This window comes from Dermacentor silvarum, chromosome 2 (genome assembly GCF_013339745.2).
Source record: "Dermacentor silvarum isolate Dsil-2018 chromosome 2, BIME_Dsil_1.4, whole genome shotgun sequence".
Lineage (NCBI taxonomy): Eukaryota > Metazoa > Arthropoda > Arachnida > Ixodida > Ixodidae > Dermacentor > Dermacentor silvarum.
The window spans coordinates 76587152-76659240 of NC_051155.1; the positions used below are offsets into that span (position 1 = coordinate 76587152).

Below are 72089 nucleotides of genomic sequence, written 5' to 3' on the forward strand. Positions count from 1 at the left end.
CACCCCGAGAAGACTGCAGCCGTCGCAGGATTCCCAAAGCCACGAGATAAGAAAGAGGTGCGTCGATTTTTGGGCTTATGCGCTTACTACAGGCGATTTGTAGAAAATTTCTCAAAAATTTCGGAACCTCTAACAAGATTCACGAAAGAAGACATACCCTTCGTATGGCATACCGAACAAGACACTGCTTTCAAAGAATTAAAGAAGCGTTTGCAATCCCCGCCAATCCTCGCCCACTTCGACGAGACCGCAGACACAGAAGTCCACACATATGCCAGCAATCTGGGTCTTGGCGCAGTTTTAGTTCAGTGGCAAAATGGAGAAGAGAAGGTCATAGCGTACGCTTGGCGCACTCTTTCAAAAGCTGAAAGAAACTATTCTGCGACGGAGAAGGAGTGCTTGGCAGTCATATGGGCCATCAGCAAGTTTAGACCATACCTCTACGGCAGGCCGTTTCATGCAGTTAGCGACCACCATTCACTGTGCTGGCTGACAAGCTTGAAAGACCCATCCGGACGACTTGCGAGGTGGAGCCTCAGACTCCAAGAATACGATATTACCGTTGTGTACAAGTCTGGGCGAAAGCATAACGACGCTGATTGCTTGTCACGCGCACCGGTCGGCTCTCCTCCTTCTGAAGACGACGATTTCCCATTCCTTTATTTTATGCGAGCCGCTGAAATCGCCGAGCATCAACGGGCCGACGCAGATTTGCTCCCATTCATAAAGTATCTCGAAGGGCATAACGTTCAAGTTCCACGAGTGTTTAAGAGATGATTATCTTCATTCTGCCTCCGAGATAACGCACTCTACAAGAGAAACTTCCAAAACAACAATGGAAAGTTCTTACTCGTCGTACCGTGAGTTATGTGGCCTGAAATATTAGAAGCCTGCCATGATGACCCATCCTCAGGCCACTTGGGTGTCACCCGAACATTCGCCAGAATCCATGCAAAGTATTATTGGCCGAATTTATTAGCGTCAGTACAGCACTACGTGAAAACATGTCGCGAATGTCAAAGGCGCAAAACACCACCCGTAAAGCCAGCTGGTCTTCTTCAACCCAAAGACCCACCTAAGACTCCATTTCAACAAGTTGGGATGGATCTTCTTGGACCATTTCCCACATCGTCATCAGGGAAGAGGTGGATCGTTATCGCGACCGACTATTTGACACGATATGCTGAAAATGGCTGCCTTGAGCGGGGAACGGCCGTCGAAGTTGCCAAGTTTTTGGTTCACAACATAGTGCTTCGACATGGTGCCCCAATGGTTGTCATAACAGATCGAGGTGCAGCATTTACAGCTGAGTTGATGCAGTGCTTGATGACGATGACTAACACCAGTCATAGAAAAAGCACTGCATACCATCCCCAAACAAACGGGTTGACGGAACGCCTGAACCGCACCATCGCTGACATGTTGTCAATGTATGTTGACATCGAACATAAGACTTGGGACGAGATCCTGCCCTACGCTACATTCGCCTACAACACGGCTCTACAGGAGTCCACTCGTGTCACTCCGTTTGAACTTGTCTATGGGCGCACCGTCACAACAACGCTGGATGCCATGCTGCCAGCAGATAATGACGACGGCAACCCGTGCGACGTTGACGAGTTCCTACAAAGAGCCGAAGAAGCCTGCCAGTTGGCACGATGCCGATTACGCCATCAACAATGCAAGGATGCACGTTCTTACAACAGGCACCGCCGAATAGTTCAGTACCAGCCGGGTGAGAAGGTTTGGGTATGGACACCAGTGCGACGTCGCGGACTCTCAGAAAAGCTACTACGACGGTACTTTGGCCCTTATGAGGTTATCCGTCGACTAAGCGACGTGACTTACGAAGTAATCCCTAGTGGAAACGAGCGCACTAAACGCCCTAACATTGCAGACGTCGTCCACATAGTCCGCATGAAGCCCTATTACGACCGCTAACGAAAAGCCTCCGACTAACTTAGCTACCCTCCTGCCGGCATCGGGACGATGCTTATTGGGAGGAGGAGTAATGCCGCAAGTCTGCTCCTAAACATGTGTTCTACGACGGTAGCCAGCGAGCCACTGTGTCAAAAGAGCGTCTGCAACCTCTTGCGCTCCTGCTTGGTTTCGTGTAGTGGCGCAATGTGTGCCGCTCGTGCACGCGCACGAGACAAAGGCTTGGACCATCACTGGAAGAGAAAGAAGTGCGTTCGGCGCAGAGACGCTCGTGTGGAACGTTCTTTGAAACTCTACGTGTACATAGTTAGTTGCACGGCACAGGTTCGCCCTTAATAAACCAGTTTTTCTATTTTACTCCTCGAAATACCGTTACAATATATATATATATATATATATATATATATATATAAAAGATGGTTTGCTTGCTATGAATATTGTTTCTGCGAATGAGAATTTTATGTGCAGTATTCACTAATAGGTGTGTTTGACACTGCAAACACGCACGCTTATTGCCGGTCGGGAGTTCTCACTTTTTCAGTTCGTGCATTTAGAATATTTGTTATTTCCTCCCTTACATATATATCGTGTATATATATATGTCTATGTACCCTTTTATTTTATTACCTAGAAATACCTGGGTCATTCCTCACGCCACGCAATTAATAAACATGGTTTATTTCGCTCTAATGTTGTTTTCTTCAATCATTTTCCCTGATTATTATCCTACTAGAAGCGCGCGTAAAATGAAACGATATCAATAATAACATTTTCTTACGTCGCTTAATGTTGCAGAGATACCAGTTACTTTTAGAAGACAATGGTAAAAACAGCAGTCCACCTGGCTAACACTACATCGGGTACTGGCCGTCAAGAGTCGTGGGCGCACCAAAGCAACTAAAACGTAAAAAAATGTACTGCACAGACGTTCTACGAGAAAAACTGCGCGTCCGCCAGCGTCCACGTAGCGAACGCGCGCTCGCTAGCAGACGACGCGCTTGACAACGACAGCAAAATTGAAGACGTCGCATTGTATAATTCATGTCTCAAATATACTATATGTTTGTCAAAATGGTGTAAACATAAATTTGCTGTTGAAATAAATCACTATTTTAAGAGCGTACTATGCGCAATCGGCCTCGGCGCCCGCAGCGACAGTCCGTTGAATATGCCGCGGAGCGTATCTCCGCCCCAATCCAGTTAAAAATCCAATTCGCTCGCAGCGCCCTCGCACAATTTTTCCACACGTGGCGCCTCAGCCGGAGAGCGCCGTTCGGCCCACTCGACCATTGTCTAGTACGCTCTAATCAGGAGTTGCCTTAATGTGTGCAATAGACGCATTCTTTGTTTTTCCTTTCTGCTATCGCCTCGGATACCTATTCACTCGCTTACAAAAAAAGTTACCCTTTGCATACATAAATGACTCCTGCGCGGAAGTTCGAACCTTTGTTGGTCCCGTTCGCTGTACTTGTAGCACTTAAAATGCGGAAACTTTTAATAGCTCTTATTGTAATATATATAATCAGGTTGCGAACGCATTTTGCTGGACCCTTTTACTGATAAGACGACATATTAGCTCTTGCGCAAGATGGAACCAATTAGCTCGTAATCTGCGTGGCGGGTTATATCACGAGTTACCTCAATGTGTGCAATAGACGCATTCTTTGTTTTTATTTTCTGCTATCGCCTCGAAAACCCATTCACTCACTATCTTTCTGTACAAAAAAAGGTTACCCTTTATACACATAAATGACTCCTGCGCGGAAGTTTTAACCTTTGTTGGTGGCGTTAAATGTACTTGTAGCACTTAAAATACGGAAACGTTTAATGGCTATTAGTGTAACATATATAATCAGGTTGCGAACATATTTTTCTGGACCCTTTTACTGATAGGACGACATATTAGCGCTTGCGCAAGATGGAACCAACTAGCTCGTAATCTGCGTGGCGGGTTTTATCAGGAGTTACCTCAATGTGCGCAATAGACGCATTCTTTGTTTTTCTTTTCTGCTATCGCATCGGAAACCCATTCACTTACTATCTTTCTGTTACAAAAAAAGGTTACCCTTTACATACATAAATGACTCCTGCGCGGAAGTTTGAACCTTTGTTCGTCGCGTTCGATGTACTTCTAGCAGTTGAAACGAGGAAACCTTTCATGGCTCTTAGCGCAACTAATTTACGTTCTGCTCAACGTGTTCGGTAAGTCTCTCTTGGGGGTAGTTTCCCTGGGTGTCCTAGATGTCGTCGATAAATTTGCACTGAGCAAATGCAACACTAGAAGCCCCACACCAAGGATTCTGGATCAATCGGCTCAGTTCGCATACTCTTCTAACCGGCGACACTCGAACCCATTTCTCACGCTACGCTATTAGTGCATTTCTTCAGCTTCTCTTGCATCGAAGTTGCAATGATTTCTTCTCTACATCGTAGTTTGCAGAGGAACATGCTTTACTTTCATATTTCAATTGTAATTGTTACGTGTCGCTTTCCTTGCGAATTGCAAGTGCCTTGACCTTCGGTGGCAAGATTGTTTTGGGGAAATTATGTGTCGATGTGCAAGCGAATTGTTTTTTGTAAGCTTCGAGAGAGAGAGAGAGAACAATAGAAAGAAGGAAAAGCAGGGAGGTTAACCAGACACACGTCCGGTTTGCTACCCTGCTCTGGGAGAAGTGGGTATAAGGATGAAGAGAGAGGAGATTGAGAGAGCATAGTTGTGCGCACATTTGAAGGCTCGCACCAAATCTACACACGATCGCCCAGACCTGTCGACTTCAGGTACTGTAACCACGGTTTCATCGTTTTCTGTGCCATCGAAGCGTATAGCCACGGTTCAAGGATCTTTATTTCGGAAAATGGTCTAGACTCCAGCCGGTTCAATGCTGTCCGGAGAGCTTCACAATCGACGCCGTACTGGGGATAGAGACATAGGATGTGTTCTGTGGTTTCTGTAGTGCCACAAGACTCGCACATATAGGCATATGCCCCATTCCAATGCGGAAAGAGCATGCCTTTGTAAGTGTCACCCCAAGCCAGAGACAGCAGAATACTGTCACCTCAGAGCGGGAAACTTTTGACGGGACTTGTATCTTTAGGGATGGATCAAGTCTATGAAGATGACACTTCGGAAGGTTAGGAGAAGACCAATATTTGTGTGTCATATCTTTAGCCACGATATGAAGCTTTCTTGCAGCGTTGGTTCTGGATAAGGGAATTGGAACTGGTAGAACTTCCAGATGGGCAGACCGGGTGGCTTCATCGGCGAGGTTATTACCAGCAATGCTTGTATGTCCAGCTAGCCACTGAAATGTAACTTCATGACCTTTGGCGATAGCTTGATGATGGTCTTTTTTTATCTCATATGCCAGCTGTTCTTGAGTCAGTCCTGTAGTATATGGCAAAATGTAGACTCTGGAGTGCTGCCGTAGAGTCTCAAAATTTGACCCATTTCTGAGGTGCCTCTTAGGTAAATTTCGAAATTCGCATTTAATTAGTAAGCTTCGAAATTCGCATTTAAGAAACAGAGCAGTAATATTGGTCCAACATTTTATTCCTTATTATTGGACAGCATTTCTTATTCATGATGGTTTCAGGGAGTGGCTCTTGATGGGAATTGAAACATTACTCAAGGGCCTTCACATTTTAACTAAAACGGTAATTCGGTATGAAGGTTATTCAAAGACATTCATTCTGGGTATATTAGGCTGCAGCTTGCAGCTTACATTTTATCCCGATCATAGTGCGGCGCGCGCTATGCTCGGGAGAGAGAAAGAGAAATGAGAGCGAGAGAGAAAGAAATTGTAGCAGCTCCAACGAGGCAACGCGCAGAGTCGTTGCCGACGCCATCCGCGTTTCCCCGTTTCCACGCATTCGCGCCGAACGTGCGCTGGGTCCGTGACTGCAGCAGGCGCCTCTGGCGGCGGCTCGGCAGGTTTCGACCAGCCACGCCCCGGCAAGAAGCAAGTGTGGAGGCGCAGCTTCGCCGTGACGTCACCGGCGAGATAAAGTTTGGAGCCGCCGCGACAGCGGCACAACTCTCGTTGACTCTGTGGCGAGTACATCTACCCTTGACATGGAATCACCAAACAAGGTCCGGACACCCGAAGTAGAAGCCGCTCATCTTGAAGCGCGTCGCGCGGCCAAGCGAAAATCTGCATGTCAGCGGCGAGCAGATTCGGAATACCGTGCCTAGCAGCACTTAGCGTTTCCTAGCAAAACTTAGCCAAGCTTAGTAAAACTTGGAACGAGCTAGGTCGATCATCAGCTCCGCCCCCATCAGATTCGCGGTGCATTACAATGATCCCGCACGCCGGCCCGATCAGTCATCCACAAGAAAGCATCTGTATATATATATATATATATATATATATATATATATATATATAATACTCCTGGGCAGCTTGCACTAGGGGTGCAAGCTGCCCACGATTATTCACTACCCATGATTATAGACTTTCTAAACCTAGTAACCACCTGTCACTAAGGTCGATTAGAGACGGTGCACGTAGCACAAGGAGGTGATGCGTACGACTAGCACAGGTAGCGAGTTCACGAGCTATATAATAATGACACCGTGAAAGGGACATTTGCTACTGCTTGAAGTCAGTAGGGCGTTTTCTTGTTCCGAAGTGGCGCTTTCACTGTGAGCAAAAAAAATTGTGGGCAGCTTGCACTAGTGGCGCAAGCTACCCACGATCGCCGCTATACTTGATATATATATATATATATATATATATATATATATATATATATATATATATCGTGGGCAGCTTGCACTAGTGGTGCAAGCTGCCACGATTTTTTTTGTTCCCAGTGAAAGCGCCACTTCAAAACAAGAAAACGCCCTACTGCATTCAAGCAGTAGCAAATGTCCCTTTAGCGGTGCCATTACTTTCTATAGCTCGTGAACTCGCTACCTGTGCTAGTCGTATGCATCACCTTGTGCTACGAGCACCGTCATTAATCGACCTTAGTGACAGGTGGCTACTAGGTTTAGATAAATACTCACGCTACCGTCTTTTCTAAGAGTGTAGTGTTTCTATTGTGATGATAGCTAAATGCCAGTGCACAATTTCAGTCTACAACGGAGGCACTGCATTTTTTAGCCTGGCTAAAAAAAATAGTGCCCCTATATGGGTTGCTTTCAGGCAACAATGGTTTCATTTTTTCCTAGCCGTCTTATTCGCGCCAGGTGGATGGGAAGTTATCAGAACTGTTTCCTTAGACAGGGTGGGATGAAAGAAAAGAACGCCATTAGTTCCTTCGTCGCCCTCTGCTGCGATGACTAATGAGATTAGCATTGCGAAGTAATTTGCTAATATTATAGCCTATTTTAAAAGCAAGTAAGCGCAGTTGCAGCGATTGTTTCTGTACTCTGCAGCGAGGAAACACAGACCATGTTGAAGGGTCTCCACGCAACCAAAGTCACCACACGTAGGGTTGTCGGCCATTCCAACGAGAAAACATAACCGTTCGTAAAAGCCATTCCTAGCCATAGCCGACAGAGCAGAGTTTTCTCGCGTCGGCAGAATTCAGTTGGGGTGCAAAGGCGGAGCAAAAAATTCAGGTGGCGCTGCCGGTTGTCTTGAAGGGTTGGGGTTGTTGCGCATCTGAGTTCCTGTCGAAACACAAACTCCGATGTGGGGGTGAACACCGCTGTTAATGTTCTTTTTGCCCCTGAATGAGTGAAGACAGACGCTGCCTGCTCGTTTCGCGGTCACCTGGGGAGTGTAATCTACAAAAAAAAGTAAAACACTTCTTGTCTATTCTCAGGCAAACGTACGAGATAGCAGAAAAGATACATGCCCCCCGTAAAGCTGGTTCACTGCACATAATTTCTGCAGAAGTGGCTTTCCAACGCAAGGAACTCGGCTGAGTGAAATGAACCATGACACACACTAATAACTGCTTCTCGTGGTTAAGTCAACAAAATGGTTAGAGTGGGCGAATGCGAATTTATTTATACAAACTTTCTTTTACCTGTGTATACTTTTCATGGCTACGCAAGTGGCCGCCAAACAGACATCATACCCGGTAAATTCTGAGGAAATGCCCTAAATTTGATGTGGATAGGGTAACTTGATCGCATGAACAGCTTTGCACTGTAATAATATTTGAAGCGATGTTCTCCCCTAAGTTATGCAACCGCATGGCAACCGCGGCCGCGAAATTGCATCAAAATTGTCCTAAATGTGAAAACCATTTTGGTGGAATATGACACATCAATGGTTGTTATTAAAGAACAATACTCACTGTCCTTTTTATTTACTAGGACAATTGAATAACACGAACGTACACAGGTAAACCACCATGGTGACTTCAAAGTACTCATAGCAATTGTGTTGAAAAAAAAATCTGCAGTAACTTTCATAGAAATATAATATATGGCCAGTCGGTCTAATCGTGCTAGAATGAGAGTAGCGTTGTGGATGTTCTGTTGGTGGAATTGCTCACATTGCTCGCACAGCGTTACGCTGATATCAACTGCATTTTTCCCAAGGAATAGAACGGGTGAACTCCACAGCAAGGGACAAGCATGCCTGAAGTTCTGCGTGATGCTTCTGATGTTGCAATGTTTCGGTCCTTCTACTCGTAAGTAGTCGGGATACGTCTCATACAAAAATTAATATTTCTCAAAATATTCTCTACGCTGCGATATATTTTCCTCTATTCTAGGCTGCATGTTCTTCCATATTTCATTTTTTTAGTTCACTGGTGATGTGTTCACATAATTGCAAGTACGAATCTTTCATTGATCATACTTGATGTTTCAGTAAATTTTTCAAGGTGTAAAAATATGCATTAATACTTTAGGAGAGTGCTACCAAGATCATGCTCTTGGCTCTTGTATGCTACAATATTTCACTATTTTGGGGGGGTTCTGCTTAATTGGAAACTTCGTCATGATGATTAACCCAACTTCGCCAGTAAGAACACTAGGGCAAGTCACACTGTATTTCGGGGTTTTCCTTAATTGCATAATTGGTCATGATGAATTAACGAACTTCTCCAGTAGGAACAATAGGAGAAGTCACACTATTATTTAGGCTTCTGAATAATTGCGTAATGAGCCATGATGAATTGTCCAATTTCACAAATTAGAACAATAGGGCAGAACTTCTAATAAAAACTTCTTGAGCGTTCAAGGAAACATCTAATCCAGCATCTATCTAATTCCCTACTTGTTACGTAATCATTCTTTTAGCGCCCCCCCCCCCCAAAAAAAAGCGCACGAAATATATACAAATAATCACCGCCCAAGCACTCCGTAAAAGTGGTTAACCAGCGCAGCTGAAACGTGTGGCTCCGGTGTTTATCACTGGGTTAATTCCGACGGTACATTAAAGTCGTTCTCAATTATTAGTTACCTCTTTGTGTTTCTTAATGAGGTTACACACACGTTCGGAGACGACGGAGAAAACGACGTCACTGACGGTATGCCCGCTGTCCGCCGTTGTCGCATTGGCGCTTGCGATTCTTCAAAATTAAATTTCTTCAAAAGTAAATCTGTCCGTCACGTAAGACAATGACTGGCTCATAACCCCTTACGCAATGACTCATACCCCCGCAAAAGCGGACTCCCCATTACGACGACAGAAGAGAAGTGAAACTGTACTCTAGAAAGATGAGCGGCAACGGAGCCAGCTACGGAAGAAGAAGACGACGACGACGAACGCGGGTGCAGTGGCACGAGCGCTTTCGCGCGGTTGCGCCGAGGGGCGCCGACGACCCAGCTATGAAAAAAGACTACGACGCTCGAGCCGTTGCTGAGGATGATAGTTTCTGCGTACAGGCGACGGATGGATGAATCGGCTAGCCATATATACAGCTTCGCGGTAAAAAGAACAAAAGCCCGCGCCGTGCCCACTAGCACTCCGCAATTGCACTGCCTTCAAATTAACCCCGTATTACTCACATCGAATTTAGCCTGGTGTCCAGCCCGTTAAAAAGTGAGCGGTGCAGGCTAAGACTTCCAGGACCAGAACCAACATGCGCACAAAAATACTGTAGAAATTTATCAGCTTGACAGCCATCACCGTCGCTCATATGGCGGAGCATCGGGCACGTAATATTATTAATAGTAATTAATATTATTACTAATAGTAATAAGAAGAAAATGAGTGTGGTATCTAGTTATGTAATTATAACAACGCCTAATTGTTTCAGTTATAGTTATATTGTTATAGTTTACAGTAACAGAACAGAAACCTGGAACGTTACGCACAATAATTTGTTGTCTCGACTTCAAAGAACATTAGAGGCACAAAAAATTTGTACGAAACAATATAAAGGGTTCAAAGGAAAGTGGACGCGATCGAATAAACGGTGGGCGAACAGTACAATTCTGATGCTGCCGCTAACATTTGGACGAACCTTTAAAAGAGCACGAAAGAGGTAGTACGATACGTTTTTATAAACGAGTGTTCCTCAAGGAAGTGCCCAATATATTTTGTTTCTTTACCTATTGGCAGACACTTGTATTTTGTTTCTTTACCTATTGGCAGACACTTGTCTACCGCGACGCGTCTGACAGCAAGTAATTTCAATGGGTGTCGGATATTACATATATATTATCATTCAAACCAACGTGTCAGTCGATGCAATATCTAAAGTGAATGACGTTTAGCATCTGCGAGCTGTAATGTTGGCTAAGACTTTCAAGAGCAGCAGAGAGCATGGTCGTGTCAGTGCAATGCTAAATTCAAAGGTTTATTATTCTTGTTCGCAGACTGCTTCGACCAGGTGTGCTACCTTCCAGCTCCGACATCACCTGAGGCACTGCCCCTGGCTATGGTCAATGTGAGTCTTTGTAGCCACATCATCTTGGGCTTCGCCACGGTCGGCCAAGACTACAGCGTCGACTTGGATCCCCTTGGGGGTCAGGAAGCACTCGCATCATTGGCTGTTTTACGGAAGCGTAAACCAACGCTGAAGCTTATGATGTCCGTCGGAGGAGGAGACATCTTCAAGGCAATGGTTTCCTGTGCGTCCCGCCGCCAGCGGTATGATGATTCAAAAGTTCATTCGAGCTTTTACGACAAAAACATGTTATACCGATCCAACAAATAACCCATTAGCAAAAGTATACCGACCACAGACTCGCCGAAAAAAAAAACAACTTGTTCGCAATTAGCACGCATAAACTTAAACTTAGGAATAGTCTGGAAAGTTCGCAATGCCACGTGTAGACGACAGTCCTCAATTTGAAGTTATTGTCGGAGGAAGATGGGAAAATTCGCTTTATTGCGAAACACCCGGTCCGTAAACTTTTTCTCAAGGAGGTACCTGTTGGAATATACGAGAAATAATGCTTTACTCAAGCGGTTAATATTTGTATACAACGAGTTGCGATGCATAGAATACTGCTTAGTTTTATTCTACGCAACGTGTAATTCCACGGTTATGAAGTGCACATGTCACAACTTTGTTCTTATACGCCGTCTTTTTTTATGCACTAATATTCTGAGGCTATTTTTATGTTCACGCTGTAAGCTTCATAAATGTCAAATGCTATAAAGGGTGCTTCAGCTAACTTTTGTTAAGCCTTACGAGATCATCATGTCCACTACGAGATTGCTCAAACTTAGTATTGTTCAAAGCCATAATCAACAAGTAAAATCATTATCACTATGAGCTAAGATCGATAATAAAAGTACTTATTTACCCACCCCTTAAAGTATCGCTTTAAGCACGCTATTGAATGTGGAAGCTGTATAGCCTATAGATAAATATCTAAATACTTTTTTCCCTGATAATAGCTGCCGTGATTGAAATTTTTCCTGGCTGAAAAGAAAGCACGCAAGATTTCAAACAAAAAAAGCGTGATTAGACACTCGCGAAGTGACATTAGTGCCCTGAGAAATGCTACTAACGAGAATTTCATGCTGCATACAGACTGAACGCATGAATAGGCCGCAAGCGAAATTTAGAGGCGATGGTCACAGCCGCTGTATACGATGCATCGCCTTACACCACTGAAACCTCCTCGCCCTTTACGCACATGCTCAACGGCAAAAACGCTCACATAGTTTCATAAATTGGCGTGCGCCATTTAACTTATCTACCACGGCTTCATTTGATTTATTACTTCAAGATACAGCATTAGAGATGTTTGATTTGTGAATATAGAACAATTCATAATTTCTAAAGCAATATGAAATACGACATTTGCGTAGGGTTCATTTCGGTCTACGATAGTAGACGCCTGTTTCATGACCTACATGACACGCATATCATTAGATTCATGTCATGAGTCCTCAGGAAATCCTTTCGCTACGCCTAAGGCACCTTAAGTCAAAAGCCTTAGTTTGATGATGTGGATAGTCGCGTGTGGCCGTCACAAGCCAAAGTGTTTGACAAGCCTGCTTGCAGTTATGGTGATTTTGTGGCAACAAGAAGAAGATAGTTAGTGATGATGATTATGGAAGAAGAAGACCACGTGCCACGAACAAAGAATCAGCGTGAGGAACGCGCAGAGCGTGAGAGCGAGCGGAAGTCTGGAACGGCAGCTCGCAGAACGGCGGTTCAAGGCTCGGGTACTGGCGATCGGTGGCCTGCTACCTGTGGACCTGAGTGGAGATCCCATTCGTGGCTGGGCTCTCCTGCGCACCAACGGCCTGCTGTTATAGCGGTCTGGTGCTGCGCTTCGTGCTGAGGACCGGGACACCTGAGCTACCCGCCTGCCGACCGAGCCCGACGACTGGCGACCGGGTATCCTGCTACCATGCGGACCTGGTCTTAGGTCCCGCTCGTGGCTATGCTCTCCTGCGCACCAGCGGTCGGCTGTCATAGCGGCCTGGTGCAGAGCTTCCTGCTGGGAACCGGGGTGCTTGAGCTACCTGTCTGCCAACCGAGCCCGACGTTCTAGCGGCCGAGGCGTTACAAGCCAAGCGTTACTGGCCAGTTACAGCAGTGGCCTCGTGCCATACTGGCCGGCTGTTTACCCTGCTTCCCCGTCGCGACCAGGTGCGGCGTGGTGGTGATGGCGTAATACGTGGCAGTCGTAAGCAACACGGCAGCTGTCCTCAAATGTCAGACGACGCAGCGACGCACTACGCAAAGACAACCGTCATGGGCACCGCAATGACGACGCCCACCGGCGAGTCGAGATGCATGAGTGCTAGGCACATCCTTATATAGACTCACAAACGTCTTCAAAACTCTAGTCCGCGTGCATGTAAATCGTCGGTGTCGTGTTAGCGTGTCTGTGTATAGTCTGTGTTGCCTGTAAAAGTCACCCGTCTGCCGTGTGGTTATTAGAAGGATCCTGGGCCGAAAGGAAACAGCAAGCGTTTCCATCACACTTAGTCATGCTCATGGCTATGACATCGACCATCAACCTCTAGCCTTTTTCTTCACTTAGTACCACATTCGAACGCATTCCATTGCTTTTTATGTGTTAATTTTTTTTCGCTGAGTCTTTGTCATTTTTTCTGAGCCATGCTGATGTCTATGACTTCGACCACCATCCTTTAGTGTTTCTCGTTGAGTGCCCACGTCCGAACGAATTTCAGTTGTTTTTGAGTATTAATATTTTTGCTAAGTCATTGTAATTTTTGCGGAGTCATGGTCATGACTATGACTTTACCACCATCCTTTTGTGTTTCATTCACTTAGTACCCACATCCGAACCCATTTCAGTGGTTTTGGAGCGTAAATATTGTTTCGCGGTGTCATCATTTTAGGCAGCTGTTTCATGACCTACATGACACGCATGTCATGCATGGCCTATCATTTATGTTCGTCATACACTCTTGTCATACTATGCCAATTTTCGTACCTACCAAGTTAACGAAACGAACATGGGAGCACCAAGACGTAGGCGGCTGTTCCATGGCATACATGACAGGCATTTCCTGTCATTCTTGTCATGACCTATCATTTATGTTCGTCCTACACTCTTGTCATACTATGTCAGTTTTGGTACTTACCAAGTGAACGAAATTGGGTACCGGTGCGGGACAGTGGCGTTGGTAAACTCGGCGGTTGTGCCGTTCCACTCAACCTGAAAGCTGGGGAAGTGCGAAGCAGTGATTCGCCGGTGTTTCTCTTGTGTTTTTCTTGTGTTTATCTTGTGTTATCCTGTGTTTATCTTGTGTATAGCAATCTATCATCCATTTTGAGACCTGTGCTAGGCACAAGTGGTGGGAAACCGCCACGCACATGGAGCCAAACCAAGGCGCACATGAAGCTAAAACCTGTGCTGGTGACAGAAGCGATTTTAACAAATTTCTGTTCATTATTTCAATTAATTCATGAGTATTCGTATCTTTTAAACAATTCTGAATCAGGTTAGTTTATTTTGAACCGGTTTTGATCAATTGTTCGCTCGTTTTGACCCTGTTTTGAGAACTTGTTTCTGTGCGTGACCACGATGACATGCGATCCCATTACAAGATTTTTACAATTTTCATAAGTTTTTGCTAATTAATGCGCTTAATTTTTGATTATTCCTATCTTTTACGTCATTCTGAATCATGTTAGTTTATTCTGAACCGGTTTTGATGAATTCTGCACTGGTTTTGGCCCTGTTTTTGCGCGTGACCATGGTATGACACGCCGACCGCCCGGGCTCCTAAAGTGCTTCGCACTTAATAATTACTGCAGTAACTGCCTAGTGGTAGTTGTGAGAAAGTGGGAAAGCATCCTTGTCAGTCGCCCATCTTGCACACATAGGTTTATGACGTAGCCGAACGTGTCTGGTGGCATGATGCACGCGGCTCGTTTCTCGGTTTCCTTGCCCGAAATTAAACTAGGGTTAAGTAACGTAATATCAGTTAATATTCCTTAGCCTTTATCTTCATTGGCCTAATGCTACGTAATCGTTATTAATCTCAATTAAGCTTAGCTCACCTTAATAACCATTAAGTAATCCTGATCAGCAATAAATAATTTATTGCTAATCAATCGGAAGCCTAAACAATTTTTAATTAGCCTCTATATCATTATTTAACCCCATTATTCGTCATTACGCTGAAGTTATTCAATTGTAAGCATTCCCTATTAGGCTTCCTTAACATTCGCACCCTTAAGAAGTCCTATTTAGGCTTAATAAATATAATCGTATTTAACTTTCATCTTATTAGTCCTTAAACAACCTTAATAATGCGTAAAACATTTAATTACCTTTAATTATGTAGTGTTATTCGATCAAGGTTAAGTTTAAAGAATCTTAACTATCCTTAATTTCTCTCGATCAGGCTCAAAAATTACTGAATACGCCTTAATTATTTAATTGTTGCTGTAACTGTAGTGGCTTGCATTATTTCTGCACAGACTGTATCGTATGGCAGAGTGCATGGTACACTTGTTGCGGCAACTGTAGTGGCTTAATTTCTTTCTACCCTAATTGTATGACATCGCTACTTGGTGTGGCAACTGTAGCTTCCTTCTTTCTTTCTGCAGCGACTGTATGGTATACTTACTTCTTGCAGCAGCTGTAGTAATAAGATCTATTTCAACACCGACTGTATGGTATACTTATTGCGGTAACTTGTGGCCTACTTTCTTTCTACACTAAATTTATGGTACATTTACATGTGGCAACTGTAGTGGTTTTCTTCTTTTCTGCGTGGTATAGTTACTTGTTGTGGTAACTGTACTGTCTGCTTCCTTTTTGCGCTGACTGTTGTGTTCTCTATGCGAAGGTGTTCGATATGCTTTCCTAATTAAAACGAAATAATATATTTTAATCTGCTCTCGTTCATAGGCTTTCGTGTTTTTACGGAAATATTCTATCTCTACTTGTTGCGCCGACTGTAGTGGCCTGCTTTCGTTCTATGCCGACTGTAACGGCAGGTGCCCTATAGTCATAATCATAAATATCAGTGGTCATACGTAGTCATAAGGCATTGTCGTATACGGTGTGAGAATTTTGTTATATAGAATTTTGAAAATTGCCTGTTGCAGAGAACATAGTTTTATAGTTCTTGAGCTTGATTGTTCAGAGTACCTGAAATTACATGCGCGAAAAATGGAAATGACTTGCTGGCACTTGTTGAAAAAAGACTGTAGTATAGGGCAGGTTTCTTTTTTTACGGTATGTAGGACCCAGTTGAAACAGATTTCCTAAGTGCTCTTTGCAATTCGCAAGCCACCTTAGCGAATGAGGTGTCCAGCTTTAGGATTGGCTGAATTCCTTTCTTAGGGAAAATTACAGTGCAAATGCTTTTGCGTACGCGGTGCCTGATTTATTTTTCTTCAAACTGTTAAACAAATTAATTTACAGAAGTAATTACTGTCAAATAGAAGCAATTAGAAGTTCAGCAACCCGTATCACAATGTGCAGCTTAGGGTAGTGCATTGTTTTTCGCCGCCACTAATTCTCATCTTCTCCCATTGGTATTTAAAAAACTAAGCGTAAACGAAGTTCATGTAAAGACAGTCGAGTGCGAACACTGGAAGCATCCAGCGAAAAGGTTTGACTGGGCAGGTATGACACTTAGAAACGTATGTGAAGTTGAAATTAGAATGGATGAAATATGATATTCTGATGGTTTCGGCGCGCTTAGCAAGCTACTTTTCTCCGTTCCATGTATAGATTTATCAACTCCACGGCCTGGGCACTGCGGACAGCAGACCTTGATGGGCTTGACCTGGATTGGGAGTTTCCTTCGCCCAAGGATGCCGCCAATTTCGTCCTCCTCCTGGAGGTATGACGAAAGCTTACGCCACAGTCCTCACATAATCTGCCATTTAATATAGCTGACAAGACGAATGTGTGAGATCGGAACGTACGCGGCCAACTAAAGACAATATTGCCATACACCTTTAAATCAGGTAGGAACGCACCCATCCACTACATCAATTTTCCATAATTTCTGACACTTTTCTATAGACAACTAATGAAAATATATTGACTACGAATACAACGTATGCCAGCACCTGGGTAGTGGCATGTCTAGTTTTGCTGTTTGAAAAAATTTAAGTTTTTTTTATTGCGATATCAACTATATGGACACTCCAGCTTCATTTCCGCCGTCGGCTTCATGCTCTATTTTATTCATTTATTCATGATACCTCAATAGTCCCAGAACGGGACATTACACGAGAAGTGGGCACATACAAAAATATCGGATCAGGTTAGGTGGCGTGACTCGGAAGATGGTCTTCAATGGCTGCTTTGAAACGACAAATGTCGGTGATGAGGGCGATGTCAGAAGGTAGGGTATTCAATTCATGGGCTGTGTGCAAACGAAAAAGCAACCCAGTTCCACCCAATGTGAAATCTGCTGAAACAGTGGAGCTGTGGTTCCCTTGTGTTTCTCTGTCATTTTGTGTGATTACCTGTGTGATTTTGTGATTTTGTGGGAGTTTCTGTTAGTATGTTTGTTTTCCAGATGTTTTCTTGTGATTATAGGGGATGTTTTGACTTTTACTGCTTAGCATTCCCTGCTAACTCTCGGTCGAGCAAATCTTTTGCAGTGTCTGTCATAGGGATCTCTCGGCGCTTGCGTCTTTGTTATGCTTCTTGCTGCGACAAATCAGGGTTCGCTTTCCTGCAAGTACGCTTGACTTGCGTTTCTTTTTTGCGTAGTTCCGGATTAGCCTCCTTCCGCTGCTGTTTCGCTTGCGCTTCCCGCCGACGATCCTCGTTCGTAGCGGTCTCCCAGCGGTTACGTCTGGCTTGCGCTTCCCTCTTGCGTAGCTGCGGATTAGCGTCCCGCCGCTGCCGTTTCGCTGCCGATTCCAGCGCTCGAAACGTAGAATTCGTCCGGCGACGGTGCTATCGCTCTCGAGCGAGCTCCTGCGGCCGCTCGCGCCGAGCGGGATCCACGGCGAGAAAGGGCGAGCGCTCCCCCTCCCCAGTCGCGCGTTATGATGGGTCCGCTCCTCAGCCGGCGCGGCCTCTGATAGGGTGCCTCGATGTCCTCCTCGCCCGCCGCTCCGTACAGGGTGGAGACATTCTTTGACGGCGTTGGTGCCGCCAGAACCGGTTCGTTCCAGCCGCCGCCGCCATGTTCATGCCCGCCGCGCACGCTGCCCGGTGCAGGTGGTAGGACATCGCTGCGACGAGTTCGCTCGGTGTCGTCGGTACAAAATGCCTGGTCTAAGATCTACGAAAGACCTGTGGCAATTGACACCTCCTGACAGCTGACATAATAAAAACCTGCATGGCGACTGAAACGTCATGACAGAAATCACGTGTCTACTCGTCACTTATTGACCTCTTTTCTTTAGCACCGGCATTTTTTTATGTAATAGGAATTTCCAGGGCTGCATAAGAACATGCTGACAAGCAACACAGAAGAAGAAGTAGTTTAATGATTTGAAAATGTAGAGAGGTCGGCCGGAAAATGGAACATCTGGCCTGCTACTCTACGTAAAGGAAGGGGAAGAGGGAAAGAAAGAGGGTCACATTGGGGGATGACAATGGGAGGAACGAGGTGAAAGGATACATTGCATAAATTTTATCACAATCGTGAGTCCAGGCCCGTGTCGCCTAAGAAACGTGAAATAGCACGCATTGTCTCTATCGTCTGCCAAGTCTGTGGCCATGCGCCCAGCAAGAGGTCTTCCGACAGTGGTCCATTGTATAAATGCCTCAAGGTAGCTGCCAGTGTCAGTCTTGCGCGCGCATACTCAGGGCACACCACGAGCACATGGTGTATAGTCTCTATAACACCACACACTGAACAGTCCGGGGAGTCTGTCCGTCCAATGATGTGCAAGTATTTGCGCGTGAAAGCGTACGCCTAATCGCAGTCTGTGTATTAGGCATGTATGAGGGCGTAGAATTCCACGCAGAACAGGAAATTGCATATCGGGATCCAGCCTTTTAAGGCGGACGTGACGAGCGTCTAGCTGTGTCGTCGCACTCATTAATTTTGACAGGAGGCATGTGATGTCCGGTCTAGAGAACGACACTACAGTTCGTAGGCCATTGCTGAGGGCGCGCTTTGCTTCAGCATCGGCCATCTCATTATCATTGAGCCCACAGTGTCCCGGGATCCATTGGAAAACTATGCGGTGGTGTTTTTCTTGAGCGCATGAAAGTAGCTCGGTAATCTGTAGTGCCAGAACTTGATATGCGGTGTGGCGCAGGTAGCATCCCAAAATTTGCAGCACGGGTTTTGAGTCCGTGAAATGCACCATTCTTGAGGTCTTTCCCCGCAGATGTGGCGAATCGCTTCCCGAATAGCCACAAGCTCTGCAGCGGTTGATGTTCAATTGTGATCTATAATGAAGCCTCGAGTCATCTGCTGGGCTGGTATCACCACAGGTGCTGTCGATGCATTTGGTGACGCGGACCCGTCTGTGTAAAATGAACATAGGTCTGGTATTCTGACCAGGTGTATGCCAGAGCAAGTTGTTGTAGTCCGCTAACGGGAACTAATGATTTCTTTAGTATGCCGGGGACATGCACGCATACCGAAGGTTGAACCATCACCCACGGTGGTTGGACGGGGTGATATGGAAGGGCATAGCCTGTTGTTATGTGGGGTAGATGCCAGCGGAGTGCACTTGTGAAATTGCTGTCCGGCCGCAACAAAACAACAACACAGCAACACAGGTTCACCGCGTAACTGCCCGAATAACAGCAATGCTGGCAACGTAGCAATTTTTGCATTCCTCTACGAACGCTTGTGTTAAAAGCATTATTTCCCACTCTGAAACAAAGTCAGTGATTGCCGCGCAACCTAATTTCTGTATTTACAGCTCGTAAACAAAACACGCCACGCTGATGAGCGGTTGCAACGCGTTTTACGAGGGTATTTCCAGACGACAGCATTAAAGCGCCACTAAACAGAAACTGGAAGTTCAGCTGGAATAAAAGAGGGGTCTTACGGAATGCGCACAGTTTTTGTTCGGTGCAAAACGATGTCTTATTAGTGGAGAAATTCGTAATCGAAGTCCAAATATCTCTTCCTCAATTTCTGTCGTCCCTGATTCGGTATTGTAGGATCCTTCAGATTTTTGCTCTTTACTCGCTTATTAAAGCTCTGTTCGCAGTAAGAATGACACGACTGTAATCGTAACAGGACTGCAATCCACCAGTATACAGCTCAACTTCCGGTTTCTCGTAAGTGTCCTTTCAAATAACGTGACGAAGATTATTTAGCTGTTCCGTTAAATCGGATGCCATAAAATATATTGCTACTTTACTGTCATGACGCGTTAGTGCCTGTTTGAAGTGCTGTCGTCGACAAAAACAGCGCATTGCTTCCGTCAAACCGCTCATCACACGCGCGCCTACAACGCGCCGCTCGCAGCGGGCAAGAACATGGCGGACGCCGTAGCAGACGACGCAGTTGTCTCCACCCTGTACAGAGCGGCGGGCGAGGAGGACATCGAGGCACCCTAGCCTCTGATTGAGCGCAGCGCCCCTAGCGGTGGGTCAGGGAAGCTGACCCCTGCGTGAAACCGGAGGACAGACGGACGGCGCAGTCTCGACTTACAATAGCTCCGCTGGATGGCTCTCCCGTAATCGACAGTATAATGTAAGCAGGAAATGGCTACCGGCAAAGCAGATTGGTTGAAGATTGCACTAGCCAAAATCTCAAAATTGGTGAAGGGCATGTTCGGAACGGCACAATCCGCCACACCACACCGCACCACGGCCTAACGTAGAGTGGTCCACATGGACGCAATGGTCTCCTGTAACAGACAGAATTTCATTGCAAGTCTCGTCTCGGCCAAACAGCCATCCGCGTCGCGCCGGACAATGCCGGCTTGGTCGCGTAGCGTGGCGCTATCTCTCGAGCCGGCGCAAAACCCGCGACGCGGAACTCACGGACCGCTGGCGTTGAAAAGTGCACTGGAAGCCCTGTCTCAGGGCCAAAAGATGACAATCAAGTGTATAGTGTCGTGTATCTGCCTTTTGAACGTCCCTATTGGACATGACAAATAAAACTTCCGCGTACTAGAAGTTACAGCTCCGCTTAAATTGTGAACAAACATTAGGAAGAACTCGGAAGCAATACATTTTGTGACTTCTTGGGGCAGTAACTAGCGTATGTAATGCGGTCCTGTACAAAGGGTTGGGGGCCAGAGACCGCATTTTCTTAGCTTTTGACTGGTTGCCCGGATGATCTTGTTTTGTTCTCGCAACGATGCCGGGATAATGGCTCTGCCTTTGGGCTCAAGGTCACTTGAAGGTCGCTGACAACGGGAGCTGAAAGCGTTTCATGCTTGAAAGAACGCTGATACGAAGTGTAATGGGCTCGAGGTGGGTACACAGCTTTGGGATGCGTATGGTGGGAGAATCGCTTTCAAGATAATCGCTTTCAAGGCAGATCGCTTTCAAGATATGGTGCGCCCGACCGCTCGCAGTGGCACAAAGTACAAGTGCGCAGTAGATGGCACTGTAGAAGCCGCACCCCCTCCCTCCCCCGCTGCCTTCCCACTTTCCTCCTTTCGCGCAAGAAATTGAATCGCCAGATGCCCTTGCGCCGGGTGGGTAAATGCGCAGTTGGTTCCGGAGCACAACGGCGCCCCCCTCCCTCGCTTCCACCCCCCCCCCCCCCTTATGGTTTTTCGTGCGACGGAGACGTCGCGTTTTCTCTCCGTGAAAGCGCGCGTCCCTCGCGCGCTTTCACACGCATATACAGCATTGGGCGCGCGGCGACACTTTTTATCGCCCTTGGACTTTATACAGAACCTCACGGCGATATAATTGCTGTGAGGTTCCGTGTCTATATATAAGTGTCCGTATAATTGCTATCGCAAGAAAGAGGGGCCCAAGGACACAGCCTTGGGGCACACCACATAGAACAATGGATATAGTTAAGGAGATTGATTTAGCGGTAACAAATCGAAGGCGATCGGTTAGAAATTCACGAATCCAATTAACGATGTCTAGTTGAAGGTTAAGGTGCGAGAGTTTATGCAGGTGAAGAATATGTGACACTTTATCGAAAGCTTTTTTGAAGTCCAAACATAGAGCGTCAGTGGGGATGTTTCGATCGAGATGTGAATTTAATATATGTAGGAAGAGAGCAAGTAGAGTGTCGCAAGAATGAGCTTTGAGATATCCGTGCTAGTTAGGAGGAAAGAAATTTACAGATTACAGAAAAGTCGCAATGTGGGAATGGTATTACGTGCTCCATAAAGTTTGAAGAAACAGTTGTGATGAAATTTAGACCCTGGTTGCTAGGATTTGTACGGTAGACTTTTTTTAAAGATGCGAATTATTTTGCCAACCTTCCAGTCTGTGGGGACTGATCCAATTGTGAGAGACTGTAGAAATATTAGCGTTAGAAAAATACTACTGATGTTCTTAGTGCGTTTAATACCTTGGAGTTAATGCCGTCAGTACCAAGTGAAGACGAATTCTCTGATGAATCGATAATTTTAACAATTCCATTCTCGTCAGAAGTAATGCTTGCCATACACAGATAAGTAGGAGGTGGCAATACGGGAACAGTTTCGAGGTAGTCATTAGTAAAATGTGGTCATTATAGACGCCTTTCTAACTGTTTAGTTTTTATTAGTTTTTAGAGTTAGCACGAGTTAAGTCGTAGGTTCGGTTTGAGCGGTAGAACAATAACTTTATTGAAAATCCGGCGAGTTATTTGGGGATTTGGGCGAATATCCCTGCCTAGGCGTTGGTCACGAGCCCTTGAGCTCTGGCGGCATCCTCGACCCGCTGGACCTCGGGGGTTGGTCTGAGAGGGCGGATCTGAGCAGCGTAGTCTCCCAGCACGTTCGGTTCGTGGCTGCGTCCCCGTATGGAACCTCCCATCGTTCGCACTCCCATAACATGCGTTCCAGAGTTGCCCTGGCCTTACAAAACTTCCATTTGTTTGACGAATAAAGCTCTAGGTAACAGAGATTCAAGATCACCGGGCTTAGAAACGTTCGTATCTGCAGCTGTCGCCATGCGACCGCCAATCTCTTGTTCAGTTTCTGGTGTGGCTGGCGGTAATTTACACCTCGCCAGATTGTAGTGCTGTGTGATTTTTCTGTAACTCGTCAGGCGATCATGCCACTCCCACCCCTCACCAGTCTTCGCGGCCGAGGAGGCGGTAGTGCCGTTGGCGGCTCGGTCCGGAAGCCCTCGAGCCGCCCCGTGCGCCGCCTCGTTGCCGGCGAGCGAGGTGGTGTGGTCGGGCGCCCACATGATGTAAACTTTCTTATTTTCGGTTTTGTCCGCGAGTAGTATTCGTAACGCCTCGGGGGAGATGCTGCCGATGGCGTAGTAGCGAACTGTCGTCTGGGAGTCGCTGATGATCACCTCGGCCGCGGTGGTGGCCACCGCTAGCGCAATGACCACCTCCTCCGCCGTCTCCACGTGCACCGTGCGTACAGTTACGCTATAGTCATGCAAGCATTCGCGTGATCTACCACCGCGGCCGCGAAGCCGCGCCTGCGCGCCTATCTGGCCGCGTCCACGAATACCGCGTCTTCACAGTTGCCTTACTTCCTCTGTACGTCCTGCGCTCTCTTTTCCCTTCTATGTCTGTGGTATTCCGGATGCATGTTCTTCGGTAGCGGTGGGGCGACCAATCTGTCCCTGAGGCTACTCGGTACGTCGACTTTGACGCCGTGTTGAGCGTGATACCCGATGTCTAACTTCTCTAGTATGTATCTGTGCATGCTGCTCATGGAAAGGCGTTCATACTTCGCTATGTTCTGTGCCTCTATCACTTCCCCCAGCGTGTTGTGTAGACCAAGATCGATTAACCTGCTCGTGCTCGTGTTGATCTAAGACACTTCGATACGTCAGCCCCTAAAGAGGTGCGCACCGATGCCAGTGGCCCCGGCGTCGGTGTCTTGGCACAAGTTCAGCACGGCCGTGAACGTGTTATCGCGTACGCTAGCCGTCTTTTGTCACCTGCGGAGCGGAATTAATCTATTAACGTGCGCGAATGTAAGCACTTGTGTGGGCAGTAGCGAAATTCCGCCCCTATTTATACGGCAGGCCCTTTTCTGCTGTAACGGACCACCACGCCCTCTGTTGGCTTTCCTCCTTAAAAGATCCCACAGGGAGGCTTGGACGATGGGCTTTGCGGCTACAAGAGTATTCCTATTCTGTGGTGCATAAGTCTGGTCGCCGACGCATTGACGCTGACTGCTTGTCCCGTTACCCTGTACCCACGCCCGCCAACGCCGACACGGATGCTTCCGCAAGTGTTCTTTCCATTTCCCAGCTTTTCGACATGGCCCACGAGCAACACCATGACGCTACCTTGAGGACCCTCATTGACCGAATGCAATCTGCTCCCACTGATCCATCGTTACGGTGGTTAGCCCTCAACGACGGGATATTGTACCACCGCAATTTTCGCCCTGACGGTCCTGCCCTTATATTTGTTGTTCCCCAACACCTCCGCTTAACCGTGCTTCAGGAGCTTCATGATGCACCTACTGCCGGACACCTTGGGGTCGCTCGCACTTACGACCGCGTGCGCCGCCGCTTCTACTGGCCCGGCGTCCCACGCTCCGTACGGCGATACGTAGCTGCTTGCAAGTACTGCCAACATCGGAAAAAGCCAGCGGTGCTTCCTGCCGGGTACTTGCAGCCGATCGAGATTCCAACTGAGATTCCAATTGACTGGAGAAAACATTTTGTATTGGTCTTTATCACTGGAGCAGTCATATGTATAATCCAGTGAGGAAGCAAAGGCAAATCAGAGCTGCAGTAGTTAAACAAGAGCAAGCAGAGTTCTTCAGATAACAAAAATAACAAAAAATAATTTTTTGGGGACGACATGTTGCACACAAGCACGAATGAAGTGCACGTTTCCTAGAATGCCAATTGCTGTTGACGCTGCTTCCCCTTTACGAAGCTGCCTTTCAAGTGCGTAAATATGACCCCAGGAGCTTGAAAAATAACTGAATATTTTTATTACCGACGTCACTTACAATCTAACTGTATGCCTTTAGTTTGCTTGAATTGACGTCCCTAATTAAAGGCAATAGAAAAGCCGTAATTTTATAAACTAAGTTTTCATGCAGACTGCAGTAAAAAAGCTTTTGCGAGCCACTGAGCTCGCAAAAGTTAGTAGCATGTACGAAGGCCTGCGGGACCTTGGCGACAACTGCAACGATCACGCAATTGTCTATTTGCCACGTGAATGTCAAGGATAACATGGCAAATTATTTGTCGAGGATGCTAGCTTGTCTCATCGCGTAATAACAAACACATTTTTATGTGCGTGCAGCACACAATAAGTTATTCGGTAGAGCAGTGTAGCAAAGTTGACGTTTATCTTCCAATTAACCTCCCCGCCTTTCGTATCTTAATTATCTCTCTATCTCGCTCTAGGAGCTGTCGACTCAGTTCGCTGTCATATTTATATTCTTTTTTTGCTTGATCGGGCTGTTTGAACACCACAGATTCACCGCTTTAACTGCTCTAAATGCTGCATTAATGCACTGGACGTGACGTGTTTTCTTCGCTTACAGGAAACCACTGCGGAACTCAAGAAAGATCCTGAGCGCCCCCTTCTTCTCTCGGTTGCTGTGCCTGCTCCACTGCTGCTCGTTTTGAAGTCATATACTGTCCCCTCTATTGCTAAGTGAGTAGAAAGTTCTCTATGATTTATTTCTCTTTTTTTTGTTGAACTTTTAGAATAGGCTATATATGGGATGGCACGAAATATGTCTTGATTCTGCTTCGTTGGCAAAAGCATTATCATGTGCTCCCACTGCACTCTATTTTGCACACCATTACACTCGCGTCAAATACCCACAGGCCCTCCCTCCGTGTCCAGCCCTCCAGTCCAGTCTAATAATTGAACAGTTAAAAGCCTGTATACGAAAGTGAGCACAATAAGAAGAAATAAACTTTATTTAAAGAGCCGGCGCTTTACTTTTAGTGGCCTCAGGTGCCGGGTCGAAGTCCTTGGACTCGGGCGGCATCTTCGGCTTGTCGGACAGCCCAGAGCTGGTCTTCCAGCTACGAACTTTTCAGGGCCGCCTCCCAGTGGCGGCGACGCCGACGGAGAAGGTCCTCGGCGGCCCCAGCAGCCGGGGCAACGGCGGGAATCAGCGAGCTCGAGGATTCATTTAATCTAGTAACGCCTGCCGCTATGGGCGCATCGCGAAAGGCGGCGGTTTCGGTACCGTTGTTGCCGGCACATTCCCTGAGCATGTGAACAGAAGAACTTAAATTCTAAACTGTGATTGTTTGGTCATGTAAACGTGAACCCTTTTTATGAATTGGGCCATTACAAATGTACACGACGGTACCGCACATGTTTTAATCAACATCGCCAGAGTTTGTTATCAAGCAAGATTTCCATATTTCTGACTTTTGGAACATAGAGGCAGCAGTACTGGTGTCAAGAGTTCACGAAAGCGGTTATACTAAGTGTACCATCAGCGAAACACTTAAGCATTGTGTGGAAAAATTCCAAATCCCACAATAATACTTAACGAACTTGTAAGAAACATTGCAATGATGGTGCCAACGCATCAGTCAATTTGTACTAACTGATTGTGGCAGATCCTTAGATCAAGGTATAATGAGGAATGAGCTACGCTGGCGGTTAGGGAGTTGACACGCTGGAACATATATAGCGTTTACAGGCGAAGTGGAGCACAGCCTCGATCCAGCGCGCCGCGACGCTCTTCTCTTTGTACTGGTATCTGCAGATTACCGTTTCCCCCATTGGCAGCTTGTCACGGTAGCATCGTGAGTGCGAATTAGTGCTACTCTTACGTCTCCCATTTGTGCTCGCTGCGATGTCAGATGACTCAAGGTCATTGGGCTACCACTGTGCCGTATTCGGCTGCAAACATATTTTTCAAAGTGAATAATAAATGCCTCTTAGCCACCGCGTCGGCGTAGCCTCTACCACTGCGGTTGCAGACAAGCATCTACTTTGGATTGCCAGCATAAAGAGAAACGACTTGACACCATCAGCTTCATCGCGTGTATGTTAAGAAGATTTTCTTTCGAATTCGGCACCCGTGATCAAAGTGGGATATGAACGAAAGGCGCGTATTCGAGTCGGTCAACTAGTGCGAATGGACGAAATCAACTATTTTTTCATGTGCTCACACTAAAGTTATTCACCTAAGTGTGTTCTAAGATCATCATTCTTCGAAATCAACGTTCTCCTTGAAGTTGATCGGGGGCGTATAATTGCAACAGTACGTGCCGACGAAGAAAATCAAGGTGTATCCTTTTTCGTTCAGTAAACGAAGCCATGCCTACCGTGTGCCAGCCACCCGTCGTTCACATGGACTCTCCTGTGTTTCCGAATCTCACCGGCAAGCTATTTGACTGAAACCGTGCATCACACGCTGTATTGCTTCAGAAAATAGAGTTGCTGTTGCAGAGAAAAGCTTTTCAGCTCTCTCGAGTCGGCGAGGTCTCGAGACAGCCACCACTCGAGACCTTAGTATGCGGATATTCTTTCAATGCACTCCGTGCGTCTGGTTGATTATGGTATATTCGCAGCCGATGTCACAAGGTCGTTTTATCCAATATTATATGTTATACTAGCCCTTCAGGTCAAGGTATTTTACAGTTCTTTATTTTGCAAAGCTTGATGCCCGAAGGCACGTAAACAATACTTGGGAAATCGTACCGCGGAAAGTTTGAGAGCACGAAAGCGAGGAAAAGTGTTCCCTCGGAACTTCGCTATATTCGTTAGCTGGATTCGGGTGTACGCTGGTGGCGAACACCACGTGGCAAACTAAAACACCTTTTATGGTTGTCATCTGAGTGATACCACAATAGAGTTCAAGGCAGGACATACAATATAACACGTTGTACGTGTGTTTCCTATCGACAACGTTCAGATCTGACGCGCCTCCTATTTCAATCGTGGACAGAGCTATGTCAGCGCTTCTAGGTCCGTTGCCTCGATATTACGGCTGTATCAAAGCTCAAAGCTTAGTAACGACTCCCTAAGAAGTTTCCCAATCGCAAAAACCTTTCGAGACCTCTCAGGAGCACGAGAAAGCTTGCCACTCGTGGTCAACAGCGCGCCCTTAAGTTGTGCACCGTCCAGCGTGATCCCACATACCAGCATGGCGCCGGACGATAGACGGCGCTGTGATCTAAAATGCCGGCGGCCTCAATAAAACTATATAGGGTGACATTTCTGGCGCGTGATCTAACTATTCGCTTATGAGAAAGGTAGCGAAATTCAAACGAAGCAATTTTTGGAACGGATATGCCTCAGTTGTGTGCCAGTGAAATAAACTGTACAGACAGCCCAATGCGCTTCCACTTCACCTTTCAAATTCCATGGAATGGCTGCTCAACGTAAAGTGGAATTAGCTACGGGTTCTTCTTCTCTCGCTGCGACCATTGTTTTTTTATTTTTTATTCATTTTTTTCCATTGCGAGCACATCGGTGCAATCCTTGCAGGGCTAGTAAAATCTACAACAATAGCCCCAATGCAGCTCCTTCGCACAGAAGATAGTCATTGTGACTCACTTAGGCATTCCGCTGCTTAGCCGCAGGTCATGGGTTCAGATCGAGGTCGCAGCTATAGCCGTTAACCGATTCGACGGAATGCCAAAACCCTCAAGTGTAAAAGTCTGGTGCGGCAATTATTATGAAATCCGCCTGCGTTCTCCTTTATAAGTGTTGTGTTTCATGGGGGATTTATGCAATCAATATTTCATTTGTTTCAAATGGTCACGTTAAGTGCGCGCACGTAAAATAGTTAGAACGAGCGATCCAGTGTATTCGTGCTTGCTAAAGACTATGTCGTCAGAATAGGCGCAGACTAAAGATCGTATGGATACAAAAGGCAGCAGTCATCCTCGTTTCCCTGTGCCTATACGCACAATGTTTACAGACGCAGGTTAAAATCATTCGTCCAGGATCTGCGCCGTGTGCGTGTGGAGTGGCGGAAGAGGACACAGCCCATGTGTTGCTTGACCACCCCCTATATTCGTATCAAAGGCAGCAGCTACACCCTTCAAGTTTACTGCTTTGGGCGATCACTTATTGTTACTTCGGGCGATAGTTGGAGCATGGTCAGTTAGTGGCCTTGAAAGAAGATGTTTCAGTGCCCTGAAATAGTTTTTTTCTTTATTACTACCGAGATGAGCTTGAAGAACAATGGATGATTTTATGCAGTGAGTCGCCTTTGTTGTTGATGTGTAGTCTTTTCTGTTTAGTTTTTTTCTCTCACTCTTGTGTGTAAGTGTTTCGGTGTGGTAAGGTTTCTTCTCATTATTTTTATTTTTCTAGCTTTCAAATAAACCCATTGTTTGTATATGAGTAAAATCAAGTCGTCGTTAATTGTCGGAGTCATGAGGGAGGTAATGGCCGAATACTGCACCAGGGAGGCCAATTCCTTTTCTGGTGAGGGAGTGACTTTGATGAAGCTTAGTGGGCCTTCCTAGTTTGGTTGCACCTGAACTAGTATAACCCCACTAGCTCTCGGCGATTTATATTTTTTTTCTTGCCAGTGTCAGGCACCACTCCATGCCTGAAAATGTGGTGGACTAGAGTAGGATTCGAACTTACGACCTTCAGATTTGAAGCCGGGTATTCTACCTCTGCTCCACGTCACCGGAGTCGGAGGGGAATGGCTTCCAACCTTTCCATTTAAACCCTTTTTAATTTTACTTACCTCTGGGTGTCATGTAAATTAAATTCAAACAACGCTCCTCTAACCGCACATCTAACATTTGAGCAAAACTGTACATCAAGAGAGCGGGCGGAAGGAATCTCTTAATGAGAGGAATCTCTCGTTACTGCTGCAATGGGTTTCTACGTTTTCTCTTTCGCATTTGTTTCTTTCTTTTTCGTTTTTTTTCAGCGCCCGTGCGAGAACGCAACGAACTCTGTACACATTAGAAGAAATGTCAAAGTTGATGTCCTCGCAGCCGCATTATTTGTGTGCTAATTTAGCCAAAGAGCATCCTTTGTTTTTTTCGCGTTTCTTATGCATGACCCTTACGCTTAATCTTTCGCGTAGGTTCGCAGATTTTGTAAACCTGATGACCTACGACCTGCACACCTATCAGTGGTACACTCCGTTTGTGGACCACAACAGTCCACTGTTTGCGAGATCTGGTGAAGGACCCTACTTCAATACGCTCAACTTGGTACGTGATCATTTCTACATTTGGGTATCATATAGTATACCTTGCTGTTGAATATCAGCGTCTTAGATAATACAGCTGACATTTATCAAATCTAGTCATATTTCGCTCTTCTCGAAACTACATAAATATGCGAAGCACAAATAAAAAAAAACTTACACTTTCACGTAATGTGGTACGCAGACTGACAAATTCGCGAAGAAAATTATCTGAAATGAAGGAATGTTGCATGCAACTTGTGGCTAAATTATCGTGTTCCTGGCCTAATTATAAGCGTTGCAAATAATTACCAAGTCCCTCATGTTTTTTGCCATTTTTAATTTTTTGCAATATTTGCAGTTCATTTCCCCGGTGTCCAGAATCAAGTGAACAAGGCACCTTCTTTATATTTGGCCGAAAATGTGGGTGAAGTGTTGAATGTGTTAAAAGCAGTATGCATATTATACGTTTTCGGAGAAAAAGGGAACCTCGAAGAGCGGTTAATTTAACGAAAACAACAGTTATATAAGTGAAAGTAGGACGTGGAAACTGGAATGCGGTGTGTCGCTGGATGCGTAGCCATCCCTGTTTAGCTCTTTCCCGCCCACACCTTCCGGGTTGCGCCGCCGATGATGTAGATGATGATGATGATGATTTATTGGCATCGCCTTTGAAACGGGGTGGCGACAAATAGTCACCTAGTCTGCTTGATTTAATCAGATATACTATACGTGTTCTTTATCTGGGATTTTTGTATACCTCTCATTATTATTTTTCTTTTTTCAAAAATTTACCTTGTACCGTTACCTATGATTTTAAGAGATCAGGTGGTATCCATCTTTTCCCTTCTTTTTTTCCACCAGTACTCTAATCATCCTACGGCTGATCCGTTGATGTTTCCTTCCACTTTAAACCCAAGCGCTTCTGGGAGTTGCACGTCACCTACGGTTCTCGCTGGGTGGATTCCGTGGTATTCCATTAGGATGTGCTGAGTGGTCTCTGGATCTTTGCAGCAGCGTACACATGCCTCATCTATTTCCGAATAATTTCTCCGGTATGTTTTGGTCCTTAGACAACCGGCTCGAGCCTCAAATACCAAGGCACTGCCTTTTGTGTTATCGTACAGATTTTCCTTTCTAAGTTTTTTCTTTTCATTCCTTTGTCCTTTTGTCCTTTTTGTTTCCATTCTTTGCATCCAATTCACGGTCTCTATTTTTCTCACTTTCTTTCTGATGTCTCCTGGTTGTCTATTTACAGTTTAGATTATGCTGTACTTGTTTGCCAACTGCCTTGACCTCTTCCTCCATTCTGTGTCCACGCTTTTCATGTAGAGATACTTGTGCACTTTAGCCGAAAGTGCTCAGGCGCAGGCACTAAGGGTTTGTCTTGGATTGCCACAATGTACATCGACAGCGGAAACAATTGCAATAGCTCAAGATTACCCAGTGACAACTCATATGACATTGGAAGAGCTCAGAGCTCACATCAGGCACATTGCCCGCTCCCCTTTCCATCACCTCGCCTCTCTGCCGAATGACCGACCCAATGCCTCCTTTTGCCGAGGCGATATCGGCGTACCGCGACTGCCTCCCTCGAGATTATACGCCTGCCGAGAGACTGCTATCACCTCCTTGGTGTTTGGCTCGTCCACAAGTTCGACTCTCGGTACCAGGGATTCGAACGAAAGCAGGACTCTCGTCCCCAGCTCTCAAGCAGCTATCTCTCCTCATGATGCACGAGACATACAAGGACCATTTTCACATTTACACTGATGGCTCGACAACTCTTGACGGATCTACAGGGGCTGTGATCTTCCCCGCGAAAGCTGTGACCCTTCAGTTTCAAACTTCTCACCGGACAACGTCGACTGCGGCGGAGCTTGCTGCACTTCGCTGCGCACTTCACATGATTCACGAAGACTTACCACGAAGATGGAGCATATTTACAGATTCAAAGGCCGCCCTGCATTGTCTGCTATCCGCTCTACGTCGTGGACACCAAGACCAACTTGTGCTGGAAATAAGGCACCTTTGTCACCAACTGGCAGAAAAAGGACATGACATCACTTTTCAGTGGCTCCCAGGCAACTGCGGCATCATGGGCAACGAACAGGCCGATGAAGCTGCGAGGAGGGCTCACGAAAATGCTGTGAAGGAACCCATCCCGCTATCAAGAGCCGATGCAGTAACAAAGCTTCGCATAATCGCGCGTGATTCCACACGAGCCATGTGGAACACACCTGGTTTCCAACATACTCGACTGCACCGCCTGGACCCATCCCTCCGACTACGCATTCCATCTGGACTTCCTCGAATCGAGACAACTGCTCTCTGCCGACTGTGGCTTGGAGTATCCTTTACGAATGCTTTTGCTTGTCGCATCGGAATGGCCGACAGTGCTGCCTGTGATACTTGCGGCAGCGAGGAAGCACTCCAACATATCCTGTGTCATTGTCCCCGCTACAGCTCCCAGAGACAGTCACTCGTAACTGGAGTTGGCACGCCTCGACGACCGGCCGCTTTCTGAGCAGACGATTTTAGAATGCCGACTGATACGGTCTTCACAGCAGAAGGCGACGAGGGCGCTACTGAAGTTCCTCCGGTCAAGCGACCTGTTTGAACGACTGTGACGCTCCTGAGTTCCTTTGTGTGTGTGTGTGTTTTTTTTCTTTAATTTGGAAATCGAACCCACGACCTCTCGGTCTGCGACGATAGATCGCCGAGCGTTTAACCCATTGCGCCACAAACGCATTTGCAGAGAGCTACACAGACACGCCTTATATATCTAACACTCCTCCGTGTACCCGCGCTCTTGCTCGGGGCGGTGCCGCCGCCTACGAGCAGAAAAGAGAAGTACTGCATTATGACACTAACGCGCACCGACAGTGAACGCTTCGGTGGTCTCAGCACTACGACGCCTCGATGCCAGCATTCGAAGGGACGCTGGCATCAAGAAGCACTACCAACGCCACCTAGGTGGCGTTCACCGTACTCAGCACAGCGGAGCGTGGCCTCCGCAATTAGCTCTGAAAATGTTTCTGAAGTTGATCGCGGAGGCTGCAATTACGACGCGCTGTACGCGCTGATTTGACTCGGTGACGATTCAGTTACGTGCTTTGTCTTGCGCGTTGTATTAGTGTGTCAGTTACGTGCTTCGTCTTTCGCGTTGTGCTAGCGTTTTTTATCTCCCTCTCTAGGTGTGTGCATTTTCTTTATCTTTCTGTCTCCCCTTACCCCTTCCCCAGTGTAGGGTAGCAAACTGGATATTTACCTTCCGGTTAACCTCCCTGCCTTTCGCATCTCATTTATCTCTCTCTCTCGTCTTAGCCGCCCATTTATTTTCATCCATGTTCCTGAGCCTTTCTTCAAAACTAATTTTGCTCTGTGCTTCTCTGACTTCAAAAGAGGCCCAACCCATGTCACCCTGCACTGCCTCATTTGAGGTATCACCGTGGGCTCCCAAAGCCAACCGGCCTACTGATCTGTGGTTCACTTCCAAACCCGACAAGATATCCAATTTTAAGCATAGAATGACATTTGCGTATGTTAGCGCTGGCACCATTACCCCTTCCCAGATTCAACGCACCACCTCATACTTATTGCGGCGCCACAGTGCTCTGTGTGTCATTATTGCTGCATTCCGCTTCCCCCTTTTTTTCAGATTATCTTGGTGGTTGCTTGAGTAATTCTTTCCTTCGTTTATGTTTACGCCGAGGTACTTATATTGCTTCACTATGGGTATTACTTCCAGTAAATGGACACCACGAAGTTACTCGTCTCTTCACTAAAGAACATAATTCCCGATTCCTCTGTTCACACCGAGATTGCGCTCACACAGAGATAGCGCTCACAGAGCGCACAAAGAGATTGCGCCCCGCTCACACAGAGATTGCGCCATCTATTGTGCGCCTCGCACACCAATCAGCAGCGCGCAGAAACGTTTACGCTCAACGTGCTGCACTGCTTCTTGGGAGGCGGCGAGGGAGACATCGACGCCACCCTCTCAGATCCCCGGAGGTAAAGTGTACTAGAATAGGGGCAGTGCGCTCACTGCGCGCAGCGGCAACCGGGAGAGGTGAAGCTGCCGATGTCAACGACGGGTGCTTTCACAATGGCTCACCAAGCGTCGCGACCATCGAGACCAATGTGGCGTCCTCGACCGCATTCGCACCCTTTCCGTTTGCACGTGCTTCGACTTCGTGGTGCTCGCTGTACATGGTCGCGTCGTCTCTTGTTTGCATGTGTAGCAATATGCAATTTTGATCGTGCTGACATAGGGCGCGAGATTTCTGAGTAGGATTTACGGCTCCGGAAAATGTCTGTACAACGTCAAAAGCATTGCTACGCGCCGGCTGCAAGACCGGCTACATGTTCAAGAAAGATGCCACGAAAATCGCACTGTTCAGCGTGACGAACGATCCAAACAAAAGACGGGAATGGGAAAGAAATCTTCAACGATCGACCAGGCCTTGGATGACACCAGCGCTGTATGTGAGCTGCACTTTGAGCCACATTTCGTGCATAAAAAATACCTGCAGGGTAAGGAAGTTCGTCTCCCTCGTGGGAAGCCAACGCTGGACATTAACGCTGTTCCGACGCTCTTGCCAAACCTGCCTGAATATCTGTCGAAGAAAGTACCCAAGACCACCGCGAAAAAGGAGGAGGTTTGACAGCCTTTAAACTGCACCTAAGGGAAAAAAACGTTCTGGTGATTCGAGCAGTGAGCCAAGCTCACTGCACGATCACGGTACTGACGCTCATCAAACACCTGAACATAATTCAGAAATTCAAGCTTCAGCTGCATTGGAAGAGACGACCTGAATACCAACCGTCTCCCGGCCCTTCTACTCGAGAAGACGACTTCATCAGCAACTTGATCATGCCTTCAGAATTCTGGACAAAACATTTCTTGCCAGGCCAAGGTGACTCGTTTTTTATTGCACCTTGATCTTGAAGTCGAAGATGGAACTTGTCTGTGCAAAAGTTTGTAACATTTTGCTCGTCACACCCCAGTGCCTTACTCCAAGGTGTATGTGAGGGGTATATTACTCGAAAGCCGACCCATAAGTCATCAACTGGATGCCGAATGCCTCTTGCTTCAGGTTGATGACCTTCACCTGTGTAGTGGGAGCAATGGATTTGAAAGATTGCACTGAAGAATATTTCACAGCAAGCCTCAGACGTCATGCTGTATAAGAGACAAAACTTATTTCAGCAGCAACTGCCTTACCACAGTGCAAACAGGTAATTGCATCGGTTTTCCATGCATTCCTCTGATTTCCGTTTTAGAGCTCAAATGTAAATGCAATTTCAGTTTGTTTAGAATAACATTTGCTTACTTTGATTTTTACAGGAGGACAGTGTTCCTTTCAGCGTTCTTTCTGCGTATCTCCGCAAATTGCGGAACTCTTCGCGCAATACATGCCCGAAATTTTGATGTCAGTGCAAAACGCAATGCCGCCGTGATTCGGGCCAGCTTTGGCATGCAGAAAAAATATGATTGTGACTTCAGTTCGTTTTCTTGTAGAAAAATATTTAAGGACGCGCCCCACATACGCTGCCGGGGCCTCGCCGTTGCCCCGTTCCATTACATTCGCAAGCAGCGCCACCACGCGGTTCCGTTTCCAAGGTGGCATCGGCGGCATCAAGCGGCCGGCACCGCTGAGCCCACTACTCCTATTCTAGTACACTGTACCGGAGGTCCTGACGATGATAATATGAGGCCTCTGACCATCATGGAATGCCGGCGCGGCGAGACACTTCAAAATGAACCTTACTCAAAAGGCCTGGACGCCACACCCTCAAAGTGGTTGTTGAATATGGCCCTTTCTGACTGACCTCCCTCGTGAAGTCAGCAAAACCACACATGAGAAAGAAAAAAAAAACCCCGCAAACTTGTGGTACATTACAGAATTACAATCCAATTTCCACGGCGGCAGTTTCTTTCGAGCAGACGCAATGAGAATTTCATTTGTCTGTAAATAAATCACATACGTTCAGACGTTGCTCCTATATGACCGGCCCGTTTGATAGCTTTCCCATATATCACTTTCGGCCACTTATGCAGCAATTTTAGCAAAGGAGGTCATTCATCCGCATGCATTTTACTTTGTAAGAACATTGGTCAGGGCTCATATTAAGTGAGAAACGTTAAAATTTAGCTACACATTGCATTTAGGACAGCACCTAGTTCTCCCAATTTAATTTTCCATTAAGCCGAGTTTTCTCGCAACATTGAGAATAACGATTGAGAACTGCCGCCTGACACTTGAAAAGACGTCTCTAGGACATTTTTGCAGAAGCTGTATTTTATCCAAACGCATCCTTTTTCACGCACAGATCTGCCAACGTGATGCCCCCATTGTCGCTCAGTTTACTTTTGGTGGCACGTGTAGTTATTCCAGGGCTGCGTGCTAAATTTTCCGCTACTCGTAAAACTCCATCATATAGACTCTGGAGCTCGTGAATACATCATTTTCGCACAAGTTACGGTTAACTAAAACACTTTGAATTTTGCCTACAGATAACCCACAACGTGTCCCGTATTTGAGTTAGATATAACGTTTGTGCAACGTTCAACTTATAACGGACACGGAATTACACAGCTTAAAACTGACATATAACGCTTTCCAGTAGTATTAATTTCTTACACAGACTTTGCTTATTAGCGCGCCTTTGATTTCGCACAGAAATTCGCAATAGCGTTCCGTGGATGTTCGAAAAATTAAATATTTCTGGCATTTGTATTTATGCCAGGGCAGGGGGCTGAATTTTTCAGCTCTTGTAAAACACGCTCTTAACGCTCCGAAGCATTTGCATATGTAGGTAATGGCAAAGACCAAAATGAATCTACACACTTTCAACTTTTCCTACATATGACCAATAATTTGACCCACTTTATTTCGTAAAATGCGAACAAGTGCCTTGTTTAGTTCACTGAGGACACTGGGGAAATCGACTACGAACTTTGCATAACACACAAATATGGGCAATAAGCGAGAGTTCAGTAAATATTTGCAACGCATCCTATAAGGGCAGGAACGATAAGGTTTCGCCAAACATCACACCTGACATACCACCCCTTCATTTTTCGCCACTCCCCGCCCCCTCCAATTTCAGTAAAAGTTAAACTTGGTCTCTTGTACAGTTGTTTTTTGGACTAGGTGTAACATTGTGGATAACGCAAGTACAAGTCTCAAACGAATGAGCAAATAATTTTCTACAAAAGCTGTAATTACCGTACAAAGATAATTAAACATATATTAATCGTCGCTCCGTAATCAAGGCCAAATGTAAACACTCTGCCTTGCATACCTCATTGAGCAGACCGATAAAACCAATGATACGCCTCATGTAACAGCTACATTTGGTCGAAGGCATGGATTCAGTAATTATTTCGAAAACGTATTATCCCACAACAGCCAACAGACTTCAACCTTCGGTAAACGTCACCATAACGTTGCACCTAATTCCTCTAAATATGAAATCTTGGCCATTTTTGTCCTTGAAAGGTAGCGTAGAAGCTTTGTGAGTTTTTGATATAAGTTAGGACTCCTCTAAAGAGGCGGCAAACGAGGGTTTGCTGTAGTACGAGAACAAGGCGATTTCTTGCGCCGCAGTGAGCAATAGGTTCTTGCGATGAAAATTTAATTAATATATGGGAAATATACACCTTATAACAATCAAATCGATCAAACAGCTCTGCAGTTACGATTTCTTATAGTCGTGAAGCGACTGGTTATATTATATAATAAAATATGCGGTAATGAAGAGAATGACGCACTGAGGCTCCCGTGCTCGGAATGCGGGCGCGGGCAGACAGGGAAGACGAGGACAAAGGAGAGAATAGAACAGCCGGCCCAGTGAACGGGTGAAATGATCCTTTGGGTTCACACCATCAATGCCTTGGGTGATCGGCATGCTTGGCCAGACCACAAAAGATGGCTGGTTGCAGCCAAATGACTGTTCGGTGCCGCAAAGGCATGGGACCAAAGGCGTCAAGCAGCGGTCCTGGCCTGAATGGAGCGCAGCGCTGATAGCTGCATGCTTTCGGCCGGCATCCTTGTGCCTGCGGTGAGTCCGACCGAGCCCATTTCTGCGCATGACGCTCCTGCGAGCTACCGCTTCGACGCTGCGGCAGATGTGCCCTGCAGCAGCCTCAGGCAGAGAGGTCCGCCGCAGACACCGTCTCATCAGGTGTCGCCGTCGGCTCTACCGAAGACGGTGGGAAGCGGATGGCGACCACCTCTCCTACTTTGACATGGTCGTCTACGCCAGCCGAGATTCTGCGACTGCAGCCCCACGAAGCTAGGGAGCCACACCAAATCGCCGCTGCCGACAAGGTTTTGACATATGGTATCACGGCCTGCCCTGCTGTGCACCCCGATTGCCAGCTACTTTTTTCCACCGCTGGTCGCGGACTCTGCTTCGGCTTCAGGCACCACACCATCACTGCCAGAGCCCGAGATAACATGCCATTCACAGCAGTCGGTGACGCGGCCTCCAAGCTCGCCGTCGGATGGGCACATGAAGGTGCCGTCTCACTGGGTGACGCCGTCGGCTCCATCCGAATTATTGGGAAACGCCGGGTGCACCTGCGCTTCCGCTACTATCCCGCTTCCACTAGATCCACCTTGTATCCCGGCCTCAAACTTGGACAGCTCAACTGCACATAACGTGGCATCGAGCACCTTGAGGAGCTTTGATCCGTCACCAGCAACGTTCTGATGAGGCACACGATGTTTGAGCACAAGATTTCGCTGTATGCATGGCGCATCAGTGCGGCCAGCCTCTGTGCAGTGTGCCGTGCTTTGCCAAGTGCGACCCGAGCGCAACACTCAGTGCTTGACCCCCAGAGAAGCTGGTCGCGCACTGGACGGCCCTAACGATGACGACTCCCATTCCCAAGTCATGTCGATTATAGATGTTAATCACCATCACGCTCTCACAGTCACCTGAGCTATCTTCGGCAGCGTGGCCGAGTGTAATGAAGAGATGACGCACTGAGGCTCCCGCGCTCGGACTGCGGGCGCGGGCAGAAAGGGAACACGAGGAGCAAGGAGGGAATAGAACAGCCGACCCCGTGAACGGGTGCTGTCTCTGCCTCTGTTCCTTTGCAACGCATATATGTTTGCTTGGCTGGGATAATAATGAGAAATTTTTCGCACATGCATCATGGTCGGTTCAATTGTATTATGGAAAAGGAATTGATGGCTCAATGCTTTGGAATACCTTCCCAAAGATCATGTCCACCGTGGTATCGCGACTTCACCATGCTTTTCTGAAACCAATCACACCGCAAAACGACAAGAACTACACAGAAGAGATAAGCGCACAAGCGCTATCAACGGACAACTTTATTAAAACCAAAGATATAAATAAGCGATGGTGCGCGTGACAAGAACCAAAAAATTGACAATGTGAAGACACAATTGGCACGAAATAACCATAACAATCCATATCACATCAACCCCTCAAGAAACTTGGCCAGGTGATCTATCTCGGACTTAGGAGCAAAACTGACGGATGCGCAACACAGGTGTACTCCACCTTATCAATGGAGTAGGCTTCCGCTATCTTCTGGACAGATTTCTCTTACTTCACTGATAAGGCCTACTTCTTGACAAGGCGGGGGACACGTGTGTTGCGCGTCCACCTGTTTTGCTCCATAAGTCGAAGATAGATTACCTGGCCAAGCTTCTTAGCGGTTGATATATGATATGATGGAGTGTTATGGTCATTTCGTGCCTATTGTTCCTTCACATGATCAATTTTTCGGTTCTTGTCACGTGCATCATCACTTATTTAAATGTGTGCTTTGAATAAAGTTGTCTGTTGATAGTCAGCGCTTGTCCCTGTAGCTTTTCTTTGTAGTTCGGGTCGTTTCTCGCTGGGAATGGTGTCAGTATGGAATACCAACATGCAAAACGTACCATCCTTTGATGCTTTCCTGGTTCACCAGGGGTGCCTATGTAGAAGTTACCATTTCAAAAAGAGATCGTTTCTGCGCAGCCTCATGCAGCGAGTTAAAGTGCCATGTCACTTTTAAGTGAGCGTGAAACCAAACATAGCACTCAAACCGCGAGAGAATGGGAAAGAAAAAGAAGAGAGAGAGGCCACTCAGGTATAGTGCCCTGGGAATCTCCGGATGCGTTTGGCTCGGAAAACGTAACGCTACGGCTAGTAATCTTGGGCGATCACTTTAGGACATAATATAACTTTAGCGGCATTTCACGATAGTAGTCCTACGAGCGACAACGATCCAGGGCACATTGTCTGACACCATGCCAGAACGTTGTGGCCCTCAGACGCCGAACGCGTTTGGCGTTCAGAGTTCTCGCGTTCTGGCATTCTGGAGTTCTGGCGTCTGGCGTTCAGAATGCGTCTGGCGTACAGAGTCTCAAGTACTCTTGCGAAAGTGAATCTCCAAAGGTTTTTGGCAGAGAATAGCGCCCGAAGAAACCACATAAAGGATGACCATACAACTTTGTATTCAGAAATATTCATTCCGTGTCAACCCACCGCCATAATCCTATTAAAGAATCATTCATGTGTGAGACGGGCTTAGATGGTTGTCTCTAGGACCTGTGCAGTGTGCGAAATGTGTTTGCGATGACGTTTTGTGTGGACAACACTACTCCTGCGTGTAGTATGTGTAAAGTGCACAACCGCGTATTGGACAACGTGTGTAAATAGTAGCTCATTGTACGATATCATAATAACCTGCCACCTACCTCTCCCTGTATCACCCACTTCCCTTACCCCAGTGAGGAGTAGCAGGCTAGAGACACGCTCTCCAGGCCGACCTCTCCTCCTTTCTCTTCAATAAAATCTACTCCTCCTCATTCATGAAGTAACAAATCTCAGAGTGCTATTTTTGCAGTCTCGAGCCAGTCCACAGCAAACCTCTGCTCAGCCATAGTTCCAATGGTTTTCGATGGTGACGACAGGCACAGGACTGTTCCTTCGTGCATTTACACGACAGTTCCTGTTCTTAGTGTTCGCCCTGCCTTTTCTGGCAAGTTTTACTTTCTGAAGTAAAAAACAAATTGCGAATGAGCAAGACAGCCCTAAGTACAAGCTCAAAGTCCATTCTGAACCACTCATAGTTCATTCTGTTTTCATCTTTCACAGGCTTACAGCGCATATGCATGGGCAGAATTGGGCATGCCTAAATCGAAAATTATGGTCGGAATCCCCACATACGGGCTCTCCTGGATACTCAAGAATTCGTCACAATGGCAAGTTGGCTCATTGGCTACAGGACGTGCCAAACATGGAGGCGGTTTCGTCAATTTTCCAGAAGTAAGTATCACCATGTTCACCAGCCTATTGACGCCCACTACATGCAAAGACCTCAGCGACCTGCAATTACTGCCGCCTTCAGCCAACCGCCTGCATCCAATGTCTTCAAGTTTCCTAATCTCAACGAATAACCTAATATTCTGCCACTATCGGTTGCATTACCCTTCCATGGCACCCATATTGGTACTCTTACACACTGCAGATAACCTTCTGCGCGCGCTTGAAGTAGAAATAAGAGGGAGAGAGAAGGAGAAAAAATCCTGCAGCACCCACCTTACGCTGGTTGTCAACGTTAATGCAATTAGCATTCAAGCAGTCAAGCGGCACGCCGTATTGCCACCGTCGAAAGTCGAAACGTTTTATGTATGAGGCGCGTATGCACGCGGATGCAGTTTTTTTTCTTGTTCGAGCTCCCGCTGCTGCTTGTGGCAGTGTACGTTTTGGCCAATGTGCACTTAGTACATCTGAGCATAATTTCGCAGATTTCTTCTGGGGCACAGCAGACAAATGTGATAATGTGTAATGCTACTCACGATAGCCTCGACAGTCATCTTCATCTCTTTCGAGTTCCCACAAGTGCTTGCGGACGGAAGTTGGCTTCAAAGAGCTTCATCCAAGAGTGGCACGTACCCAGTGTTACTATCCAGCGACCAAAGATGGTCTGGTGGTTGGTTTAGAACACGGTCCCCTCAGCACAGAAGCCCAATTCTCAAACCAGCAGACAATGGACTACCCAGTGACCCAAGTGCACGGGAAAGCGCTTATGCGCGGACAGACCGACTAAGATACCGCAAACTGGATGAAGTGCACAAATAAGGCTAAGAGCGTTAAAATTCTTTTAGTATGCCAAGGAAAGTTACTATAGTGGCAAGTAAAGAGGAAATATAGTGACAGCGTTAACTAATGGTGCCAACTAGGTGTTGTCCATTCCCAAGAAAAGATGTGATACATCTTTTCATACATACATTAATGGTAGATTATCCTATCACGATCACAGACATACCATTCTTACTGCGAACAGATGCTTAATTAGCGAGAAAATAGCGAAAAACTGAAGGGTAGGTGCTGACGCCCCTTCAAATTTCCCGTACTAGACGTTCGTGACGTCGGAGATCACAAACGCAGCCCGCCTGCGATTGGTCGACAGCGATTTATCGCTGTTAATAAACGCAAAATGAAATACACCTTAAACATACACAAACAGCATTTCGCAACTTTTTAAGCCGTTTCAAGCGAGGACGTACAAGTTTAGCCCAAAATTAAATATAAGTAATAAGAAAAAATGGCGTGGCGCTACATGCGGTCGTGATAGTTTCGTAGTTTGGTTTTTGCTCCATGCATCATCGCGCGCGCCTGTTCCGCTCTATGTTGCAGTGTATGGTTGCGTGTTGCGGGGCTCACAAACGTTGTCTTCGCCTTAAACAGCCATAAAATGCCTCGTGTGTGTAAAGTGTTGAGGGCTGTATAAACGACGCAAGGTGCTTGCTCAGGGGCAGCGGCAGTAGTTGACCCGATTTGTCTTTTCATGTGGTGCCGCGCGATGAGCCCCGGCGTTCGCAAGGGCTAAGTGCCCTGCCGATGATAAAACTGCAAAAGAGGCAGAGAAACTGATGTGCTCTCTGCATTTCTCGCCCTCGGATTATGTATATTGTTACGGGGAGTATTTAATTCACAGTAAGCGGCTAGCGCTTGTCAAGTCAAGACTGCACAGAGCGCACAGGTTCCAGCAGGTTTCAGTCCGACAAGACTCACAAGAGAGACTCTGACCCAGCCCCACTACAACGTCTTTGTCTTTCCCATTGCTCGTGACATTATCCCCGGCCGATGAAGCACCGTCCCAGTGCTTGTTGTGGTCAAAATGGATTATCACAGTTGTAAAGTTTGAGGCGGGAAACATGTACGATGTCAGTTCGTGGCGCGGCGGGTCAATTAGGTAGATGCCATGGGAGATATCTCAGGTGACAGGAGTCACCTGGCGCAGCACGCGGTAGGGCCCAACGTACAGCGACATTAACTTTTCACAGAGGCCGACACGACGAGATGGGAGCCAGAGAAGGACGAGAGAGCCCGGTGGAAAATCAGTATCCCGGTGTCGACGATCGTAGATGGCCTTTTGTGCGGTCTGTGATGACGAGAGCCGAGCGCGGGCTACTGTGCGCGCGACGAGCGCACGCGTGATGGCATCTTGCGCATAGGAAGTCGCAGACGTGGAGGCCTGATCAGACGGGAGCAAGGTGTCAAAGGGTAGTAAGGGATGGCGTTCAAAGAAAAGATAGAAGGGTGAGTAGCCGGCTATTTCATGACGCGATGAGTTATATGCAAATGTGACGAACGGGAGCGCAACATCCCAATCGTGGTGGTCATCGGAAACGTACATGGAAAGCATGTCGGTCAGTGTACGGTTTAGGCGCTCGGTGAGTCCATTGGTGCGCGGGTTATATGAGGTCGTGAAGTTGTAATGAGTAGCACATGAACGGAGTAGATCGTCAACCACACGAGACAGGAAGCAGCGACCGCGATGTGTGAGTAGGTGACGTGGAGCACCAAGTTGGAGGATGACGTCGTAGAGTAGGAAGTCGGCTACGTCTGTGGCGCAGCTAGTTGGCAACGCTCGAGTAATTGCAAATCGAGTGGTATATTGCGTAGCGACTGCAATCCATTTGTTGCCTTTCGTGGAAATTGGAAAGGGACCCAGGAAGTCCAGGCCCACTCGATAAAACGGCTCGGCTGGAACTTCAATTGGCTGAAGGAGACCAACAGGTAGCGTCGCAGGTTTCTTGCGACGCTGACACAGGTCACAAGATGTTACGTAGCGGCGAACGGACCGATAAAGGCCCTTCCAGAAAAAAACGTCGTCGTTTGCGATCATAAGTTCTGGAGACGCCTAAGTGCCCGGAAGTGGGAGCGTCATGAAACTGGATGAGGACATCCCTGCGCAGATGATGCGGGACAACGAGCAGGTGTTCTGCGCCGGCGGGGTGCATGTTGCGGCGGTAAAGAACATTATCCCGAAGTAAGAACACGTTGATGGAAGGGTCGAGGGTGCCGGATTGCAGACGGTCAATAAGAGAGAGTAGCTAGGGTCTCTACGTTGTTCGTCGGCCACATCGGTGAAGTCTGTTATCGCCAAGATATAGGTGTCGGGGTCCGTTTCAGTGGAGTCGGATGATTCAACGGGATGGCGGGAGAGGCATTCGGCGTCATTGTGTAACTTGCCAGATTTGTACACTACCGAGAACGTGTACTCCTGTAATCGTAATGCCCAACGGCCGAGCCTCCCTGTGGGTTCCTTAAGTGTTGAGAGCCAGCAGAGCGCATGATGGTCTGTTATGACCACGAACGGCCGTCCATATAGGTACGGACGGAATTTCGCGACAGCCCAGACGAGAGCTAAGCACTCCCGCTCAGTAATGGTGTAATTCTTCTCCGACTGTGACAGAAGACGACTAGCATACGCTATCACAGGGTTGGCGCCGTTCTGTGTTTGGGCGAGGATAGCACCAATGCCATGGCCACTTGCGTCGGTGTGAAGTTCTGTTCTAGCAGCCGGGTCAAAATGAGCCAGCACAGGTGGTGTAGTGAGGGCAGAAATCAACGACGCAAAGGAAGACGCTTGGTCCGCGCGTCAAGAAAAGGCCGCATCCTTTTTGAGTAGGTCCAAGAGGGGTCGAGCAATGTTCGCGAAGTTGAGAACAAAGCGGCGAAAGTAGGAGCAGAGCCCAAAAAAGCTGCGTACTTCTTGCGTGGACCGTGGAACCGGTAACACGCGGATGGCACGGACCTTGTCAGGGTCCGGTTGGACACCAGTAGCGTCGACTAAGTGTCCAAGTAATTTGATCTGGAGGCGCCCGAAGGTACACTTAGATGAATTGAGCTAGAGGCCAGCCCGGCGAAAGATGTCGAGAATAGCCCACAGACGAGGGAGGTGGCTGTTAAAGCAGGGCGAGAAAACGATGACGTCGTCCAGATAACAAAGACAGGTCGACCATTTGAGACCGCGTAGAAGAGTGTCCATCATGCGTTCAAAAGTTGCAGGAGCATTACACAACCCAAAAGGCATAACCTTAAATTGGTAGAGGCCGTCGGGTGTGAATAATGCGGTCTTCTCTCGGTCGCGGTCATCAACGGAAATTTGCCAGTATCCCGAACGGAGATCTAGCGAGGAGCAATATTTGGCACCATGGAGGCAGTCGAGCGCATCATCAATTCGTGGGAGAGGATACACATCCTTCTTCGTTACCCGATTGAGATGGCGATAATCGACGCAAAACCGCCAGGTGTTGTCCTTCTTTTTCACAAGCACTACAGGGGATGCCCAAGGGCTAGAGGAAGGCTCTATAACATCTTTATCAAGCATTTTCTCTGCCTCTTTTTGGATGACTTGGCGCTCAGAGTGAGATACTCGGTAAGGGTGCTTGCGAAGGGGGCTGACGTCTCCAGCGTCGATGCGGTGGGCCACTACATGTGTACGTCCTAGTGGACTGTTCGCAACATCAAATACGTCAAGGTACGAAAATAGGACACCACGGAGTGCTTCAGTTGGGGAAGGTAAGAGGTCAGGAGATATTATTTTGTGCAGCAGTGCCTGGGTTGGTGCCGGTATGGCAGGTTGCGTCGCGGTCTCAGAGAGGTACGGGGATCGATACCCCGCACCTCCACCAAAAAGATGTTACGGGGAGTATTTAATTAACAGTAAGCGGCTAGCGCTTGTCAAGTCACGACTGCACAGAGCGCACAGGTTCCAGCAAGGTTTCAGTCCACAAGACTCACAAAATAGACTCTGACCCAGCCCCACTACAACGTATTTTGTCTTTCCCATTGCTCGTGACAATATATTCCGGCCCTCGGAAAGTATCTTGGCATGCCGCAGAGGCCAGTCCTTTCTCGAGCAGCTGTCTCATCAATGTCGCCTAAATCAAATCCCCTACTGATGCCCCTGCAGCAACAAACTGGTGGCTCGGTGAGTGCCGAATGTCACAAAAAAAGACACGAAAACAACCATACCAAGTACGCGCGCAACTTTTTACGCTTGTTCTGTCGGGAACGTCGTCGACTGGCGAACCGGCCACCAAGCCTTCCATCGACAAAAACGAGGCTTCGTTTTCCGTCAGCGCGGTCGGCTGCTCACCGCTATCGTACGCGGAAACACCCTCCGCGCGAGCACGGAGGATCATTTCGTGCTCCGTTTCACCAAAGTCGCTGAAATGCAGTCCTGCTTCCCTGGCAAGCTCTTCGTCGCAAGGTTCAGCGTCAGCAACGGTATTCATCGCGGCCACAGAACACCTAAGCAAAAGTCGCAGCGAACGCAAACGCAGCGGCCATGCAGCCTACTCCAGCTTTTTGACTAGCTCCCGCGGTCATCGAGCGTGATGTATTTATGTTTACCTGTGCGCGCGTGACACTGTGCTTGCTTATTTAGTTAGTAAGTGAATATTTACAACTTTATATGGCCGATAAAACTGCTATCCTTACTTCGAATAGCTGTCTACTGATTTGCTATCGCAAGCGATGCTCCACCTTTCGTGCGGAACTGCGACTTTTTTGATAAGGTAGAGGAACTGTTCAATTTATATCGTGGTGAATAATAATTAGCGGGTTTCACTAAGAGTAGATGGCACTGTATCTTCGGCTTCTTGCATAGAAATATGTCTATTTCAATTTGTCAACTACGGTGCACCTTTCGTGGGTTTAATTCATTGTGCCTTTGTTTCTAAAACCCAGCAAATGAGCGGCACGAAGTGAAAAACGAAGGAAGTGTGTGCACAATGCCTCCTGTATTTGCTTATAATATTGCGAACTGCACTCTCGATTATGATATATGCCAACGTAGTGACAATATTTTGCAGGTCTGCGCACTGCTGAAACACGGCTCAAAGCGAGAGTACGATGCCGAATCAATGGTCCCATACCTCCACGAAGGAAAACTCTGGGTTAGCTACGACGACCAGGAAAGCGTGGCACTCAAGGTTCGTTGCTGGATTGGGTACTGACTGTATCTCTCTTTGTGCAGCATTTGGTTCCTAAATCCAGTTTCTGGTCCCTAATTCATATCTTTATTTAAAAAGATGGGGCTGATATGATGAGCCCCCACCCTGTATTAATGAATACCAAGATGATGACAGGCGTCGGCAAGACAGACACGTCTAACAAAAGAAACGCGTTGCAATGTGTCACTTCGTTGCGCAGGGAGACGAAGGATACCAGAGGTTGAGAAAGAATTATTTCTCGTTCTATAAGCTTTCACGTTTGGATACTCGAACGGTATTCAACGTGCGAGGTGTACCACGAAAGGTCGTGCCGTATGTTTAAAAATACCATTTATTACACTTTCAGATAAATCAATGTCGTCACCTTAAAAATTAACGAAAGACGTAACCGCGGCTACACAAATAGTTCCACAAGAAGCACACTTAGAAGTCATAGACAGTAGGCTCCTGCATATGTGGGAGGCTAAGGAAGGGTTGCAAAGGAGATGGAGGAGTCAGAGACACAACCGGGCAATCAGAAGGAGGATAGCCAGATTAAACAGAGACATAGAGCAGCATGCACAACAGCTATGTAAGCAGCAATGGGAGGAGACATGTAGTAACATGGACAATCAATTAGGGCTAGCAAAGACATGGAACCTTCTCAGGTACCTGCTACACCCAGAGGAAACTAAGGCGGTATGCAAGCAAAATATTAACAAGGTAATTCATGCCTATGGAGGTTCAGAAAAAGACTTTCTACAGGAGATTAAAGAGAAATATATCTCCCAGGCTAGACCGGTTATACACCCAGACTACACAGGAGTAGCAAACAACGAACTTGACAGGGAAATTAGTGAAGCAGAAGTAAGGGCAGCCTCGCAAAAACTTAATACTAAATCAGCACCCGGACCAGACGGAATCACAAATAAGATACTCAGGAACCTAGATGATGAGTCTATAACAAAATTGACAGAATATATCAATGAATGCTGGAAAACCGGCAAAATACCACAACAATGGAAGACGGCACACGTCATCTTAATACCTAAACCAGGCAGGCGCTTACAGCTGGAGAATCTGAGACCTATATCTCTCACATCTTGCGTTGGAAAGCTGATGGAGCATGCAGTCCTAGCGAGACTAACTATCTCGAGGACAGGGACCTATTTCCCTCCACGATGCTGGGTTTCAGAAGGAATCTTTCCACGCAGGATGCGATGCTCCAGCTTAAACACCAAATCATAGACAACCCAGGCAGATTCACTAGAGCCATCCTCGGCTTAGACTTAAAGAAAGCATTTGACAGTGTAACACATCAGACAATACTCAGCAGCCTTGAAGAGCTAGGATTGGGAAGGAGAACATACAATTATGTTCGAGACTTCCTAACCGGCAGAAAGGCAAAGATCACCGTGGGAGACCTCGTCCCGGAAGAGATTGAGATTGGTAGCGCCGGCACACCACAGGGGTCAGTGATATCACCGTTGCTGTTTAATCTGGCATTATTCGGATTACCAGCGAAACTAGAAGAAATTGAGGGCCTTAACCACACTATATATGCCGATGACATTACCTTATGGGTAAAGGAGGGTAATGATGGGCAGATAGAACAGACACTCCAAAGTGCGATTGAAACAGTCGAACAATACCTAGAGGGAACCGGATTGGTTTGCTCGGCGGAAAAATCGGAATTATTATTGTACCGGCCAACTCGCAGGGGCCGTAAACCAAACAGCTACAGGGGGGCAGACAATGTAGAAACGGACATAGAATTGAAGACTGCCGATGATAAACCCATATCTAAGGTTGATAAAATCAGAGTTTTGGGACTGCTCATTGAAGCAAAAGGCAACAATGGAGAAACCATTAGGAAGTTGGAAGGGACGGTATCTCAAGTTATGAGGTTGATCAAAAGGATAGCCAATAGACACAGTGGAATGAAGGAAGGAAACATGATCAGACTGGTACAGGCGTTCGTTATCAGCAGGATCGTATACGTCGTACCCTACCTTAGATTGTACGCTGCAGAAAAGATTAAATTAGAATGCCTCATTAGGAAAATCCATAAACAAGCCGTAGGACTACCAATCAGCACTAGTACCGACAGGCTATTAGAATTAGGCCTGCACAACACAATAGATGAGCTCATAGAGGCGCAGCGGATAGCGCAGTACGAACGCCTTTCCAAGACCAAGACAGGAAGACACATACTAGAAAAACTAGGTATTGGGTACCATACTCAAAACGGAACCAAAGTGGACATCCCGAATTGTGTCAGGGATACGATAACCGTTCCCCCATTACCAAAGAACATGCATCCCGTGTACCATAAAGGCAGAAGAGAAAGCAGAGCAATGGTCATACAAAAGAAATTTGGGAATAGTAAAGACGCAGTATTTGTAGACGCTGCTAGATACAAGCACAGGCGCGGCTTTACAGCCGTAGTAATTGATCATGAAAAGAAGTGCAAAACATGCGTTACGGCAAGCACAGTAAATATCGAGACTGCGGAGGAGATAGCTATTGCGCTAGCAATATCACAGACCGAAGCGGACATAATAGTCAGTGACTCTCAGGCGGCAGTACGAAATTTCGCTAATGGCCGAATCTCTCCTGAAGCACTACGAATCCTAATGGCAGGTACCAAAAGTCAAGAAAAAGATGTTTATTTAATATGGACACCCGCTCACACCTCCACCTCACCAGGAGACAGCAATAATAATAAGGCGGCGCATGACGTGGCTCGAGGGCTTACGGACCGAGTCACGGCCGATAATACGGCCGGCACCTTAGCGTCTCCTGAGAACGAGGATGGAGAGGAGTGGGAATGGAAGGATCGTATGACCAGATTTAATGACATCACACAACACTACAAATTGCAAAGGTGCATTTTCCCACCACCTCACCAAAAGCTCAGCAAAAAGCAGTCTGTCGAATGGCGGCAATTACAGACCAGAACATATCCGAACCCGGCGATCTCACATCTCATTTACCCAGACATGTGCAAGACAGATAAATGCAAAAACTGTGGTTCTAGAGCCAATCTGGAACATATGCTATGGGAATGTCGAGGCATAACAAACATTAATGGGGATGCAGCCTCTCGCGATCGCCTCCGCGTGCGCTGGGAGACTGTGTTGCTCAGCTCTGCCCTTGACGACCAACTTTGGGCTGTCCAGCGGGCCGAGGAAGCCGCCAGGGCTCAAGAGCTCCTGGCCGTCACCTAGGCGGGACCATTTGCCCGTCCCACATACGCAGGGCCTTTAAATAAAGTTATTTGACTGACTGACCTTAAAAATACTTCCCATTGGGTACAATATATTGGTTCTTCCATTCTTGGAAGCACCCTTTGAAGTACTCTATATTAGGCGTTTCAGCAGTGATGTAATTTTCTTTTGAATTATCATCACATCCCAAATTGCCGCTCCGAGAGCAGCAATATGCATTCAGGATACACAATAACGTCGTAGGGAGCTAAATCTGGCCAGTGGAGAGGATGTTCTAGAACAGTAATCTAATTGCCTGTGAGAAACTCACGCAATGCAGGTAGGGCAGAATCCTACGCTCCTCTTACGAGAAATTTGGTCGCACGCTGTGCAAATAATTTTTCAAACGCTATAACGCTCCTACCTGAAAAGCTGCATTTTCAGTTTCGCCTTCAGTTGCCTGTTTGTAGTGCAAAATTCCATGGAATTAAAAAAAATAATCAACACGACTGATTTCTACACGCTTTTACCGCTTTCGATGAATTTTTCTTTCTACTTCTCGCTCTGCGACTTCACCTGGATGTCGAACCAAGTATCGAGTCCTGCCATGACCCTTTACAAGAGTTCATCGGTATCAGCTAAACGTTTCAAACAATGCAACAATCTTTTCGTCGTGACGGTTGCTCACGAGTCAGCAGTTTCGACACCATCTTGTCGAAAAACGTTTCCATTTCCAACATTTCAGTCATAATCTGCCAAGCCGACGACTTTTCCAAACCGCGTATTTATTCTATTATAATACGAGTCATACGGCGTTCACTCAGCGCTAGAGAAAGCCCACGATTGGTGTCTTCATCTTCACACAAGGCGGAGGAGCGTCAGAGTCTTATATGTTCCTTGGGTTCTTCCCGGCTTTGCCGAAAACGCAGAACTCATTTAAACACAGTTCCTTCCTTTAGCGCTTCCTTTCCACGTTGAGGACATGCTTTTCATAGACTTCTTGAACGGATTGAAAAATTTCTCCCCTATTGTTACACAATTTTACAAGAATGCTGATGTAATTCCTTTCGTTTCATCGTTTCGTCGGTCTCTATTTCGACATACTCAACATGAGTTCCACAAAAAGTCATCGTATACATTTCTGACCTTTCACACAGCTATCCCGCTCGTACTGAAGGTCAACCGTGTCCTTTCGAGTGGAGAGATTGAAAGAGCGGTGCCGATACTCCCTCCTCCACTCCTTTGATGACTAACTGCATGAACTTTTGTTTGGGACAGACCTCGTATGTGCGTGTTTTCACTGCGATGAAGTTGTCACATGTGCTTATGGTATAATGCTTCCTCCAACTTTGCAACAGGCCCTTGCTGTCATCACTATTTCATTGCGATGGTTGAAACGCACTGTACAGAAAAGTGAATCTCAATATTTGAATGCATGAGTTTGCAAAGTAAATGACGCCGTATTTGCTGCTAGCCTACGTGACTAATATTTCAGCGCGAAGAACTTCTGTTTCTGGGGCGAAGTTATACACTGGCTACGAAATATGCAAGCGTCTGGTTCACACTTATCATGTCCCACCAGTGCCCCTTGGATGAGTACTAACACGATATTTACGACGCTTCATTTTATTGCGTTAAATGAAGGTCGTATGCCTCGAAGCCCTAGCAAAAATATTGCCAAGCCTCGGAACACCCTCAATAATATTGTGACGGGGCGTCAAATAGTTAAAAGAGGGACAGGATTTATATACAGGGACTGTTGACAGAGATGGCCAAGATGGCTGAACATGCGCAGCGTTCCCCGGCGATCGTCGTCTTCTTCCTTAATGCAAAGAGGCGGCCCGTAACATCTAACCGCCCCGGCGGGCTGAGCGCCGTCTCGGCGCAGACTAAATACACGAGAAGGCGACCGAAAAATACGGCTTCAGTCGCGATACGTGCACGACGTCACGAGATGGCAGGGTAGATGGTGAAGAACTGTTCAGTGGGGCGATTTCATAGTTCACGTCACTAAGTTGCCGTAAAACCTTTTAAGGTCCGTTGCAACGCAATAAAAGCTTTTCCGGGAGACCGACGCGACGAGAAGGGGTCCAGAGAAGCACAAGAGATCCCGGAGAAAAGAAGAGGTGCCGGTGGCCGCGGTCATAATAGCGGTTATATTATATTATAATATTATAATAGCGGTTTCAGACAGTTCCGGTTTCGTTTCCCTGGAGGTGACTTTGTCATGACTTTAGGCCTCAGAAGGTGTTCGTATCGGAGAGGCGCATCGCGATCTTTTAACACGCGCTCCTTCTCGCTCGCTCGCTCGTCTGCTACGCTGCTACATCAGGCATCACAGCGAGTAGCAGCGTGGGAGGCAGCTGAGCAAGTGCCAAACTGTCGTGATGCGCTGCTCCTACGTGACCATTATTATTCGTCGTGAACGCTGGGCTCAGCCACTTCTTGGGAAACGAAACCAAAACTGGCATTCACCCATCTATTAGAATAAATTATTTAGGGGGATCTCGGTATTGCGAGTATTTCTTTTTGAGTTTGGTGCTCCTCGTCTTTCAATTAACGCAAGGAAAAATGAACGTTACGAAGATAATATGGGAATACTCCTATAATTTCGAAAGTAACCTTTTGTGTTCATGAAGCGCTCATAAACAGAATTGAAGAACACACTTGTTACGCTGTTCTACTCGCCCGATTCAAATTAACCTAATTAGTGCGCTAAGTCTTCATCATCGTTAGGTGCAAACGGCAATGACAGCTACAGTGTAATTAGGAGAACGGATATTTACCTTCTTTTTAAAAGGCACTGCTTCTTTTTCACAGACAAAGTGGATTCTTCGCAATGGATATGGAGGTACCATGACCTTCAGCCTGAGCTCCGATGACTGGGCTGGGAAATGTGGCAATGGGTCCTTCCCACTCCAGAGAGTCATTGCTCACCTAGGCACTGGGAACAACTCCGTGCATCTGGATCAAGATTCTCTAAAGCTCTAACACCACAAGAGTTTTCTTGTAGCTGAATACAATACATATGTATAAGCACGAGCTTCTGATCGGCCGAGTGGCTTTCTTTTTCGGCTGGCGTTCGAGTGAGACAAAAAAACCATGTAAATTATTTGGAGCCATACTTCCCATTTTTATGACTGTGCAATAAGAAATTTTAAGAACCGTAGGCTACCTACAACGCCTTCAACTGTTCGCAATTTATCAGAAAAGCGTTAGCTATGCTGCCAAATCTGTCGGTGAAATAAATTGCTGAATTATGTGTAATTTGTCCGCGATTAACAGAGTGTACAAAACGTAATATTCAAGCACTCTACTTGTGTGGCAAATATTTGCGAAGCTGCCTCTTTACACCTATTTTTTGTTGTTATTTTAAACACAATAAAGGAAAAGAGAACTTATGTACTTGCTGATCTTGTTGTACTATCTGATGGACTAGTTGACCGCACGAAAGATGTGTTCGGAAAAAGCATGACCCATAAACACCAAGCCATGTAAAATAAGCCTTGGTGGAGTATGATGAGCGCACAAGGGTGATATAAATAACGCAGACATTCGGTGGTGCATCCTACATTTCAATACACAACGATGCGTAAATTAATATTGATGATGTTTTATGCTGTCTCCATTCATGTCAACCTAGCACGCTCATCTAATTACGACTGACGAGTGTTGTGCTGCTTGATGTCATGTGCGCACCTGTGTGTCGACGGGACACTGATAGATGCGAATGTACAACGTAAGCTAACGGCACGATCCAAACCCAGGCGCAACTGGCAAGAACATGAACTGACGTCCTTTATGTACTATCGACCAAAAGCATTTACGGACCACAGGATCTCAGAAAACGTTAAATGTCCGAGCAGCCTTTAAAAGCAGCCAGTAAAACCGTACATCACAATGTTGTTCGCATATACCCGTAGAGGCTGGAAACGGGAATAGCAGGCTGCGTTTTGAGGCTGCGGAGATATTCAGATTTTTGTCAGATCCCTTGGTCCGTGAACTTTTTGGGGCGACAGCACCTCACAAGAAGGGGAGAGTGAAAGCCTGAGGTTCCTTATCCATTTGGACACCCTGAAATACATACGCATTAACTTTTGTGCGGTTTTGTAAGCCTGCCAGGTTGCGCGTACAAAACACATTGTGCAGCATGGAGTGATAGATGTGCGTCCCCGATCAGGCACGTTCCTTTCTAAAGCGGCCGGTGTAGCAAACATCGCTTCAGCTTTCACTTTATACGAGTACTGGTCCCTGAAATGCCAATGACGCAGATATATCGAAACTGGCTCAACGGTCAGAATTTATATCATATGATTGTGCCTTAGAGAAGTGCCGTATCTCTGTAGCTGAGAGGTGGGCAAATTGGTTGACTGAGCTGGGTTTCATGCGTTCCTGTTCTAAAATAACCTGCGGAATAAAACACTTATAGTGAAGACATTGGCGTTTTTTCTTTTTCGCCTATTCCATGAATTATGTTGCGTTGTGCCTGTCTGTCTAATTTCTTACATAGCATTTCTCATTTTTCCCGCTGGAAGACAAGGTGGATAGTCTCTAACAAGGTCACGCTAGCAATATGGGCATTAGGGAAACAATTAAATTTTTATTCAATAAAATGATGTGTAATAAAAATTCTGCATAAACCACCGATAATGATTGTCAGTATAAAGGGGGACAGCCTAAAGCTTCAAGAAAGCTATTCACTCTAAAGTAGAATAATTTTCCGCTTCACGACATATATTTGTTGCAGTGAAAATAGTTACGTATTATCTGTGGTTTCATAGCGTAATTGCGCTGAGATCGCAGCTATTATTGAACACATCTCAAGCTGTGGTATAGGTGGACTGAACCTGCGTGCCAAACAGCTCTTACAGGCGGTGTTCAGCAACGAACACGGCCGGCAACGAGAGCGCCCGCGCGCTTTAAGTCGGCGCCTTTGTTCCAACCTATACGACCGCCAGCTGTCGGCCACCGCAGCAAGCAGCAGCAAGAGCCAACGAAAGCTATTGGATTTAAAATTACCCTTTTATTAGCTGGTCACGTCTCTTGTCTACAAGCACTGCGAATTGTTTTTGTTTTCTTCGGTCAGAAATATATATGTGTATGTATGTTGCTTTCAAGGTTGATGTAACTTCGTCGTGCTTAGCCAGGAGTAAAACCATAATATCTAGGCCGTGGATTTGTTTTTAATTTCACTCATTCTCCTTGTTTCAAATTCGGCGTTGCCGAGATGTGAGTGTATCTGCTGGTAATCACATTGAGGAAGAAGCTGTAAACCCACGTTGGAAGAATATCAGAGGTGTATGAACTGCGCGGCGACACCGTGGAGAGAGCGGCTCCGCTGCTCGCTATAGTTCACGGTGCGCCGCCGGTATATGGCGTGAGTAGTTCGGGGTCCGCGGGCGACCGTTTTTTACATCGAGCTAATGGGTAAATGAGAGCACATGGTCGTTTAGCGCTCTCTTTGCCAGTAATGTGTAGAGTTGTTTTAGCGCATAATGGGGAAACAATTATTTGTCCCGCGTTGCATTATGGGGTACAAGTCGTGCAAGATAACGTGCTTGCTGTTTTTTTTTTTTTTTGTGACGAAAGACGATGGTCGTCTGAACAGTGCGCATAATCTCGATAAAGCATTGATTCCTTAATACGACAAGCTGTCTAGGGAAAATGTTTCTAGCACCAAGTCGTGTGCAATTAATGGACAGCGCAGCTTAATCTAGTATACTGTTAGGATGCACAAAAGTATATTCCTAAGTTTTAAAGCACCAATATAACGTTCTTGCTATACATGTTCTGCAGCCCTCTCTGTGGTGTCGGCACGCAGGGTGCATCTGCGAACACTCAAGTTATCTATGTTCAGTAAACGCCTGTACTCTAGTAGGTGCCCCCAAAACAATCACGCGACATAGTGGTTTACGTCATTGCATCGAATCACATAAGCTGAATTCGAAACTATTGATAGTACTTTCCGTTATCTTGAGTACGCTCTTTTGCATGGACAAGGAAAATGCCCGAACGGGCTAATTTCAACGTTACTTGTGCACAACTTCGTATCGACAGCTCACCCTTTTAGAAACTGCGTGAGTAACCATGCATTAACAAAAACGTTGGACGCGAAGGTGGACGCGAATTATAATGCATACCTTGGTTGATGACGGGCACTTAATTATTCATATCTAAAGAATACACCTGAGCCAATGATTCGTACAACAGCGATTGCGGGTTTCCCAATATGCAGCTTTTAAGCTGCGGGACTCGCTATTGAACGCGAAAAATGGCAGAGCCAAGGATTTGGATTTTATAATTCCTCAAAAGAGAGGTAGTCTCAACATAAACAATTGCGCAAAGCGCCCTTTAGTTTGCCTTGCAGCCGCCCAAAATCGCACCAGAGATGGCGTACATGTGGCATCGGCATGTTATACTATGTATGAGAAACTAAGATTGTGTCTTTTTGCAATTCCCTGCTACTGTCATGGATCTAAGGTTTTGGCATAGGCGTTTGGCTGCTACGAATTTGTGCATCTAGCTTAATTTCGCGGTCGTCTTCATTAAGTGAGGGGGTGTATTAAAAACCGCCGAGCGGAGCAGCCGCCCGAACACCTATATATGTTTGATGCCATACGCGCCTACGATCGCTACAACGTTTTTCTCAGAATGGAGAGTCCATAAAAGGCACTCCGAAAGAAAGAAAATGCACGAAAATAAGTTCTGGGGCGCGTTTATTACATCGGCATGCGTTCCTATTGTACTACATGCAACAAGCCGGCGGGACCCTAAAGGATGGCCTCCGGTCTCCCGCGCATACTGGGCCAAAAAGCGCAAAGCCTTAGCCAGTCATACACCTCTCATATTCTCCCACATATCGTAAAACCTTCAGGCTGGCGTTGTTCTTCCTTACGATGCCTCCCTCTTAAATGTGCTCTCCCGACACACATAAACACCGATACATGACGCAGGCGCACGTACACCTTTTCGCTCGCTAAGTGTGATAGAGTAAACTTGAATAACTCGTATCTCTAAGGAATTAGTGCATAGAAGAAGAAAGACATCGGGTAAAGGTGACCCAAAAGTCTGTCGGCCGCGCAACGCTCACGTGACAGTAGCGCCACCTACCAGTCAAGTGGGTGCACCGACAGGCAATTCGCATTTTTGTTCCGGGAGTCTCCGCGAAACGGCGCCACCCATCATTCTGCTCACATCTCACAACTTCCGACAGATCGCGCCACTGCTTGATCGCCGGCTCAAATTGTCTCGATATTTTCGTTCCCTGTGTACAAAGCGATAAAATACCACAGGTTCTGTCCACGACGTTGGGTGCTGCGGCTCCGGATCCACTCTAAACGAAAACAGGAAATTCCTTTCCGTCGGATGCCCATGACATTGCAGCATTGAATTAGGCTACAATGTCATCCTTTATAACAAAAGATGTTTAATTCGCACATTAGTGTGCAAGCGCCACGGTGATTTATTCGCTGTGTCTTTTGGGCACCGAGACTAGTGGTCGGGAGTTAGATTTACCGGCTGGACTACATCGTTCTTAGAGGCGCACAATACAAAACTGTCCATTTGGTGGGTTTTTGGTGGATATTAAAGAAGCTAGCGCTCTCGAGGTTGAATAATTGGCTGGAGCTACTTCTTACAGGGGCACAATAAAAAGCTGTGCATTGCCTAGGTTTTTGGTGCATATTAAAGAACGTAACCTCCTTCCGGTTACACTATCTATGTCCATGGTCATATTCAGCCCTCATGCATCGCATTTTGTCGTTCTTAATGAAACAGACAAAGCCCGGTTTTATTGCGATAGCAATTATATGGACACTCCAAAGAAGATTTCTGCCGTCGCCGTCGCCGTGGCCGTGAGGTTCCGTATGACGTCAATGGAGATGAAATCGTCGCCGCGCGGTAAGTGGTTCTTGAGGGAAAGGGAAAGGTTGGCGCTATCTTCTGCAGCCCTTGAGGGAGCACGGCTCAGCGCCAAACGTCGCCGCGCGCCGAACGCTGTATGTGCGAGTGAAAGGGGGCGAGAGACGCGCTCTTTCACGGGGAGTGAATACACGGCGGAGAACAAACGCGCGTTCTGCGCCGTGCTTCCTTAAGGGCTGCAGAAGTAGGCGTCTCTTTCCTCCTTTACAATCACCATATGTGTAGAGGAAACGCGCCTTCTTCCGACGCGCGAAAGGCGGTGGGGGGGGGGGGGGGGGGGGAGGGGGAGGGAAGGGAGGTGACGTTTAGCTGCGGCACCAAGTGCCTATTTATATCAGAGGCTCCGGCAACAGTTACCAACGCCGCACGCATTTTGTGCGAACGCGGGCAAAACGCCGAAGGCGTCGACAACAGTTCTGCGTGTTGCCGGTGCTGCTGCATGTCGAAGTTTATACAGCTGATAAAGCTACTATCATTACTCCGTATAGCTCTCTACAAATTTGCTATCGCAATTGATGCTTCGCCTTTCAGGTGAAACTGCGACCCCTTTTTTTCTTGATGGTACTAGCATATTGCGCAACAAAATATTGTTTACGTTGTTTCAGCACTGCACATTCGTTTGCCAAACAAATCGAACGTTCACTTTCATGTACAGTTTCTGTACTACGCGATTCGATTCGTGAAACAATATGGTTTTTCTCACAAATAATTTTCCGCAATTCTTTGCATTGCTACTAAGTTATCGAAAGCAGGCGTACTGTACTCCATGGCCAAACAGCTTAATGGTTTGTTATCAACTGTAGATTTTGACAGCATTAAAAGTCCTAGTGATGCTAGTTTGTTAGAACTTGTACTGGTCGCAAATATATGATATGTGTGTTCTTGTGTATGTAGGCGGGGGAGGGTAAACAATTGTACAATAACAAAAGGATGAGTAAAAAAGCGCCAACCTTTCCCTTTCCCTCAAGAACCACTTATCATAGCCTAAATACACAATCCGCAAGCTTTACATAATCGCTAGAATTCGTTTGTTCGGCAAGGCGCTGATCCGGAGATAGTGAGACAAACAGCCAAATATGAAGGTGATTTATTTTTATTTTATTTGTAACATACTTCAGGACCCTGTTAGGGTCCAAGTAGGCGGGTATAAGGCACAAATAAAAACTGGAAAAAATAAAACATACATACCTACATCTCGTAGAGGACAATAGCAATGAACAATGACGCAATTCAACATAGAGGATAAGACACAGCCATGCGAATAGAAATGCCGATGAAGAAGGAACTCGGCTAATGCACATCAAATCTATATAATTGAAACACGCTACCTACGGAAAAGGAAAAGCCGATTTAGCCACATATGTGCGTAATGTCACCAGTGCAACTAAGATGTGTTGTAGGTAAGTTGCTCTAGTCTTTATGCAGAAAAATGAATTTTTCAGAAGGTTAGTTCTGGTAAGATAAGGTCTTAAAGATCCAGTGTGTCAATGACTTCTTTTGCGTGCTGTATAGCTAGATAAGGGAATGTACTAAGAGAAAAATCATTGTTCTTAAGCTAAAAAAGAAATTTCGAGTGTTTTTTTTTCGTAGCTGCAATGTTTGAATGTTTTGTGCGTGCATTAGGCTGGTTGAGGAGTCGGTTGAGGGGTATTTAGAAAAATAAATGAATCTTACCGATTTGCGCTATATCATTTTCAAAGCGTCAGCTTTTCAATAATGGTCTCATAGTGTACATATGCTTATTCCAGTTTAGGTTGGATGAGTCAGTATTAATTAGCTGTAAATTAAGTGCTAGGGGGAGTGTAATTTGTGTCTCAAAAAGCCAAATTTTAGAAACCCAGCTTACACACGTCAGAAACATGTGTGTTGTAGGATAAGTTATTTGAGATTGTGACCCGAAGATATCCACATTGATTCAGCTCCGTGAGAGACTCGGAAGCAACGCTTTACGCAAAAGAAAGTTTATTTTGTTTAGAGTTTTTATGAATACTGTTTTGTTGGTATTGGCTTACTCCCTGCACGAAGATACAGTGTTTCGATGGTTAGAATTAGGTCTTCTTTGGTTTTGATAGCGACTTATTTCATTAAACAGAAACAGTAGCCGACCAACACATTGATTTGTATCGGCGCAGTAATTACCTATCCACTGTCATCAATATATATTTGGAATAATAAAGGTCATAAAACACTGGCTTGTGGGAAACCGGAAGTAACTAGAAACTCCCCAGGAGAATAATTATATAAATTAGCAAACTCTTTGTGGTTAGCTTTGTATGTAGTACTCCAAATTATTTTGCAAGTTAGCAGATTAATCATTTCCAGTTCTTTTTTTTATGCTGATAATGTGAAACAAACTCAAACGCTTTCAGAAAAAAGGGCGTCAATGTGCCCCTGCCTGTCAACAGTACTTGCAAAGGTGTGAAGGATTGTAGTTAATTGGGTAACAGCAGGAAAACCTTAACAAAAAACCATTTTGGTAGCGAGTAAGAATATTTTTATCTGTAAGGGGGGGGGGGGGTAATAATATCTTCGGCTTAATACGCCATACTATTTTGCAAGAAGAAAAGGATAGTTATAAAGGATTGCAATTTTTTGAGTGTCACACGTGTCTTTAGAGTGGCAACGAAGGGTAACAGAAAGCAATGACGCATGACAAATCATAACTAAGCAGTGAGATAATTTTTCCGCATATCTGGGACGAAAAACGCTTGGTATGCCATCTGGTCCAGGTGAGGGTTTAGTTTGCAGAGGAAGAATCTTAAAAAGTGCACCTGTTCAGAACAATATATCGTTGACTAATGGGCTGTCACATGAACTGAGAAAAAAAACAGTGTGAAAATATTTAGTCAAATACTCCGCAATACTTTGTTTATTGACTACAACGTTTCCCTCATGCAGAATTGAGTCAACTGGCCACTTTTTTTCCTTAAGAAGCTGCAAAATATTACCGGTGCAATTCGCAAGAAATTTAAGCGCGTGCGGAAAGTATCATTATTTGGCATGGCTCACTGTCTTGTTTCATTTAGGTTAAATGTTCACTATACTTAGGTCAAGGTGTGTCTTGCGGCTCTCCACGGTCACAATTGATTGCACGTTTCTGTGTGTGTTGAGTGAAGATACGCAGACACGTAAAGCGCTTCGAATCATAGTTAACAGCTCATTGAAGAGTATTTTTTTTCTACTGGCACAACCAACTAACCGCAAAATTGTTTTCCGCGCAATTATCACTGCTCTCACTCCGGGCACTCCTTGTTTTCCCACCTTCTCCTTTTGTTATCTCGCTGTCTTTTTTTAGCTTGGCGCCCATAATTTTTTTAATTATTCGTTATTGAAAAGATTGCTTCGATAAGTGCGACTGTGCGACCAACTTCGTTTAATTGAGTCACCGGAGGGCTGCCGCCTAGGGAGATGGCGATTTTCAGCCCCGTGCAATAGAAACCGTACGCCTCTGCGATGAAAATCGCCCCATATATGTGTAGCAGTCTTAGATGGACACTAAAGATAACAATATTTTGAGCCGTGTTAGTAAATTAACATTTTGCAATGCCAAGACAGCCACTCTGAGAGTAATATGAGGCATACTAATCCAGGAAAGGCGCAAGAATTAGGACCCGAGGCCACGCTGCCCTTGCCCAGGCTACTTGACCCACGCGCCCTGTGTTGGAGCTCGCGCGCTCCGCTGCGGGTGGAAGAGGAAACAAGCATGCGAGGGCGAACCGAGAAGCCTGGTGCCTCGAGGCGCTCTGGTTTCCGCGAGCCCAGTGTTAGAGGTTACTTCATAGGTTGAGTTTTGGATTCGTGGCACATTTGAAAGGACAAAGGCAGCGGCTGCACGGACGGACGGACGGAAAAAAAATGTATTTATAAAAGCACCTGCGACGTTGCCGGCCCGGGCTCCGGCCACCCGGGCATTATGTGCGGTGAGGCATAGCCTTTCCACCGCTGCCCGGGCCCGCTGGATTGCCCATAGTTGGTCGTGTAGATCCGAGGTATAGTCAGAGCGCTTAGCCATCTCTCCTCGAGAATGTCCGGTTCTATGTTGCCATCTCTGTATATTGGTCTGATCTCTGTGCATTTCCATCAGACGTGTGCCAGGTGTGCGTGTTCCTGCTTGCAGAGCTTGCAGCTCACTTCTGGGTGTTCTGTGGAATTTCATCTGTTAAAGTGCACTGGGTTTCTGAAGGTTCTGGTTTGCAACCGCCTCCACTCTGTTTCTTGAGATCTGTCTAGCTGTTCGCGCAGTTGTGGGTATGCTTCTCTCTGTTTCTTATGGTGCGTCATTATGTCGTGGTACGTGACTAGTCTGTCTCTGTCGTCCTATATCCCCAAACGTTCGCTTTCGGAAACACATACGCGCACCCCTCTACCAGTGTGTCGCGTTAGCGTTGTGACCGCTACTATGCGCGGTCATCAGGTGAACTCTGCGCATGCGTGTCTTTGGGCGCGTAGCACCACCCGTGTGTAGTTAGTAAGGGATTTTTTTTGCCATTTATACTGCGCATCAATGCGCAAGCCTTAGTTCGCACAATATTCTAATACCTAGCTATATCTGTCAAATCTGTACTCTTTGGACGAAACTGCAGCGTCTGGATCATGTGTGTGGGTGTTTCGTTAGCTCTCTACAATAGAAACCTAAACGCATGTTTCATGCTAATGGTACTTAAGACCGTAACAGTTGTATAATTCTGCTTTATGGTGTGCAATTTTCCCGCTTTTCGGTGTCTAAAGTTCATAGTGCCCCCTCACTTTGTTTTGCTAAGGAATTTGATGGACGGGCGCGATAGTCCTGAATTACATAACTCTCACTGGCACACTGCGTCTGTTAGGTACTCCTACTTCTGAGTACCAGGCCGTAACTGAACTTATCCAGCCAACAAAAAAACAAAAACAAAAAAACGTGAAAATGTCGTCACTACGATATACGCTGTTAAGTGCAAAGTGAAAGGGAGGATCAAAAGTGTGTTATATTCCTGAAGCCGGTGAAAGCGGATTAATTGCGCAACCCGTCATCAAAGGATATAGCGTCCGCACCAGTTGCGCGGGATGGTTTTATTTATTATGAACTTTGCGCGCGTCTTCTCTGGAGCTTGCTTATAGTCGTTACTTAGAGCAACGTTTGCATTAGTCCATCCTTAGAGCTAGTTTAAGTAACCATGATTCGGAAATTATTAATGCGGGTATAGACTGGAAGTTCACTTAACGCATTATTACTATCTGACTAAGAGCCGCTAGAGTAGGTGCATGATATGGTTTGCACAACTTTTATTTTGTATCAGACTTATATTTCGTATCTGCGTGCAACTGACTGCACTCGAAGTATATGAAGTATATAAGCACCTATCACATTAGGTTACTGCTGAGAGCGCTGCAGGCAATGACCAATAGCTTAACGAAGTTCATTCCGTCTAATCCTGTGCACGAATGGCTTTAACTTACTTGCTCTACAAATGAAACTTTCAGCCATATGAAGACGGAATGCATTTTTGATGGACCCTTGCCGAGGCGCGATGCTTCGTCACAGCATGCGCTTTACGCCGCGCATTATCTGAGTTACTGTTAAAACCGAAGTGTATGTCTAAGCGTTTATTCTTAAGCCGGTAACCACGCGAAACCTTTTCGCCGTCATTGCAGCACGAACATTAGCGCAGCGAGAAATTCTGCGAGGCGGGGCGATGGCACCCGAAAATGCATTGGCCATGGATTCCCGCCTGCCTCTGCGTGGACGGCTGCAGTGCACCACAGCCAACGCCAAACGTCGCATGCTGAATAGAGTCGAAACATCCGATGAAAGGGTGTTAGGGCTAGCTGGTTGTTAAAGTAAGGAGCTCAACTTCACTTAACCGTATAGATTTACAATGGCGCACTCCCTGCCATACCGAAGTCACTCGGGACAGAACAGTAGTGTACTGTATGAAATTGGCACTGCGGCACCATTAAAGTCGCTGTTTTTTTCTGATCTCACATAATTTGCTCATGAACCGTACTTACGCATCATTATGGATACACAGCTAATTTGCTTTGAAGTTTCCATAAAACGAAGTCTCGTTGCTGTCGTTCATTTCTTAAAATGTCTAAGGTTTAAGCATAGCCCTGAACCCTATTACTAATTTTCTCTCGAGAAACCCTCTAGCTGGCAGTCTGCCTATAATGTAACGAATTCATTATAGTTAGACTTCAGCGCTTTAAATTAAACAAAAAGAAGGTAGGCCGACTATTTTTTTTACATTAATTTGGGTTTAACCGAAAACTTCCTCAAAACTAATTCACTAAAGGGCGAACACGGTGATCGCCACGCCGCTTCGAGCCTAAATGCGCTCCGATGCTAGCAGCCTGGCGAAGACAATTCGTCACGCTTCAGCTTACCGCCAAAGTAGTATTACTTTTTTTTCCTTATTTGCTTCCGGTTTGCTCGACCCTGCGACGAAAACAAGAAGCAGGGAGGGGCTGGAGTCCGTGTAGACGTAGAGAAAGCCCAGTCGTTTGCGCTGGGGCTACTGCGGCGGGCGAACTGGCCAATTTAAATGACGGGAACGCGAGATCATATCTATAGCTGCTACTGTACTTTAAAAATCCTCACCTTAATTGTCACGAATTCATTATAATTAGATTTCAGCGCCTTAATTTAAACAAAAAGAAGGTAGACCGAATATTTTTTTAAAATTGATTTGGCTTTAAACGAAAACAGCCATGTGCTTGGCGGCTGTATACAGGGTGTTCAAAACTAAGCTTTATGGTTTTCTTAAAATTAGGCACTGGGAGGCACGCGAATACCACCTGTACAAATAAGCTATGTGGCCAGGGGGGCTCAAAGTGAGGTAATAATTAACGCTGTGAGCAGCCCAATTAACTAAAATTGAACAATTATTTTTTGTCGGCTGCAGTAAGTGCGTATGTTTGTATTGAAAACTTAGAGGCAGTCTTGTTTCTACACAGTATCAGTCGGAAGAATTATTCTAGCGTGTCCGTGCTCCGAGATATCCGACTACATTCAATTGTACTGCGCAGAGTTATCCAGTCGACGCGAGAGCGGTTTATGCTTTGCGTTGCTGTGTAAGGGAGGCATTTTGAACGTGTTTAGGGCATTGACATCTTGATGGGTGAAGTGTTGTCATGAGATTTGTGCATGACAACACCAAACTTAAAGCGGCAGTATGAAATATTCGTTAGCATAGCTAAAAAGGGTTCTGCTGTTGATGGTGCAGTTGTTGCTCTTGATTTCAATAAAATTTACAATACTTGGAAATCAGCAGTCACTCTATTTGCGTAGCCCAGGCAAGGACCATGCCCGGTCGTCTAGTCACCATTACGCACACGCGCTGCCCTCCGGCTTCTCCGCTCACGCCATTATCTCGGCATGGCAGCTGCCGCCATCTTTACAGGCTGCGCGGTCGCGTGTTACGACAGGGGTTACGGGTTCTTCGATTTTTTTTTTCATTTCACCAGCCGTGAGGGGAAGGGGGACAGTTATCTTTGCCAATGCCTCCGCCCCGTTGTCGGACTAAATGGCGCACGCAACAGCCGCGTCACATCAGGGACGAGCTTTGCGCTGATCCTTACTCTCTTGCAAGTTGCATTCGTAATCAGGCGAACGACAATGAAAATTTTAAGTTGGATATCTCGGAGCACAGACATGCTAGAATAATTCTTCCAACTGAAACTGTGTAAAAACGCGACTGCTTCTAACTTTTGAATACAAACATGCACACTTACTACAGTTTATAAAAAGTTAATTATTCAATTTTAGTTAATTCGGCTGCTAACAGCGATAATTATCATCTCACTTTGTATCCCCCTGGCCACATGACTTATTTGCGCAGGTGGTCTTCACGTGCCTCCCAGTGCCTAACTTTAAGAAAACCATAAAGCTTTATTCTGAGCACCCGGTATATCTAGCCGGTAGAGCACTGCACGGGCTCGGGCTTACCCGAAAGCCCGGGCCCGGCCCGGCCCACGGGCCGGGCCGGGCCGGGTAGAGGAGTTTTTTCACGGGCTCGGGCCGGGCTCGGGCACGGCGTGTGCTTTTGACCCGGGCCCGGGCCGGGCTCGGGTTTCTTGACGCGGGCCCAGGCCGGGCTCGGGCTTTCTGCGAGTTATTCTCGGGCTTGTCAACTCTGAAAAACATGTATTTTTCGGTCTCGGGCCGGGTTCGGGCCGGTTTCGAGTCGGGCTCGGTCCGGGCTCGGGCTTAAGGTAAAGGGGTGGCGGGCCGGGCCGGGCGGGTAACGTAGAATATTTCCGCGCCCGGGCCGGGCCCGGGTCTCGCCATAAATGTTCTGATCGGGCTCGGGCGGGCCGCCCAATGTAAAAACGGGCCCGGGCCGCAAAAATCGGCCCGTGCAGTGCTCTACTAGCCGGTATTGTTTCTTAAAATAAAATTTGGGATGATCTGTTGCAGGCTCGTTATAAATGCGTAAGCACGCGTCCGTCTTTGGAGTTCTGTTGGGACACCTTGATTTCCTTAAGAATATTCTTTGTGTTCAGCTGAGACACCTTCGTTTGCTTTGGAGGATAACGCCCCGCTCCAACGCGGCAACCACTACGCTGGGTGTTTACGATATGCGAATCACCGCGTATGAAGACTCACGACGCCACCTACAAGAACAACGATGTCGCGTGTTAGCCGAGAGCGCGAGCCAGCGTCATTGTGTTTCGTTTCCCACTCGACGTCATCCTTTTACACAAGGCGCGCATCTGCTCCTCTTTCTCTAACCACGCGACGTCACGCTCCCCCACTTCGCAGCCGCGGCTCGAGGCTTCGCCCCGCTCCGCGAGAGCGCCCACTCAGATAAACGGATCCGGCGGGTTTGAGTCTCCTATGCTTAATGTACGACAATAAAACTGCGAAGTTACAATGAAAAACTTGTAGCGTACGAATGGTACTGTACTCGTACTGGATATTGTCAACGTGTAACTGTGATCACAATGAGTGCTACTGTTAAAAAAAAGTTGCCTATGCATAGTTCTTAGTTTAGCTGTTAGTTACTATTTATATATGAACACTTCAGCGAGAGATCTCTTTAATTAAGCAGGTTAGTCGCGGAACCGATGACAGCCAATGAGGCAACCTATGACACCCCGAGGGGGAACTAAGTTAATCAGGCGCGAAAGCGCTCGCGCGCACATCGGCGTGCTTGGAAAAATGGACGTTCCCTCGTTCATTCAACGCCACCGACGGGACAAGTAAGGCACGGCCGGCACCAGGAGGTCCTAGGTGTTCATGAGAATAAATAACTACGGCAACGCCGCGACAACACACACCCCTACGGAATACAACTAAGATTGTGAGCGAGCTAGCTGTTCTTCTACATGGCTGCAACCCCTGGTACTCGCGGAAAATACTTTTGAAGAATGCTGGTAGCCATATTTCTTTTTTTTTGCGACAGGGCCATCCCCCTGTCAGCGAGGGGGCGATGCAGAAATCTGAGGCGGGGTCAGGACATCCGGACATCCCCCCTGGATGCACGCCTGCCTGCGTTGTGGTAGACGGCTGTGCGGTCAGCGGCTTGGCTGAGAGGCTGAGGACCGGGGAGCCTGCGTCGCTCAGAAGGGAAATTAGGTCTCGACCACATAAGCTTGGACCGGGGCAATCTAGCACCACCAATGCGCATTCTACAGTTGTACTGTCGCACGACACCGGCAACAGGAGCTCTCCAAAAACTGGCAACTTTCCGAGGTAGCATGATAACTTCGGGCGTGAAGGCCGTAGCGAAGGCCAAGCGTTTTTGTGCTGCTCAAATAGCTGTCGAGACACGATGCAGACCGGGGAACCCGTATCGATAAGCATTGATACGTCCACAGCTCCCCATGTGAAGGTCCGTCGCATTGGGGGCTTCACCTTTCCCTCCCGCGTAGATTTTAGCGTCCAAATGTGCATGCTATCCTCTATGTCTTCATCTGTCTCCCCTTCCTTAACAGTCAGTACTCTGCCGCGAAATCCCCAGGCTCCTTCTCGAGTTCGAAGCCTTGCGCTTTCTTCGTTCCGGCATTTTACTGCTAGGTGACCACGTCGACCACAGTGATAACAACGAGCATTACTCCAATTGCAGGCATTACTGTTGTGCTTTATGCTGCCACAACGCCCACATTCTACCGGTACCTCTTTCGTTGAGGTTGACTGCGCCTTAATTTTAAGCACCGCCGACGCGTCTGCGGCCATTTTATTGGCATTCTTGTCTGCAGCATCAGCCGACAGTGCCATCGTTTCAGCGTCCTCTATGGACAGATCTGTCTTTGTCAGGAGTTGTTTCTGCAATGCGCTCGATCTTATGCCGCACACAATTCTATCTCGTAGCATTCGGTCGAGCATAGTACCAAAATTGCAGTTGTTCGCAATTCGACGAATTTTCAGTAATTAATTCTTGGACAGACTCACCGTCAAGCTGGCAGCGGTTGAAGAAGCGGAAGCTTTCGGTAATCTCATGGCGCTTGGGATCAAAGAACTCGTCCAAGACTTTCACGACGTCTTCGTACTCCAAAGAATTCGGCTTCTTCGGCGCTACTCTTCCTGCTAATATTTGAACGGTGCGCGTGCTTAAAGCTGCCACCAAAAGTGCCCGTTTCTTTGCCGATTCCGTCACGCCCGTTGCCTCAAAGTATGCCTCTGCCTCGATAACATAGGCCTTCCAGTTGTCTCTTTCGTCGTCGAAGTCGGGCAGTTGCTGGTGTGCCATCGTCGAGTCGTCGCCCCGTAGCGTAGCTGCCGTCCTGCTTCAAGGTTTTGCCAGGGGTTTTGCTTTCCGTTTCTCGTCGCCACTGTTACATCGTAGGCCGGACAGCGCGCTTGACGCAGGCGAGGCAGACACAAGCTGACAAGCTGGAAGAATGGACGTTTATTTCCAGTGCACGCCGAAATATAGAGACAGGTGAAGGAAGGAGGGGAAGGGAAACAAAGTAAGAAAACATAAGATAGCCACCTAGAATGGCACGTGTAGCGGTCGACTTCATCTGATATATGATAAGAACACTGCAGTTATAACATATACTGAAGTTTGTGGCTGAGCCCACGCGCTGGCGGCGGCTTTTCGCAAGACACTACGCCAAGATCGTCTCGCAGCAGCGTCATTGAACCGCAGTGCAGGGTTGGCTTTGTTTGCATTCGAATCAAAGATAAATTGCCGTTTTACAATTTCTCCTCGTGGCGCTAAATTTAGTGCCTATATCATGTGTTCAGGGAAGGTTCCGTCTATTTGACAATTCGGGCATTTCCGCAAACAGAGCATCACTTAGGTTCACTTACGTTGTTAAGCACTATCGAATATATAAAAAGTAGCGTTGGAATCTTCCTATCCTGCGAGCAAGGCAACAGGGAAAGCAAAATAGCAATTAAAACGCTACGGCGATAATACGGCGTATAGGCAGTTAGTGAAAAGGCATCTGACACCCAGCCTCTGACTGGAGGACGCGGTATATCCTCTCAGTGTGGCCTTTAGATGGGCCAGTCCACCGAATGGACATAGAACTTCCGATGGCAGTACTGAATTCTGCAGTGCGAGCGCATACATGATATAGTCGCTAGAAGAGCCGCACAAACCACAGAAAAACGAATCAATATACATAAGAAAATTAGGCACGAAGTGATAAAAATTAGGGCCAGGTTCACGCTAGTGGTGTGAAGATTGGGCAAACAGCGAAGCTGGGGACCCCTCCTAGCTTTACCTCTGTTAGGCCAAGTTTTTTGCGAGGTTATTTTTCAAGAATCGGCCACGTTTTGGGCAAGATAACCGTCGAATCAAATGCCCAAGGAGCAACGAACACTCGGTCAATAAAGTACCTGGACGCTTATGGACGCTCAAACACTTGTGTTCGGTTTCCCGGGCTCGTAACCCAGGATGTTCTTCAAATCACCGACGATTCGCCGCCGCTTTGGTGGCGAAATGTCCCTTTTCTTCGGGAGGGACGCTGTTCTTCGGCCGCCCCATCTTCGCGGCGATGTGCTCGGCGTGGAGACGGTGGAGCTTTGGTGTCGCTGCGGCGGCGACGCGGAGCTATATATCCCGTGGGATCGGCGCAGTGACGTCACGGCTTAATTCCGTGCCTTGGCAGCCGCGGCAACCACTCCTCACGACGCGGTGACGTTCATGGCTCGACAAAGCTAAGGCGAAGCGATGCGGCGCGCACGATGACGTCACGGCTGACGCAGCTGTGGCGAGGCTAGGCACGGTAGGCGCAGCTGGGGCGAAGCGTTTCTAGGCGACGCATGGTGACATCATCGCCAGGCGGAGGTTTTGTGGTCTGCACTCGACGGACCATCCTCGAGCTTAAACAGCTTTGCTATTTCACCGGGGTGTGTGCCATCGCGCTTGGACCCTTTCGGCACTATCTCCAGAATCGGTCCACAGCTTTCGTTCGCACTACGCGACCTAAAAGAGCTTAAACAGCTTCACTGTTGTAGTGAACTGTAGAACTTCATTGTCACACACAGCAGTCATTGCGTATGTGCCAAGAACGTCGCATCGCACAACAAAAGGCCGGCTTTTGAGTTATTTTTACTGTGTGAACCGAATTCCTAATATGAACAAATTCATTCTAATATGAACAAATCCGCCAGAGTTAAGCCACTCCACAAAACCGGGAATAAGCAGCACATTCAGAACTACCGCCCTATTTCATTAACTTCAACTGCATGCAAACTTTTGGAACACATCATTCACAAACACATTTCGGAATTCCTTGAGAAACATAACTTTCTAACAACACATCAGCATGGATTCCGAAAAGGCTATTCAACAATAACCCAATTGGTAGAAACAGTGCATGACTTCGCAAATAATATAAACAACGCTAAACAGACAGACGCCATATTTATGGATTTTTCCAAAGCTTTTGATAAAGTCTCTCATCATAAACTACTCCATAAATTAAACAAAATTCTTAAAAATCTTAAGCTGAATAACTGGATTTCAGATTACCTCACTGCCCGTAAACAATTCGTTACTTTTAAGAATCAGGACTCTAATCATCTCTCCGTTGACTCTGGCGTTCCCCAGGGCTCGGTTCTTGGGCCGCTCCTCTTCCTGTTGTATATAAACGATCTTGTAAATGATCTTCCTGTTAAAATCAAATTATATGCAGACGACTGTGTTTTATATTCAGTAATAGACAACCCCTCGGATCAAGTATTACTAAATGATGCGTTTCAGAAGGTAGTTGCCTGGTGTGAAGATTGGCAGATGTCAGTGATCTTTGAGAAAACTGTTTTTATGTGCATTACTCACAAAAAGAAAAAGCTTAATTTCAATTACTCGGCTAACAATATTTTTCTATCTGAAGTAACAGAATACAAGTACCTTGGCCTGTGGATAACTAACAACCTCAAATGGAATCGGCACATCGATAAAGTAACCACTAATGCCTATCGTAAATTGTTTTTTCTTAGGAGAGCATTAAAGCTGTCCACGTGTCCCGTTCGCTTATTAGCGTATAAAACAATTATACGCCCAGTACTAGATTATGCAGCTATTATCTGGGATCCGTTTACGCAAACTAACATCAAAAAGCTCGAACGGGTGCAGAGAAAGGCAGTTCGCTTCATTTATAACAACTTCTCCCGTACCTCAGTAACAGAACTCCTAAAACAAGCCAACTTGCCTGCACTAACAGAGCGCAATCGAGTTTCCCGACTAAAATTCTTCTATCAGCTTGTAAATGGACACTACAACATTAACATCACTGATATAATTACATTTTCTTCCGGGTATGCCACAAGACAAAGGCATCAACTAACAGTGACACCATTCCGCGTAGAAAATAATTGTTTTAAATATTCCTTTTTTCCTAGGACTGTGATAGAATGGAATAATTTGACTAATAT

The 72089-nt window shown here is 46.6% G+C and overlaps 1 protein-coding gene across 2 annotated transcripts; it reads left to right on the top strand.

Annotated features, from left to right (window-relative positions):
* The first annotated feature begins 4023 nt into the window (after nt 1-4023).
* Nucleotides 4024-53772, top strand: LOC119441570 (oviduct-specific glycoprotein-like). Of its 2 annotated transcripts, XM_037706179.2 has the most exons (9): nt 4024-4140; nt 8438-8529; nt 10667-10940; nt 16478-16589; nt 25288-25400; nt 29776-29905; nt 41014-41184; nt 47031-47150; nt 53180-53772. In XM_037706179.2, the coding sequence occupies exons 1-9, from the start codon at nt 4097-4099 to the stop codon at nt 53348-53350; spliced, it is 1227 nt and encodes a 408-aa protein (XP_037562107.1). In that variant the 5' UTR covers nt 4024-4096; the 3' UTR covers nt 53351-53772. The 2 variants fall into 2 exon arrangements, with proteins under 2 accessions (XP_037562107.1, XP_049517374.1); XM_049661417.1 differs by lacking the exon at nt 41014-41184.
* The last annotated feature ends 18317 nt before the right edge of the window (nt 53773-72089 follow it).

Bases quoted from the DNA above. Each gene is read 5' to 3' on its own strand.
- LOC119441570 (XM_037706179.2), top strand. From the start codon at position 4,097: ATGGCTCTTAGCGCAACTAATTTACGTTCTGCTCAACGTGTTCG. The intron at 4,141-8,437 runs GTAAGTCTCTCT...ATTTTTCCCAAG, and splicing joins CGTTCTGCTCAACGTGTTCG to GAATAGAACGGGTGAACTCC. The intron at 29,906-41,013 runs GTACGTGATCAT...CATCTTTCACAG, and splicing joins ACTTCAATACGCTCAACTTG to GCTTACAGCGCATATGCATG.